The 70,683-nt window shown below is 43.9% G+C and overlaps 4 protein-coding genes across 8 annotated transcripts in view; 2 read left to right on the forward strand and 2 right to left on the reverse strand.

The window, feature by feature from the left end:
* Nucleotides 1-403: 403 nt before the first annotated feature.
* Nucleotides 404-10,225, reverse strand: ncaph2 (non-SMC condensin II complex, subunit H2). 2 transcript variants are annotated; one of them, XM_061252379.1, is made up of 20 exons: nt 10,099-10,225; nt 9,453-9,576; nt 9,088-9,189; nt 8,866-8,921; nt 8,490-8,571; nt 8,058-8,126; nt 7,269-7,348; nt 6,778-6,923; nt 6,403-6,483; nt 6,002-6,126; nt 5,049-5,111; nt 4,775-4,844; nt 4,310-4,417; nt 3,931-3,978; nt 3,684-3,754; nt 2,870-3,056; nt 2,528-2,577; nt 2,321-2,422; nt 1,490-1,639; nt 404-1,401 (listed from the first exon to the last, which is right to left on the reverse strand). In XM_061252379.1, the coding sequence occupies exons 2-20, from the start codon at nt 9,558-9,560 to the stop codon at nt 1,258-1,260; spliced, it is 1,842 nt and encodes a 613-aa protein (XP_061108363.1). In that variant the 5' UTR covers nt 9,561-9,576; nt 10,099-10,225; the 3' UTR covers nt 404-1,257. The 2 variants fall into 2 exon arrangements, with proteins under 2 accessions (XP_061108363.1, XP_061108362.1); XM_061252378.1 differs by having other exon boundaries at nt 8,490-8,574.
* A 5,509-nt stretch (nt 10,226-15,734) lies between these two features.
* plxnc1 (plexin C1) lies at nt 15,735-47,301 on the forward strand. Of its 2 annotated transcripts, none has more exons than XM_061251170.1 (31): nt 15,735-16,853; nt 19,941-20,075; nt 20,490-20,624; nt 20,960-21,060; nt 21,673-21,781; nt 21,870-22,041; nt 23,509-23,611; nt 23,706-23,799; nt 24,085-24,123; nt 25,241-25,374; nt 26,196-26,372; nt 27,643-27,745; nt 28,494-28,667; nt 29,054-29,227; nt 29,378-29,474; nt 29,776-29,877; nt 31,515-31,621; nt 31,709-31,747; nt 32,245-32,369; nt 32,856-33,054; nt 33,639-33,785; nt 36,888-37,056; nt 37,551-37,651; nt 38,218-38,293; nt 39,244-39,278; nt 39,375-39,467; nt 39,708-39,871; nt 40,480-40,627; nt 41,246-41,386; nt 41,546-41,620; nt 45,869-47,301. In XM_061251170.1, the coding sequence occupies exons 1-31, from the start codon at nt 15,867-15,869 to the stop codon at nt 45,971-45,973; spliced, it is 4,560 nt and encodes a 1,519-aa protein (XP_061107154.1). In that variant the 5' UTR covers nt 15,735-15,866; the 3' UTR covers nt 45,974-47,301. The 2 variants fall into 2 exon arrangements, with proteins under 2 accessions (XP_061107154.1, XP_061107155.1); XM_061251171.1 differs by lacking the exon at nt 15,735-16,853 and adding an exon at nt 18,779-19,855.
* Nucleotides 47,302-50,311: 3,010 nt separating this feature from the next.
* Nucleotides 50,312-52,469, reverse strand: LOC133134466 (centrosomal protein of 83 kDa-like). Its single transcript, XM_061250663.1, has 4 exons — nt 52,452-52,469; nt 51,860-52,111; nt 51,172-51,303; nt 50,312-50,413 (listed from the first exon to the last, which is right to left on the reverse strand). Exons 1-4 carry the CDS (start codon nt 52,467-52,469, stop codon nt 50,312-50,314), a joined length of 504 nt encoding a protein of 167 aa, XP_061106647.1.
* Nucleotides 52,470-53,367: 898 nt separating this feature from the next.
* cep83 (centrosomal protein 83) overlaps nt 53,368-70,683 on the forward strand; it is a 21,776-nt gene continuing 4,460 nt past the window's right edge. The window contains exons 1-12 of one of the 3 annotated variants that reach the window (XM_061250626.1): nt 53,368-53,518; nt 54,482-54,679; nt 55,716-55,866; nt 56,994-57,086; nt 58,179-58,310; nt 59,131-59,382; nt 59,940-60,071; nt 60,944-61,058; nt 61,447-61,591; nt 62,013-62,162; nt 62,504-62,579; nt 62,995-63,152. In XM_061250626.1, coding sequence (XP_061106610.1) covers nt 54,504-54,679; nt 55,716-55,866; nt 56,994-57,086; nt 58,179-58,310; nt 59,131-59,382; nt 59,940-60,071; nt 60,944-61,058; nt 61,447-61,591; nt 62,013-62,162; nt 62,504-62,579; nt 62,995-63,152 — 1,580 coding nt within the window. In that variant the 5' untranslated portion in view covers nt 53,368-53,518; nt 54,482-54,503. The other 2 variants (XM_061250627.1, XM_061250628.1) reach the window with 2 other exon arrangements.

A 70,683-nucleotide genomic window follows, 5' to 3' on the forward strand; every position in this document is an offset into this window, starting at 1 on the left:
TAGCGCAGGAAACCTTAAAGGAATGCAACTCAACACCACGCCCTGCGGGCTGCAGTGTCTGCAGATATTTGCTCCTTCGGTGCGCTACACACGCTGATTTCACTAATTATTTAACCTGCTAGGTTCAGATATTAAGCTAATTACTGAAATGAGGCGGTGTAGCATACGGTTGAAGCAAATGCCAGCAGACACTGCCAGATGTGGAGTTCAGTAGCGCTGCCTTAAAGTATAGGCCTTAAACTGCACTGCAGTGGGCAGCAGTGTCCAAGTACATGTTGGTACTGCAGGATCTCATGTTCGAGATGCCTACCTAAAGGGGACCCTTTAAAAATGTTTTCCCTTTAAAAAAAAATATATATATATACACATAAATTTAAAAAAATAAAAAGGCAACCAAACAAAGTCACAAAAGCCAGTTTATTTGAGGCATGGAGTCAGAAGACCACACCTGCAATATAAACCAATGGTAAATCGCTGCCTTTAAAGATATTTCCATTATTTTTACTCATGCATTAAAAATATAAATATGATTCCAATGATATGAATATTTATTTGACAGTCCAACAATGGTAGTTTGCTTAATAGACAGCAGTTTTTTAGGAATGGGGGGGTCAGTAAAAGTCCTACTCTATACGTATACAAGTATATTATACATTTTCCAGAACTGCCTGCACGAGCCCATATATCCGCATGAGATAGACACAGTATATTTTTCCATAGAAAACACCCGTTTTAAATATTGAAGAGGGAGACAGGAGAACAGGGGAATAAACACAGAAAAGGTATAGGCAGAGGCTCTCTCCTCAGTGACACGATGCCGGTGCACAGCCACCCACACTGCAAAATGTCCGCCCTAACGAGGGTTTCAGTCCTGCAGTGACACTTCAAATCTTATTTTAAGCAGAAAATCGAAGATTTTAGCAGTACTTGTCTTAATTGACAAAAAACCGAACAGATAAGATATGAAGTCTAAACACAATGATGGCCTTGTTTTTTTGGCGTTTGCTGTTCAGAGACTGGAGATGGGCAGAGGGGTGGTCAACTGAGGGGAGTGAGGCAGTCACTGGTGAAGGAGGCCCCTGAGAGACCAATCATCAATCAGCGACCAGCGCAAGCAGTGATGACATCAGCAGAGGTAGAGATCATCACATAGACCATCATCACACATCAGACTCACTCAAACCCAGCAGGAACAGGTGTAGACTATGGAGGGTATGGAGGGGGGGGGGGGGGGGGGGGGGTTATGAGAGAGGCCGGTCAACTAGCGTTAGTGACGGACGGAGCGGTGTAGGTCTTGAAGCGCTCGTGGGCTTTCTGGTTGGTGAGCAGAGTCAGCGCCATGGTGTCGATGGCCTCCTCCAGCCCTTCTCCTCTGTGGATCTCCACCGTGTGGTCATTGGCCTTCGGGACAAACGGAGAAAGGAGGTGGGATGGCGTATTCGAGGGAAGAGCGGAGATGTTTGTAGTTGGGATTTTTCAAAGAACTCACCAGCTGCAGGGAGGCCAGCATGTATCTGCACACCTCGTGGCTCTCCTTCCCCCGGACGATGGAGGCGAAGGTCCGCCTCTCTGCCACGTCGCTGAAAGCTGCCATGATCTTATTCCCGTAGTCGTGGATGTCAAAGGCCAGCTGTCCCTCCTGAGGGCAACGTCATGGAGTGAGCGATGATATTCCACAGAGCATTAGGAAACCACAGAGCAAGAAAACAAAAAAACCACGGGCGCCATCTTCACTTTCATTCACCGTTACTAGTGGGACCAGGAAATGCCAACGTAAAGCTAGGAGTTCACTGTCCACACAGATTATAACCAAGGCAATAAAAATTGTGTTTTTGCTGACATTTCCTGCTCGGTACTGGAAAATACAGTTGGACTAGAGTTCTGGGCTGGGAGAAATGCCCATCCCAAGAAGCCTCAACACAGTAACTTGGATGTGGCCTAACCATCCATGTTTAAACACAATGTCCTTCATGAATATTCACGAGCTGGCCAGCCACTCTTGGAAAGACAAAGCTATATTTATTATACATAGCATGATGTAGCTTTCCTGTGTGCAACACCCAAGCATTAGCATTGCCCAGCTGCTCACGGATGAAGGGGGTTTAAACATGGTTGCTCTACCGCAGGGATCTCCAACTCTGGCCCTCGAATCCAAATCCTGCCCTGATTTTCTTTTCTCCCGAGTAATAGGTGCTACAGATTTGGCTAGTCTTCAAACCTGACTCCGAGGTAAAGGGAGGGTGGATAACCATAGCAGTTCTATTCCCTGGAGGACCGTGAGTCGCTGGCCCCTGCTCTATCGGGTTGCCGGTGACGGTACCTGTGTGGAGAGCTGGGGCCCAATCATCTCCTCCCAGTCCTTCATGCGGCGGGACAGCACGGTTTCCTGCTCGTACTTCCGCGAGTTCACCAGGAACAGCTCCTGAAACCAAGAACCACCAGACTGAGCCCCCAGCAGCAGAACAGACCAGAGACGCAGCATTTTGCGTTAGCATTGCGTTAGCAACGGCGCAGGGATGGCACGTACCACACTCCGCTTGACCAGGTCCTCGTACGACATCCTCTCAGTCTGAGACGCTGAAAGTAGGCAAGTACGTAACGTAAAAATCACTAATAACTTCTCGAGATATTAAGGAGATTTCGATCAAGTTTTATCAATGATATAATTATACCGCTTGGTCTACACCAGGAATACCAGGGAAGTTCAAGTACATATCTTGCGTGCCGCACACTCACTAAAAAGTTTGATTGTATGGTAACTAAACTGTTTGACTGTACTGTTATTAAACTGTTTGATTGTACGGTTATTAAACCGTTTGATTATACTATAAGATAATGCCCAAGCCATACTGCTCAATGCGTGCATCACCTGTGATCACCAGGTCCCGATCGTCCGCAATCTCCGCTGGGTTCTCATGGTCTGAGAAATCGCCCCCCCCTCCATCGGGGTCCTGGAAGTCGTCAGGCTGCTCGTCCAGCCCCTCGTCCTGCTGCTGTTCTTCAGAGCCCCACTGATCCAAGTTCCTCTGCCCCGGAACGTCACAGACCAGGACGCCCTGAAACACCACACGCACATCAACATTCTGGGAGAAGCACAAGGGTTGCTTCCAGACCTGGGTCAAATAGGTTATTACTGTTCTATGCTTTACTGAGCCTGTCTGGTTTATTGGAACCTATGAAAAGTACAAACCCCGCTTTCTGTTCCTCTTGGTTGGCTCAATTGCACCTGGCAAGATCATTTGAGCAGATAAATGCATTTGAATTCAAAACAATGACGTACTTCACTGAGGTCTGGTTGCTTCCAAGGTAACTCAGAATCAGGTCTCACCACAGAGGTAAAACATCTTCCAGGTGCGTGTATAACTGATGTAGAATCTAGTATTTCATATCCATTTTAGAGATGTCACCGTATGAGGTTAAAAGTACAATATCAGGGTTTCATAATTATTATAGGGCAATGCATTACGTGACACTATGGAAGGATAAAACAAGCATTTTATAATTTAACGAAGGCCTGCATGATATGGGCAAAACTGTGAGAACTGTGATGTTTTTAAGCACAGTTCATAGCAAAACCGGGCAATCCAAACATCCCTAACCGGATGAATAGCAGTGCAGAGAACTACATGCAGGCTTTTTGGGGCATGACCACCTCCACCTCGGGCACGTCTCTCCCCCCTTACCGCTCTCCGCTGGAACCTCTTCAGAATCTTGAGCTTCTCTCTGACGTTGTTCCAGTACAGGTCCTCCATATCTGAGCAGGGGCCCAGCGGGTCAGTCACGGCAAGATCCAGAGCAAGGATGAAAGGTAAACATTAGGTGTTGTAACAGGGAATAAGTCTCTCTCTTACAACAGCATGAAACAGGCCAGGACCTGTATGTAACTATTCAACGGCCAAAGGAAAGTGTAACTTGAAGGTCAACCATTACCTGGAAATGTAGGCCCCTTTTTGGTCCGACGGCTGGGCCTGTCAGACGCTGTAGACAAAATGTAATTTAACCAAATTATGCTATGTGTTTAGTGCGTCATGTTACTGACCTGTGCTGATCAAGGATATTTACGCAATATTCCCATTTACCATGACTTTTCCGTTACTGAGAAATTGCATCAATAATCCCAGGGTTTTCCAGGAGGCATGGGAACCTTGCGATTGCTCTAAGACACTGCATCCAAACTCATGCCTGGCTGAAACGGTAATAGCAGTCTGCATATGGAAGTAAAACTGGCCCACCCACCTGAAGGCATTTTGATGAGCACCTAACGTGTGTATATTGAGAGCAAAGTCCTCGGAGTTCCCTCAGTACTCACAGGTCTTGGTGAACCAGTCCATGAAAGCCGGCAGCTTCACGGTGCCTCTCCTCTTCCTCTTGTTTCCCGTCACTTCCTGTACGCCCGGCGGGATGGTGAAGTGCTTCCCTGATGGGAGAACCACACCGAACACACACTGTAGCGCACAGACAGCAACTTTGCCCTTACAAGCAAGGTGTACCCCAAGGGCCCATGCTCGCCAGTATGCCAATTACAGATCTCCGTTTGGCCAGCTACTTTTACACAGGGCCATTATTTCTCAAAATTGAGGTGGAGAAAAAGCTTAACTAGGCTACTTGCTTACTACTGCTTGCTACTTGCAATGTGATGAACACGAGTCATGATTACTTATTTCCATTGTAGTCCTCGTTGTACTAGTCTACTTATAATACAGCTTCCATTCAGTTCAAAAATGACCTAAATAAAATGAGATATGGGAAATATGGTCAAATGTGTGCCTCTTACCGATCTTAAGCGGTTTGTCCGGCAGTGGAGTAGAGAAAGGATTGTGGCACCTCCAGGGGTCTGGGATGTCCTAATCGATGACAGAAAAGCCGAAGGACACAGTAGAAGAGATGGTCACAATTTGGAGGTGTCGGGGAGAAATGCAACAAGGTGAAGACTGAAACACTGCACATCAACTTATGCAAAAAAAACAACCAGAACACATCCTTCAACACCACTATGATTCAGTAACGACAAATAAAGAACTACTCATTTTGGGGATAAAGAACGGTACCTCAGGCTGTAGGCCTGCTCTCTCAGCAGGCCTCTCTCGCAGCATTCGCCTCTCACTGGGAGCCTGAATGGAGAGGGCGATAGCCTGAGTCATTACAGACACTTACCTTTCATTAGGGCTGGGCAATATATCGCCAAAACAATACTTATCAGGGCGGCCTGTAGCGTAGTGGTTAAGGAACATGACTGGCACAAGCAGGGTCGGTGGTTCCATCCCTGGTGTAGCCACAATAAGATCCGCACAGCCGTTGGGCCCTTGAGCAAGGCCATTAACCCTGCATTGCTCCAGGGGAGGATTGTCTCCTGCTTAGTCTAATCAACTGTACGTCGCTCTGTATAAGAACGTCTGCCAAATGCCAATAATAGAATGTAATGTCATCAACTGCAATCAAGATCACCGCCACCATGCGGTGAACTGCCATTCTAAGAGCCTTTTTCCCTTTGATTATACTCGATTCAGTAGTAAACAGACAGGCCAAATCAGCAGCAAGGTTAATACGGCCTCCACACGACTCTCAGATTGAAGCTGTACGACCATACTACTGATTGGCCGTATCATCAGCAACAACCAACAGAGAACAGAGATGACTTCCTATCCCCAGAAGCATTTCAGAGTCTCTGGAGTGTGGATGTCTACTACTGCATCAGGAGTAATGAAAGAAGCCACCACACGGAGGCAATGGTCCTTTTCAGAATCATCGCTGCTGCATATTTCCCAGCTCTCCCTCTAATATTCCAGAGACGGCGAACTACCACTGGCAATGATGACAACCCGAAAAGGAGGGGTCTCCTGGCTAGGCCCCCCGCAGTCTTTGCGATATACCACCCAGGCCTACCTCTAATATTCAAGACAGTGAACTAGCAGTGGCCGACAGTGAAGTCTAAACTAGGGGAAGCCTTGTAGGCCAGAACAGGCTTGCTTCACATTTTTAAGGGGGGGTGGGGGGGTTGTACCTGCTGCCTGCAGATGTGCTCATCGGTCCCGGGGTCCAACTCCATGCCCTCGTCCCCCTCCAGTGGTAGGAAGGCCTCAGGCAGGTCCCCGGCCCCAGCCGCCCCTGGCATCACTCCACCCTCATCTGAAAAAAGCACAAGAGGCCTGCTCAACAGGACACCTCTAGCACCATAAAATCATATTCGGCAGTGTTGTAGGCCCGGACGGCAGGACGATGTAATTGCCCATAGTGGGCATACGCCACCACTCTGATTGTGTGATCACCATCCCAGACTGCGAGGGAAATAACTAATCGGAAGCCATGATTGAGGGGGGGACATGGGAGGGCAAAGTAGTTGCGTTAACATGGGTTTTCATAACAAGGCACATCAAACAAAATAATAAATTCATCATTACTTACCTGGACCTTCAGACAGGTTCAACGGTGGCAGAGGAGTGTTTTGGGGATTTGCGTCTTCAAGACCAACAATGGGGCTTGCGACTATCGAGAGAGAGAGAGAGAGAGAGAGAGAGAGAGAGAGAGAGAGAGAGAGAGAGAGAGAGAGAGAGAGAGAGAGAGAGAGAGAGAGAGAGAGAGAGAGAGAGAGAGAGAGAGAGAGAGAGAGAGAGAGAGAGAGAGAGAGAGAGAGAGAGAGAGATGTGTCATGAATTAAGAATGAGGGGGTAAGATTTAACCCCTCACTACCCCGTTCACAAACACAGTGCACCCTTGCCCAGGTTATCCTGCATGTACAAGCGTATGTCCTTCACAAACATAGACCGAGTGCACCCTTACCCAGGTTATCCTGCATGTACAAGCGTATGTCCTTCACAAACATTGACGGAGTGGAAATCAGGTCCAGCCGGATGAGGCCGTTGGCGCGGGGAGTGAAGGTATTCATCCGGAAGTCCCTGCAGCTTGCCAGCACCTCCCCTTTATGGCTATACACACAGACACAGACACAGATCCTTATTATTCCACTTACATGTCCCAACATGCTAAAAACCTGAAATAGTCATTTGAATAAAAGCAAAATTCCTCTGATATGCCAGTGATGTTCCTGGACGTCAGTGGACTTGCTGCAGATCGAGGATTTCACATATGTATGAGTGTGCTTGGGTCAGAGGGGGGAGTTTGCACATCAATGCGGATGCAGGCTGTTCAGAGGAAGTTTGGCCCATACCTGGGAACACCCTTGCTTTAGAAAGGGGGTCCCTACCCTCTCTCTACCCTGCCCTTTATTTAGAAAGCGAGTTTAATTTCAAACTTCTCTCCCACACACGTACCTCAATAAGGGGTTCTTCTTCTTCTCCTCCACTTCAACAGGAATGAGAGGCTCTGGGGTGAGGGGTACGATCTCCAAACCCTGAGGGGCAACAAACAGGAGGAGGGAGATACCCATACGTTACACACAACACAACAGAAACCTGTGGTCACACTTATTTACTCTCATTATGCTGCATTACTGTCATTGGCAACACTTTAACATAAGGTTATATGAATTGGCATTAACTAATGTAGTCGTTAGCCCTAACCAACTACTGAGACGTTAAGCTGTACAACTGCATTGGCATTTTATGCATTTGAACTTCATTAATTAATAGGAACAGCTACATTAGTTAATGCTAATTCACATCGTAATAAAATGGAAAGAAATGATTTGTTAATGGTTCATTCATTATAAGCTTACCCAATATTTTGTAAAAGTTTAAATATTCAGGTAACTAATACATTAGTTTGTAGAGAAGAAATTCACAAATCAATACATTTCATGTGTAATTAATGCATTTGTAAATCAATTCATTAATAACTTAGTTAATGGCAATTAATGTACATTGTAAAGTGTGACCCTGTTATTAATAACACCAAGTCCCTGAGAAAATCATGCAACAAAGCAAGGTATTTCAAGCTTCAGACTTGTTTTACAGATGTTGTAGGGACCTTAAAAACATTTTGCTAAAATATTTTTCAAAACATTGATATAATAGATAAATTGTCAAATTTTGCAGAAGGTAGCAACCAACATAAGTTACGAGCCTAGTACATGTTCTGAACCGAGACCGTGGCAAACTCACTTTGGCATTGTCATTTCTCAGCTCCACGTTCGCAGAGTTTGTCTCACTGAAGTCGTCCAAGGAGAGAAACTTGAGGTTGAACAGAGAAAAGGGCGTCTTAAGCATTCTGTCACCATATGATGTAACGCTATGAAGAATACTGCTTGCTCAACCCAACCCAATGTACAGTTTTTATTTTTTTCTATTATCATTTCTTGTTGTTTAGCTGATGCTTTTATCCAAAGGGACTTACACTTGATTAGACTAAGCAGTCAAATAAACAATGCTCCCTGGAGCAATGAAGGGGTTAAGGCCTTGCAAGGCTTGACCCACCAACCTCCCAGCTACCAGTCATTCGCCTTAGCCAAAAGGCTACAGGCTGCCTGCAAGTAAACTTAATGTGAGTTAGCATCAACCCAAGAAGGAGGGGTCTTCAGACTGCGTCGTCCTTACCTCCACTTTATCTTTTTTGTGCCCGAAAGTAGCGTCCTTGTCCCGGCCATCCGGTTCAATTGAAGTTGGCTGTTTGTCACGCCTACTAAAATAGTGTTGAACAGAGGCTATATTTCACGAACGTCTGGGTTTGCGGAATTGAATAAGTTCCTTACGTATATAAAAATCCAAGATATTCAGAGAGTGATGTGCCATTAGTTGACTTCACCAGGTAAGGCATGGGAAGATTAGCCATAATCACAATAGAATGAAGAACTTCGTAATCAATTATGCTTTAAAATTAGTTGATTCAAGATGACAAAAATATACCTTAACATGGAAAAATGATAAGAACACGGAAAGAAAAATCTTTAAGAAAGAAAAAGCGTAAGCTTACTTTTTGTTGGAAATGAAGTCTAGAGCTTGGTAGACTAATGAATACAGGTACTCCACCTGTCCAAAAAAAGAAAGGACATTCATTATGTCTTATGAGCGTTCCCCATATGTAGTACATTACAGGTCTGTGTGTTGACATACGGTTGAATGTAATGAGTAGAAACGCCAGATCTTTATGAAACCCTGATTGATGCCGATATCAAACTCATTTATCCACACTCACCTTCTTACTGTAGATACATGCCGAACCTTGAATAAGCAGCGCAGCTTCTGCGAAATTCATTGTGGTATTTCCTTCATCAAACGATATACAGATCTGGTCCAGCTACAACACAAGGATGAGATTCAGCTACAGTACAATAAATGTAATGTTAGCGTAGCTCATTGTGGGTTGTAAATAACATCGCAATTCCTTAAATAAGCAAGTAAATAAATAAAGTACAGTAGATCCAACAGTACATTCATTCTGTTCTGGCGTGTACATGACGCACCAATGAAAATGATGGCTAAACTCAAGTTGCCTTGTCTGCCACACTATTTCAACATGGACTCCTTTCCACAGTAGAGCTACTAATAAATTAGCTTAACCTCATCCAAGTACTCCCCAAGCTGCGAGGCTACATCAACCTCCCAGTTTTTGGTAAGGTCCCGAATTGGTTGCAGCAGGTGAGTGAAACGAGTTTCAGCGACATCCATGATTCCTTCAAAAGTGCTGTGGAAACAAATACTAACGTTAGTTAGGTTAGACAGCATGCTTGGGGAAAAACATTCGTTTTCGTTTTGGGGTTTCCAGCTCGATAGCTAGTTAGTTGTTACTTAGCCTTGCGTTTTAAATTAGCCAAGTAATAAATTGTGTACTGGTTAGCCTAGTAAGCAAAGTTAGCTTTTCGTTTTGCAAAAATAGTCTAGGCTAACTGGCACTAGCTTTCTCGGATAAACTAAGGTTGTTATTATTACACGTATCATTCGTGTAATATAGCTAATCATTAATGGCGTTAACTAGTTACTGAGTGAGCACAGTGTAATAATTTCAGTATAGCTAGCTAGCTACACAGTGCAGAAAGTAGTTCTAACGTTTGCTAAATTCGCTGAATGTGAAAACATTAAACTCGCCAGAGATTGCTAGCTATAGCTATCTAAATTAGCTAGCAGCTAGCCAATTCCGTAATCCATCTAAATCACAATTTGCTAGATTGATGACAGAAGGGGTTGTGGGAGAATTCACGCATTTTACCTTTACGGGAACTGCATTTGTTGATCATAAATCGGATGCTTTAGCTTCTACTGTAGGCTTGTAGTAAACTTCCTGAAGCCTATCATTCAAAAGAACCGCGTACGACGTGCCATTTTTTGTTTTTCCCGCGTACGCTACGTAATTTACGTGTTGACGCAAATGTGACGTTTGAAGCCACGCTGACTGCGAGGATAGGTGCAATCAACGATAAGTATGAACAATTGAACTGTAATATAATAATATTATATATATTATAATAGATAACAGTTGTATTACAGTTCAATGGGATAAACTAATCAGACAAACCAGTTATATTGGAAGTCAAGGGAGAATGGTATCCGAGTCCGTCAGGCAGTCAGATTTAACTATTTAAGTGTTTTTCTTTAACCTGGCACATTTTTCATATTGCTTACACACTTGTTACGGAATTTGGCTCATTGTGTCAAAATGGTCAAAATTGTTCAATCAAACCCAAACAATCCTTTTTTCAAATTGGCATTTTTGAAACAAAATGATACACACATGCACAATTTGAATTACTTTTTCAAAGCAGCAACAACACATCAATGTACTTTACACAAAACACTGCTGTCTCTAGTACTTTGTACACCTTTTACATTTTCTTATACAGGCTCCCTGGAAAGATTGTCCAGTACAGAACATCTAGTCACATTTCAATGAGAACAAAAATATAAAGGCTTAGAGAAAAATATATACAGCTTATTTTTATAAATTTTTTTTGCCATTGCAGGTTTTTACAACAACAAAGAAAACACACAGAAAAGTAGAATTACAGAACAGTACAGTAATGTTACTGTAAACTCACGGATCCAAAAAGAATGACAGTGGATGGATGGTTTATGGATCCCGCCTTCTATTATGGTCTGGCCACATCACAAGCAATGTCATCCCTGGCTAGGCAATGGGGAAAATATAGCCCCCCAAAATGGCACCTGCCTAGGTCACATACTGCTTTGTCTGAATGTATCTATGCAGTGCCAAAACTGCATACACAATCTACTGCCATTACTGTATTAGAGTATAGTACAGTGACACTTACTTATTGGACTGATTGGTGTTCAATTAGTGTATACATGTTAATTTTAGTGTGTAAGCAATTATTATTATTATTATTATTATTATTATTATTATTATTATTATTATTAAGGCCTGGGCCATTTAATCTCCATTTAACAAAATCTGCTATTACCTAAAAAACAAAACAAAAAAAACCCAATACATTTAAATGCAATACAGTGGAACTGCAATATACTGAATAGCCACAAGATGGCAGTATGGACCTTATACTTCCCAGCTGTCACTGAACACCCTGGACTCATTCCAACCTAACTTATTTTTCACCTTTTTATAATAAAGCAGCTGATTTTCAAGTCTAGTATCTCTCAGAATATCCAATTTCACATGAAAATGTTTCCAAATAAATGCTCTTTGTTCCCAGTGTAACACTGTGTATATTTAAATTACTCTTACTACTTATTACATTATATTACATTATTGGCATTTGGCAGACGCTCTTATCCAGAGCAACATACCGTTGATTAGACTAAGCAGGAGACAATCCTCCCCTAGAGCAATGCAGGGCTTGGCTCAAGGGCCCATTTCTATTTGACTATGATTTTGTCGAGGACCCGGCCCTAGGCCCCCCTGATGAGAGATTGACGGGGGATGGGTTAGAAAGGAATGCATTGTTAACCCCTCGCACACGCCATCGAGGTGGTAGTAAGAACGCCCGTAAGAAGAAAAATATGTGGTTCAGAGAATGAGCAGCCATACTTGTCAGTAGAGGAGTCTGAAGTCGGGGGACTTAGATTTAGGGTTTTAAGGAGCAAGGTTAAAGTTCTGACTGAGAATACCCCAACCCTACAGGGGAGGGGCACAATGCCTGGCTAAAGAAAAACAAAAATAAGGAAAACGGAAGGGATGTCAATACCGAAAGAAAATTAATAATTAATGGCGGATGATTTACACTCAGCTATTGGCTGGATGTCCTTTGTAGATCCCTTAAGGCGCCGCGGAGAGGGGCACCTGAAGAGTGTGTTGAGATGGTGGCAGGCTTTAACGTCTGGCTTGCATGAGATCAAAGTTTGGAGGAAGTCAAGGAGAGATTATGAAACTGACACAGACACCAGTGATGAATAGGTTCATTAAAAACAACATAAGGGCTAGTGTTTTTCCACTCGTATATTAAGATGGTGGAAATTCCCAAACCAGAGGGGCCCATGAAATAAAATATTGGGGACAGTTCTTTTGAGGTATGAGAAAATGACAATTGGAAAAACAGAAATAATTAATATGATCATTAAAAATCAGGTTATATAAAAGATAAATGTCTTCCCGCTTGACATAATGGGGGCATTTCTTATCAAAAAAGGTACACTTTTGTATGCAAAAAAGATATATAAGGAATAAGCTTTTAGACCTTAGAGCAGGATCCCAGAATTCGGCTTCAGAAGATATCTACGAGCTGGTGAAGAAAGAGCCACGCAGAACAACTATAACCAAGCTGGAGTGGTAATTATAATCTATATTACTTGTAGAAGTAGGAAAAGTAACATATTATAAGTTTACTTTTATATATCTTTTATTTCTCATTAGGGTACTATATAAAGTAGAAAAATGTAGAGAAATTATCATATTTAGATAAATATAATATTATAGGAATAGTTTCTTTTTAAACGTCAAGAAGGGGGAGCTATAGGATAAGGCTAAGGCCAAAGAGGATGGATATAGGAAGGGTGTACCTTGATTTTTAAACATCGTGGTGGAAAGGTAATTTAGAAAGAGCTAAGAGGGGTATATGTAACTTGCATGTGATTAGCAAACTGCAAAAGATGATATGTACACTGTAATCTGTATAACTCTATTCTTTTGATTGATTATAATAAAGTATATCTTACTATAATCATAGGTGATAAAGAGTCTTTAGAGGAATACATTGAATACAGGACATCGATTACCAGATTTGCATCACACCCTTCACTTCGAGACTGGGCTGGAAGTTCAGTAGAACTTACCAGGGCTCCAGGACGTTCGGAGTACTTGAGTTCGTCCCCGAGACACCTCATGGTGAGGTACTGCTCGTGGGAACGTGAGGTCTGAGCTCGGCAAGGGGTCCGTGGCTCACGACAATTTCATAAATATTTCCTGACTGTTCCAAATTGACTTGTAAGCTACTGCATAAGATGGCAGCATCAATTCTTGGACCCACTTTGAGCAGGATACTTGAGTTTAAGGCAAATACTCAATAATAATATTCTAACATTCTAATGAATCAGTAATAAAAATACAATTTTCAGAACAAATACCACTATATCAGGCACGGAAATTGTTAGCTCGTAGTATCTCTAGATTGTTTAGGAAACTCAGAGTAAAGGCTGCATCCTGTTGGATGTCTAGTGCAGTACTCTCAGTGTCGAGCAGGTTACCGGCTTTTTTATTTTATTTTATTTTTTATATTTTTTAGGCCTTTTTCAGCTTTATTGGACAGTATATAGTATAGAGAGACAGGAAGAATGGGAGCGAGAGAGAGGGGAAGACATGCAACAAATGTCGGACGGTCGGATTCGAACCGCCGATGTCGCGGCTTGCAATGAGCATGCGGTCAGTGCTCTACAGGCTGCGCCACCGAGACACCCAGGTTACCGGCTTTGAAGACACCTGCCCAAAGAAGTGGGGAACGTCCAACCATGACAGAGGAGGCGAGCTGTGTGTAGTTCTTGCTCCCACAGCAGTGAAGGGTCGTACCTCTGAAGGACTTCAGTGTGTTGGTGTAACAACACACAACAAAAGGAACTGCAAATGTCCGCCAATAGTGTGGCTCTATATGATCGCTATCTATTTGTATAGATGCGGACGTGCCTGTGGCCTGTATAGCCTACAATTATACACTTAGTATGTATCTTGTGACGGCACTGGTGTATAGGCGAGTGACTACGGGGTGCAGGTATCCTAGATTGTCTATGTCTGTTAGGACTCTAAACTGCTAAGTGTATAGTGGTGCGAGTCAAGAGGATGCAGGTTCAAATTAATACAATTTATTCAACAATGTGCATTGCAGAAATAGAATGAAAATGTGTTACAAGAATTACAAGGTATAATCTGGATGGCTATATGTAAATAGTGCACAGGAGATCGTATTAACGAGTCTCCTCAAACCATTCCACGTTTCCCTCTATATACCCAGGGTTTTCAGGAAAAACAACAAATCATCAAATAAAGATGGCGGTAACAACAATGGTCCTGCTGATGTTATCTCTGTACGTCTAAGAAACCTGGTTAACCTTTGTATCACAGCAGGATGCTGACTCACAGGTAACTTGCATTACCTGTGGTTTATTCCTACAAGATCTTTATTCAGCAACCAGTGTACAACACCACCAATGACACCAAACTATTTCCCATATTATTAGCTATCTAAACAACACAGTCTGTTTCCTTTTGGGGGTCTGCAGAGAGGAACACTTATGTAAAATGCCCTACAGTGCAGATGAACCGTGGATAGAGCTGTAGAGCTAAGTCCTTCAAGTATAAATTTTGCATGGTGCCAATGACAGAGTAGCCTTGTTGGCTGAGATGCTAGTAGAGATTCCTACAGTACCTGTTCATGGGATTATGGTATACATGTGTGTGTTTGAGCAGGTTGAGACTTGGGGCAGCCTGACAGCCAGTGAAGTCAAACAGACCCTCCAGAATGTGCGAGAGGCTCTTCCTTGTTGCACAACAGCTTCGCACTGTATTATGTAGGAGAGACGGTTCACACTGGATTCTGTGGGAGGGACCCCACCCCACTGAAGAGTTAGTCACCCTGTGTCTGGGTGTACTTCTCAGCTGAATAAAGCAGCTCTGATAAACCTATCGCTTCCAGCAGGAAAGTCTTATCTTTCTGAAGGACAGAACTTTCCACCACCGAATACAGCATGGTACAATCTGCCAGTACAGCTGAGATATTAAGTGCTGATATTTTCTTGTGCCATGTTCACGTTTGAATGGGAAAGTATAACCGACTCCAGTTAACTTTGAATATTTCTGTATTTTGAGGGAGAAGGCACAGGGCACTGTGGAAAGTGGATAAGAAATTATGCAGTTCTGTGCCCCTGCATCCACTTCAGCTTGCAGCGGCATTGGGCAAGCTGTGTATTGGGGGGAAACTCCGGCCAAGGCTTTTATTGAAGATCTCCAACATCAGAGATCAGACCAGTGGCATGAAAATGATTGCTCAAAATATGACTGATGAGAAATGAGGCAATATTGCGCACCAGGATGCAGCAGTGGCAGTGTCCAGCAGGTGGCAGCACAGGCCCAATCACAGGTAGAACTACATCATGGTAATCACTAGGGCTATGCCCCATTACCTAACTGTGGGCCTCATAAAGAGGCCTGGTTTCAGGCCTAGGAGGTTGTTTTTTTTGGGAGCTGTGTTGTGGATACTGTGAATGGTTGTTGGTTAATTGTGCTTCTGCTCAAAATGTTTCTTCAATAAAAGGCTGCAAGCCAAGCTTCTTAGAATTTTTTTTGGGGAAGTGGTCCTTCCCCTGGTCATAGAGCCACCTATGCATTTCCTTCTTGAGAGCACAAGTGTTGTGCCCACATTCAGGGAGAAACACTTCATTCAGACTGACGTTTCATCTTCAAAGTGAAAAAGGAAATAAAACTTGGATCAGCTATTTAACTCTGGAGAAGTGATACTCAACAGACGAATACAGAGGTTTGAGTTAGCAGTTAGAAACGGATTTTAGTTTGTTTCAACAATGCACCAGCAACTTTGTGAAGGGACTTGCACATATTTTCTGTATTACTTAAAGTGCAAAGAAAGAATGTGGATGTTGATCTTCATCGTCTTCCTAATCGGCCACTGTCAGTCTGATAAAAGACAGCCTGGAAATGTCAGTAACTTTGCTGTTGTAAACAGTACGGTTTACGTCGCCACGGACAACAAACTCTACCAGATGGACAGAAACCTCACTGTGGAAATAAGACGGGACACAGCGCAACAAAACAGAGTGAAGATACTGGTGCCATTTGAGAACACACTCATCACCTGTGGAACCGATATGTGTGGGTACTGCGACGTGCTAGATTTGAAAAACATTTCAAAAACCATATATAGAGAAGCACTACCTGTAGCTTCTGTCTATACGAATAAATCATCCCTTGGTTTCCTGGTCGAGGTCGGAGACAGCAAAAATAACATATATCTTCTGACCGGAGCAGAACCAGAAGTTCCTGATAATTGCTCTGGAGAATATTTTTTCTTGAGTCTTAGAAACACCAATGATTTGCAGTATGGAAAGATATTTTCAGTGATTGAAGAACGTAGTAATGTCAAACAGATCAAAAAGAGGTCAAATCAGTTTGATTTGGAGTTTGTAGATGGCTTTCAGTGGGAGAAACACATTTACGTATTCATTAATTTCAACATAAGAGGTCCCCAATCACGAGTTCGACTACTGTCGATGAAGAAAGGAACGACAAAGACCAACACACTGAAGTCCTTCAGAGGTACAACCCTTCACTGCTGTGGGAGCAAGAACTACACACAGCTCGCCTCCTCTGCTGTGATTGGAGGTTCCCCACTTCTTTGGGCAGGTGTCTTCAAAGCCGGTAACCTGCTCAACCCCGAGAGTACAGCACTAGCCATTTTCAATATCACACAGGGAGCCTCTTCTGGTTGGTCAGCAGATTCAGATCCGGATTTTTGCATGGAATCTACTTGTGGGCCTATTTCTTCGAATGAGGTTAGTAGCTAACTTCCAGAACAGGCTACTGTAATGTATGTAATATGGTAGTCGACTATATCCAAACAAATGCAACTGAACCCTAATTTTCTTTTAAGTTATGTAATTGGCATTCACATGAGTGTATTATCCACCATCACATGTGGATAAAACACATGCGAAAACCGACACAAAAACATGATGTGCGGTTCATAAATAAACACATACATTACATTACATTACATTTTTACATTACATTATTGGCATTTGGCAGACGCTCTTATCCAGAGCGACGTACAACAAAGTGCATACCCATAACCAGGGATAAGTTCGCTGAAAGACCCTAGAGGTAAGTACAATTTCAACTGCTACCTGTACAACAAAGATAAGGACAAGGGCCATTTTTTTTTTTTTTTTTTTTGAACAAACAAACAAACAGAGCAAAAGTCACCAAAGTTAACTATCCAAACACTGCTTACCTAGCCAACTAAAATACTGATACACAAGTCACAGAGACAACAATTAAGGTTCACAGGGAGGTAGGGAGGGATGGGGAGAGGTGCTGTTTGAAGAGGTGTGTCTTCAGCTTGCGCTTGAAGGTGGGGAGGAATTCTATAGTTCTGACCTCAACGGGGAGTTCGTTCCACCACCGTGGAGCCAGAACAGACAGTAGTCGTGAGCGTGAGGTGGAGGTTCTGAGAGGGGGAGGTGCCAAGCGGCCTGTGGAGGCTGAACGAAGAGGTCTGGCAGGGGTGTAGGGTCTGATGATTTTTTGCAGATAAGCTGGGGAAGACCCTTTAACTGCTTGGAAGGCTAGCACCAATGTTTTGAATTTGATGCGAGCCATGACAGGCAGCCAGTGGAGGGAAGTAAGCAGGGGGGTGACGTGTGAGTATTTGGGAAGGTTGAAGACCAGACGAGCTGCTGCATTCTGGATGAGTTGGAGGGGTCTGATGGCATACACATGTGGAAAACAATACAATTGTATTGTACAGTTTTATATGTTTACTTTTCACAATTGGAAAAAAAAAAGCATGTCTAAAACCACTTCTTTTTTTTCTGTTCACATATGTACTCTCAACATGTTTTCTTTTGTATGGGTAGGCCTATATAGGGGGGGACTATGGGCTAGTGGTTTCATTGGAGATCTCCAATATCAAGAGATCAGAACAGTGGCAGAAAAAAACATTGCCAGAAATATGATTGATGCGGAATTATGCAATATTTGCATATATTATGCAACTTTTTGAGCTAAAGATAATTTCTACATTTGTGTTTGGCTTTTTCGGGCGGCAATAGTTCACCCAGAAAGCATTCTGACGTTTTTTGTTTTACCAGACGATGGCAGTAAATGACAATACGATACGAGAGTATCTACACAAGGCAGGTACAGATTACATAGGCAAGTACAGATTTTGTATAGAATATTAAACGGACAGAAATGGAATCCATGCACATCAAGATGAAAATGGTTTTTATAAAACATGTGTGCGTAACTAAAATATTATAATGCGTAGGGTTTTCTGTTCCCTTCGTTTCTTTTTTCTTGAAGTTCTGTAGTTTTAAAGTGTGGTGTTTTTAATATTAGTTGGTTACTCAGGGTTTCAAACTTCATATTTGTAATGTCGCATAGACAGCTTACTTTATGGCGGTAGCCTACAATATCAGCTTTAAAAATACAATCACAATTTTGTCATTATTTTCTGTAAACCTATCCCAAAATCCCGCAATGGTATATTAGAAGTAGCCTAATACTAGTTACCCCGGCTGAATAGGCGGCTAAAGATTCATTAGTTAAGTATAGCTAACTTGAAACCTACTTCTCGACGGGTGGATATACACTTCGAAACAGAGAGAGGGGGCAGGTTTTGTCGGCCGAATAGGGAAGTTTGAGCGAACCGTATGTGTAAGCGCAAGAAGCGTGTTCATTTCCTTCAGTCAGTCATCATTGCACCAGCTGAACTCCGCTAAGGGGCTTTTTGCCTTCATGAATGCAATATATTTTCTGATTTTTCGTTTCAGTCACCAATGCACCAGCGACTTTGCGAAGGGACATTTGCCTTTGTGAATGCACTTCTTTTCTGTATTGCTAAAAGTGGAAAGAAATAATGCAGATGTTGATCATCGTCGTTTTCCTAATCGGTCACAGTCAGTCCGACGAAAGCCAACGGTTAGATGGTAATGTGAGTAACTTTGCGGTTGTAAACGGTAGGATTTACGTCACCACGGACGACGGGCTGTACCAGATGCACAGAAACCTTACCGTGGAAATAAGAAGTGACACCAAGCAAGGTGACAGGGTGAAGATACTGGTGCCATTTGAAAAGGAAAACAAACTGATCATCTGTGGAACCCATGCTTGTGGGTACTGTGAGGCGCTAAATTTGAAAAACATTTCAAAAACGATATATAAAGAATCACTAGCCGCAGCTTCAATTTATCCGAATGAATCATCTCTTGGTTTCCTGGTCCACATCGGAGATAGCACAAATAAGCTTGAGACATACCTTCTGACCGCAGCAGTACCGAAACGCCCAGTAATTTGCGATATCGATCCTCATTTCCTAACTCTTAGAAACACAAATAATTTGCAGGACGGAGGGATATTTTCAGCGATTGGAGATCAAGGTTCTTTATACGTCGAACATAGATATTCAGCGTGGATGTTTTTGGGTTTCGAGTTTGTGGATGGTTTCCAATGTGAAAAACACATTTATATATTCGCTAATTTTAACATAAGCGGTCCCCAACCAAGAGTTCGACTACTGTCGATGAAGAAAGGAACGAAGAAGACCAACACACTGGATTCCTTCAGAGGTACAACCATTCACTGCTGTGGGAGCAAAACCTACACACAGCTCGCCTCCTCTGCTGTGGTTGGAGGTTCCCCACTTCTTTGGGCAGGTGTCTTCAAAGCAGACTCCGAGAGTACAGCACTAGCCATTTTCAATATCTCACAAGGAGATATTGGAGATGGGGATCCGGATTTTTGCGTCGTGGGTTCGTGCTCTAATTCGTTTAAGGTACACTGGGCTAAATCCCCGCAAACTATATCAGTCAGCCTTGTTGTTAACTAATGTGCTGACTTTGGTTATCCATTTTGTCCAGGAAGGATCACAAAATATGGCACCAAAGGCCATTTATGAGTACCCGTCGATGACGTCAGTGGCTGTGTCAATGGATGTGAATGTCAGTTCCTGGACGATGTTCTTTATCGGGACAGCAGACGGGCAGCTAATAAAGGTCGGTGTCCCACACTGTAATTCCCAATATTTACGCGGACATCTTTACTACGATGTTTAGAGTCCCGTCCGCATAAATGAACAGCTGCCTGCAGTCAAAAGTATGTGTCTGGTGATGTGAGTAAAGCATCTCTGCAGAATGCACCATCATTGCTGAAAATCATATGAAAAATATTTTTGGAGAATCTAGTTCAGTGGTTCCCAACCCTATTCCTGTAGATCTACAATCCTGTAGGTTTTCATTTCAGCTCATTGGCACACCTGATTCAATTAATTATCTCTAGCTCTAGCTAACAAAAGCATTTACTGCGTGCTCTTGTAAGAGCATCAAGGTACAGTTACCCGTGAAACTCCACAGCACATGCAAATATTATGAATTGTGTGTGTGATGTAAAATGGAGCTTTCTTGTTTCAGATTTCAATGGACAAGGGCATGAAACCAACCTGTCCCATCGTCCTGTACAGATCTAACGACGAACGCCCTGTACATTCCAAAATGATTTTGGACCCGGTCGATAAGAAACACATCTACTTGGCTTTGGGGAAACAGGTGCCTTTTGATGTCATTTTGGTGGTTTTGTTGTGTGGATACATTACATTACATTACATTACATTATTGGCATTTGGCAGACGCTCTTATCCAGAGCGACGTACAGTTGATTAGACTAAGCAGGAGACAATCCCTCCCTGGAGCAATGTAGGGTTAAGGGCCTTGCTCAAGGGCCCAACAGCTGTGCGGATATTATTGTGTTGACCATTGATACAATGGTCCCTGTGATAACTGACACTGCTAACTGTGTGATCGATGGTCCCTGTAATAACTGACACTGCTAACTGTGATCGATGGTCCCTGTGATAACTGACACTGCTAACTGTGTGATGCAGATGAAGCGAGTTCCTGTGGCTCGGTGCGAGAGGTATAACAGCATGAGGGACTGCTGGCTCTCCCATGATCCCCTCTGTGGGTGGTGTGCTTCTGCGAGTAGGTCAGTGTCATTACTTATCTTAAGCCTCTGAGGTGTAAGTTCACAGATATGTGATTGTCTTTGTATGGCGTCCTTGGGGCATGTAGCTCTCATGTAGCTCTCTTCGGCTTGTTACCCAAGTTTATTTAAATTTAAATTACTGACAAACTCAATTTCGTCTAAAATGTATCAAGGGCTGGGTTGTATCAGTATCAGTTATCTGTGTTTTGGAGAGGTTGATGGTGGTAAAATTGTGCAGTATACTCATTTGTTTTGTGTGGTTTGTATCTAAGTACTCCTCTACCTCCATCATCCATAGTTTCTGTCTTGTTGTTCTCCCGTGGTGCTGTGGTAAATGGCAATGGATTTGTCACCTCATGAAGAATCACAGCCTGAGACGAAAAATAGAACATACAGTTTAAGGGTACAGTTCAGTTGAAAGAAGGATCTTTAGACCATGGTTTTATTATTAAATAACTTGTGGTAGCACTGTAATCAGAAACATTGTTGGAAGCACAGTAATGTGCTGTGCCTTTTGACAAATTTACTGTGGATGATCATCTCATTTGCATCCATCAACCTGCTGTGTTGCCTTCACCTGTGCTCAGGACTGTCCTGTCCTCATCACCCCAGGTGCACATTTCATGACGAGTGCCTCAGGTCAACGTGGATCACCATCCCTGATGGTTCAGTGCAGGAACAAATGATCTCCTTCCAAGTGGATGAAACACCATCTCACGAGGTAGAGGGCGTTTCTCCGTTGTGATTTACACCGAACTGTACTCCGCTTTCTGCCAGATCAAACTGATACTGTACTTCCCTCCTCTCAGGAGATCATAGTGAGTGTGACGGCTCACCTGAGGGTGGTAGCTCCAGAAGCCCCCGTCTTCTCTTGCGCATTCACGACTGAACAGGGGGAGAGTCTGTGTACCGGGTCTGAGGATACCGCGGTATTCCCCAACTGCTCCTGTGTCTTCTTCAGGGAGAACTTACCTGCAGGAGGTCAGTGGACCTTTGTCACCATCTCTACCCCACATTCACGTCCCATCTCTCCCTCTACCCCAAACATTCACCTCCCATCTCTCCCTCTACCCCACATTCACCCCCCATCCATCCCTCTACCCGACATTCACCTCCCATCTGTCCCTCTACCCCACATTCACCCCCCATCTCTCCCTCTACCCCACATTCACCCCCCATCTCTCCCTTTACCCCACATTCACCTCCCATCTCTCCCTCTACCCCACGTTCACCTCCCATAATCTCTCTACCCCACGCTCACCTTCCATCCACCCTCTACCCCACGGTCACCTCCAACCATCCCTCTACTCCACAACTGTATTCTTTTTTACTATGATAGCCAGTGTACCAGGCGTGTTATGTTTGTTTCTCTGAGACATGTCAATTGGTATTTAAATATGTTTTAGTACCCAAAGCAAGAACCTAACCTTAAATTGAGTTTTGCCAATCGCTAATGTTGCGATGCATTTTGTTGTACAAATTAATATTGAGGTTATTGGAGCTTTACTTCTCAAAGCAGGACAGAGGGAGATATGAAAATTCTGGATTACACCGGCTTTCTATTTTGTCATTTGGAGCAGGGACGAGAGAAAGACAGAGTGATACTAAAAATAAACAAAAAGATTTTGCCCATCCCCTCATAGGTTCTTTGAAAAAATAATGAACAAAAATAAAATAGGTGAAATAAATCAAAAGCTTTTGAGCTTGGTGTTTCCACTGGCTCCACACACAGCTCTCTCTAGTGATGTGGCCGTTCACCGGTCTCAGATTCCTGTGGAAAGAATCACACTTTTAACTCCTGGGTTCACAATGCCATCCAGGTGTGTGCCTACTTAACCAGTAGGCGTGGTCCTCGGATTGCCCCACTTCCGTCTCACGAACTGAGCCAACCTGCCACACAGTCACCTTTTTATTGGTATTGCATTTATATTTCCAGGACATCAGTCATATTTTGTTCATATTAAGATGAAACAGGTAGACATCATTCGCAACAGGAAACTGATATGCACATGGTAAAGATTTATTGTCTTTATGTTCTCTGCATCGTGCCTAGAGAATCTGGTTGTAATGCATGGTCTCATATCACACAATTGTTCTCGACGCAAGTTATTTACATGGTAAATGGACTACATTTATATAGCACTTTTATCCAAAGTGCTTTACAATTAATGCATCTCATTCACACCCACACACCATCACAATGAATGGCTGCCATGCAAGACACCAATCATCCTGTTAGGAGCAATTAGGGGTTTGGTGTCTTGCTCAGGGACACTTTGATACACCCTGGGCGGGGGGCAACCCTCCAACTTTCAGACAAATGCACTTACCTCCTGAGCTAATGTGGCCCCATTACATCACAATCATGACAATTTTGGAGATACAATTTTGATTTGATCCTCTAGTTGTATGGTGCATTGAATTAAATAAATGTATGTACTTTTGCAGGCCTTGGGGTAACAGTGATGCTCTCAATAGACAACCAGACATCTTCTGAATCCTGGAATTTGAAGAACTGCTCTCTCATCCAAGGAAAACCCACATTCGCCCTGTTAGTTAAGGGGATAGTTCACTTTCTGGGGTTTATTGATACCATTTCAGTATTATAGAAAGAAATAACATCCACGTATCCACATTGCCCACAGGTGCTCAGAGTGTGTTGCTGCTGGCTGCCTATGGTCCTTTACACAAGGCACTTGTGCCTGGATGCCTTTGTACTCATACGAGACCGACAAACAGGTAAGGCTCATTCCAGTCTCAACACTCATGTACCAATGCCGTACTTGCAACACATACATGAATTGGTGTATGTTGAGTCTATATATTGTATATTTATTTAAAGTGTCACAGTCATGCACTGTTTGATTTACACAGATTATGGAAATACTCACACAGAGTGTACCACTGTAGCCAGTAGTCCTGATATCAGCATATACACCATTACTGGATAACTGTTCCAGACTAAATTTTGTTAAATCTTTGTTTTGTTTGTATTTTTTATTTATTTAATATTTCTTCCCCCAGGACACATGTCAGAAGTACTCCTCCGGAGGGAATTTCTCTGTAAGTCAAACTGTAACGTGTAACTGTATAGAAACAGAATCTGTGTCAGGAAAGTGTCATTGTGAACTGGATTTTTATTCACTAAAGACTGATTTCAGAGGAAGTGAAACTGAGAACAGGTCCTTGTTAGAGCTACAAGGGCTCTCAAAAAATACCTCAGTAACTCCAGTAGCAATGCAAATATCTAATCATGTGGCAGCAACTCAATGCATAAAAGCATACAGATGTGGTCAAGAGGTTTAGTTGTTGTTCAGACCAAACATCAGAATTGGGAAGAAATGTGAAATGTGACATTGACCATGGAATGATTGTTGGTGTCCAGACGGGATGGTTTCAGTCTCTCAGAAACTGCTGATCTCTTGGGATTTTCATGCGCAACAGTTTCTTTGCAGAGAATGGTGCAAAAAACAAGAGAAGGGCCAGAGTGGTTCAGGCTGACAGGAAAGTGACAGATACTCAAATAACCACACATTACAACAGTGGAAGAGCATCTGAACACAACACATTGAACCTTTAAGTGGATGGCTTAACAGAAATCTAAAAACCAATAAGTCTAAAAACAAGTCTAATAAATCCATCATAAAGTGGTCATATACATAGTCATTTTACAATTTCATATTACAAAATGAAAAAAGGGAAAGATTTTCATAACCTCGGAGTGGTCTCCTCTGTTCCCGTCTTCTTTCTGTTATTTTCTCCCTCTTTTAGTCTAATATTGACGTACATTTCATATATACAGTACAGTCAGCATGTGACTTGCAATTTTGAATGGAGCATTTGTTTTACATACATTTTGGCCATGGGGATGTGCAATCAGGATATGATCAAGTGCCTTTTAATGGTTGTGTTCACTCGCTATTTAATTACATTTTAACCATTAAGCCGAACTATTACAATTTATCTGTTCGGAAATGTCAACACAATGTCAAGACAATTGCATCATTATTTCTTCTTTCCAGATTTTCTTTTCAAGTCAGTCATAAAATAAAGCTCCATTTGTGTTTAAAATTTGCGTTTACAAATTTCCAGTGCTTGGGGCAAACAGATCACATGATTTCATGGGGGATGGAAGATGTCATGCTTTGCTTAATCATAGATGTCTGTCTGTCATTTCTAGAAGCCAGAAATTGACTCAATACATCCAAATGAAATATCCTTCTATGGAAAAAACTATGCAAGCATCACGGGGAAACACCTGGATCATGTGACAAAGATACGTATCCATGGGAACAATGACTGCAATCTGAAGAAGTGAGTGGCACAGGTCTTTTGTTGTATTTTCTGGGGTGTCCTGAAAAAAAAGAGAACCTCCATTTCACGTTCATACTTTAATCTGAAAGCTTATGGTTCAGTTGTCATAGTAATCAGCTTGAATGATGGTTTTCATTCAGCTCCCTAACCAGTATAAGAGATGTCATGTGATGCTCCAGTCTCTTTGGACAACCTGATCGCCCAGCTCTGGCTAGGCAGTGGTCTCAAACACAGTGCCATGGAGAGCCCTTTTTGTGCTTGTTTTTGTTCCAGACCTTGATTATATGATTAGTTAAATTATTTGCTGAATTAGGGCGGTAGGTTTGCGCATAGTGCATACAAAGTTGCTTGAAATGTGACAGGCTTCAGAACACAGGAACCAGTTGTGAGTATTTCCAATAAAGCTTTATTGGCAAACTGGCAGGTTAAACTGGCAAAGATCAGAAGCTGGCAACCAGGAATGTAGAGGGTTACACAGTTCATAGTCAGTCGTCCAGGCAGAGGACGTTAATGGGGCCAACAGGCACAGCAAAGGAAATCAAAATTGACAGAGAAACACCGATTATGACAGAAATGTGGTATTTGTAGTGGAAAAATAACAACTGTTGCTTATATGCTGTGCTTTAATGCAGTTAAATTCATATGGCTCAATGAGTAATTGGAATCAATTAAGGCAGCGATAATTGCTTGGAATGAAAACCTGCACACACATAGCCCTCTGTTTGAGACCTCCGCTCTGGGCAGTAGCTCTGAATCAGATCACTTTGTAATGCTCAGAGAAAAGGTGGGTGTAGCGTGACCCGTGTGTGTTCTACGCCCAGGGTTCCGTTCCAGAGCCGCTCCAGTGATAGGCTGACGCTGCACATTCCGGGCGGGAACAAGGGCAGAATGACAGTTTGCGTGGAGCTCCCTGACGGGACGTGTTATGGCTCAGCCGTGGTCACCTACAGGTCCTTACCGGCCTGCGACCTCCTGACACCCAGCACCAGCTGGGCCAGGTGAGACCCGTCTCCCCAAATTCAGGCGTACAACTAATTACTAAAAAAACAACTCAAGATAGGTTTTGAAACAGCAGGTAGCTGGTTGACCAGTTCATGACCAGCTCTGCAGTCATCGTGGTTTGACTAGCTCAAGCTCAGCTTTGAAACAGCCGGTAGCTGGTAATTTCAGCTGGATTTTACACCAGGGCTGGTTTAATTGTATTCTTCAGCTTTCTGGCCACCATTTACAGGCCAAATGATCCAGGCAGTGGTTTGACCTCTCACTGTTTGAAAGCTGTTGGTCAGGAACTCCCGAGGACAAGAGGTAGCTCCGCAGGCTTAGTGTGCACCAGCCCATGTTTTCATGTTGTTTCATTTGACTGATGATTGAAAAACACTGCTGTGTTCTCTTTCAGACCCATTCAGTACTGTTTGCAGAACACAGTGCATCTGTTTCCTCTCAACACACACTTACCTCATACTCTTTTTGTAACTTCCCTCTCTGTTGACTGTATGGCAAGCAACCTTTTACAAGCAAAAACTTGTACAAATTAATGACAGTCTCAAGCTTTTGTATCAAGCATTTTTTTTTCCGAGTGCAGAGGTATACACATTAATCCCATCTACAACAACCACCTATGTTTCAGACTGCACTGCGCATGACATGTTCACTTGAGAATAGTAGCTGTTCGTACAGTCAGCCAGTATGAATCATGTGACCCCCGTGTCTGCTTCTGTATCTGTTGTCTCAGCTGACTTCCTTATACGGTTTCATTTAGTGCATTGTTCATTAACTGATGTTTTCTGCTTGATTAGAATCTAACATTGATGTCTTTAATTGTTATTTACGAGCACCATCTAGGCCATAGGCTGCCCAATTGCTCATAGGAATCCATTTACATCTGCAGCCAGAAAAGACAAGCTTTTGCTGCTTTCTTGCAGCAGAAGCATGCAGGGGGAAAAGGTGAGAAATTGCCTGAGTCCGAGGTGGGATTTGAACCCGGGCCTCTCACTTGTCCAAATTATTTGTTGAACGAACGCGTTACCAGTCAGCTAAACACGAACTCGCCTCTAGCCAAGGGCAACAACGTTCTTTTGAATTTGAGGGTTACGTCATCGGGGAGTGTTGTCGAGGTAATCTGCTACCAGCCTTCGCTTTTCACTGCACCATCCGTGCTTACTAGCGAACTAGCTGAGCTAACTATGCTACACAAGAAAGAAGAGATAACCTTTCTGGGTTCTCGTTGTGTGATTTGTTGTTTTTTATTTGTATTTTTTTGCATGTTAGTGGGGGCAGAGCAATCAATATTCTGGGCACAAACCTGCAGTTTGTGGACTGGATAGAGTATATGGACCCCCCACAGAAGCTTGATGTTAAATTCAATTCTTCAGTGAGTACCTAACATCATCGTCACACGTAACAGGCTGTTTCTCACACACATCTCATCTCATACACACACCCCTCCGCTTATTACTTTCACCACTCTTTCACACACTCCTTTGATCAGTTATTCAGGACCATTGCCCCATCAAGCTTCATTATCACCCTTCTCATCAGATATCAATAGTTAGCATTGTTCATTGTCCAGTTGCATGAATTTCAACTTTCTGAATGTGCACGTCCATAGTTTTGGATCTCGTGGTGATTCATTTGCAGTGATAACATGTTAATCTCATCTAGCATGAGCAGAGATTTGGTTTCTATGTGTATTTTAATAACATTTATACAGTTCTCCGCATTCCGTATTTTTTAAATGGAAATTTTATTCAAAGAAAATTGTAAACACTGCAGTCTTATTCTTAATGCATCCATGTGACATAGCTACCACCACAACCTTGCAAGGGCCAAAACGAACATAGCCTAAATGCCTGTCGCTTTGCTATGATCAGACCTGGGTCAAATAAATATCTAATAAAAATACATCATTGTTTAGATGCAATACTTTTATATGCTTTACTGAGCTTGTTTATTGGAACCTATGAAATGCTTGTGTATTGGAACCTATGAAATACTCTCAAGAATGAGGCAAGGTCAAGTTGAGTACAGAAAAGTATTTGAATCCAAAACAATTGTTCTGGCTATGATTGCCTGTCAGAAATTCTGAGCATTGTTTGCTGGTGCGTGAAATGTCGTTTCAGAATCTGGTGTATTATGCTCCTTCAAGTGGAGCTGAAACGAGAAGAAACACAACCTTCAGACTGAAGGTTGCAAATGAAACGATCAGATGTGCGACCCTTACATACCACCCGGACCCTGAGTTTAGCAGGTTCACCACATCGCCATCTGGAGATGGCTTACGCATCACTATTGAGGTAAAACACCATTTGCTCAGTGTGAAGTTTTAACCTTAGCAATTAAAATAAGAATTTGTTTGAAATGTGGCAAATTCAGTGATCGCTAAAACCTCCTGCGTTCGTGGAGAAAACGGGTCATGCTTCCATTACGTTCGCTTCTAAGTCAAAGTTAAAGACTAATGCTGATGGTATGTCGGCCTAGGCAGGCTTACTAATCAAAGAATCCAGCCATTCATTTTAATACAAAATTCATTTGCAAAGTGTAAAATGCACATAAAAATGATGGCGGCAGGTTTATGTATGATACACCCCCATTTTCTCAAAGCCAGAAGTCTAACTCTCCTAATAATGTTTTCCTGTTTATGCGTGCGGCTCTCTCTCTCTCTCCCGTTCTTATTTTCTAGAAAAAAGTGGACAAACTGAACATATCGGAGGTGGAAATGAATATATTTGCCCTGGAGGGTGACGCAGAATACAAATGTGAGAATATTCAAATTCAACCCAGTCATTTGTCCGGGGTGGATTCCATTGACTGTCAAATACTCAATAAAGCTAATTCCAAGATACAGTTAGTGAAGGTGAGGGAATTTAAAAACTTGCATCGTTTTTAAATAATCTTTAACCTTTTCACATATATTTTTCACAATTATTTTATAATCACTTAATGAGTAAATTAAATGAGTAAATTGGCAATGAAATGTTGGAACACTTTCCGGTGTCTCTTTCAGATACGTATAGGAAATTATACATTTGAAGTAACCGGACCACGTAATATGTTGTACTGGATTATATTGATCGTCATCATCATACCTGCAATCACCATTGGTGAGTATTGTGAATATGCAGTAGTGATGTGCTTTCTATTAAATAAAAGATGGCTCAACCATCGCACTTATCTGTATGACCCTATGAGGTTGGGTCTCATATTAACATGTAACAATTGTTATATCTTTCATGTATTTTCTTATTACAATTCCTGTTATCTAGCCTTCACCAAGTGTTATAAACATTTTGTGTTGTTTGTTATTTTCAGTTTGAATCTGCTGTGCAATGCAAAATGCTACTGTATTAAAACTGTTACTGTGTGGAAACAAATTACTAACTGTATCATATGCCCTGGTGTCAGTTTTTGGGTGGATTTACCTTTCAAAACGGAAGAAACTGTCAGAACAAATGAACAAACGTCTAGAACTGCTGGAGTGTGACATCAGAAAAGAGATTCGACAAGGTCAGTTGTCATGGAAGCGCCACGACCTGTAATATACCATCCATCGGCCAATCTTGCCACTGCCTCGTGACTCCCATCCGCACAGGAAATATATATCACTACTGGGCCGGGCCTGCCCTCCAGCCCCAAACATAAAGGTCCTTTTTCAGACTGTCTGAATCTCCCCTTCTGTACTCCCCTAACTGACCTGTGACCTCAGTTAGATACAGTCCATAGATACAAGCAGACGATTGCCCTTAACCTGCAACTTTTTACTGTCCCTCGTCCGTGCACAGAATTTGGGAAGATGGCTTTTAGTTTTTATGCTCCATGGTCCTGGAACCAGCTCCAGAAAGATATGAAACTGGATCACTTCATCCCTGTGCGTCATTTTAAAAGTTTACTTCAGACACTAAAAACTGCAGCTGTTTTACTTGAGATTGTATTCATTTTGCTTTTGTATTGTATGGAATTTTATGTTGCAGTCTCTGCTTGCTCCTCCCTTGTGAAAGAGAACCATCTCAATGGGACTCACCTGGTTAAATACAGGAGAAATAGACAAAGACCCTAAGCAGGTCACATTCAGAATGCTGACTCCTTGATGACTGGGTTTTTCTCTAAATTTAATTTCGAAGTGATACTCAATGAAGAATGAGAAAAAAGAACAATGATTAGCATTGGCAATTAACCTTCAGTTTATTGCGTCACAGCTAACTAGTATTTTGGTAGAAAGTACATGTGCGTAAGGACTTGGAGCATGTCACAGATTGTTATTGTATGTCTGTGATGTTAGAAAGCTGTGCTATGCACTGCAGTGTATAAGAAGGCAGTTATGGCACTTATGCCTGCGAAACATCTAAAAATGTAATTTCATTGAACATGAATCTTCGCCATTCTGTACTGTGGTATTAATTGCGCTGGTGTTATGTAACAGTTAACAGCTAGTTGTCATAATGCCCTCTCAATATGTGTCACAAGATGCATCTTATCTAGAGCACTGTAGTTTAGCCTATTTATTCTACTGAAATATAATTAATGGGTTTGTTGTGGACACAGCAAGTATTGCAATCAGGTCATTCCACCCTGAACAGTGAAAGGCCAAGCAGTTTGAACAGTAGTGTCACTTATGACACAGCGATGGGTTACTTGGCTACATTTTGAGGAAATACAGTATAATGCGATTGAATAGTAGCCATCAATGGCCATTCTCTACTTGAAGGACTTATACTGATTAATATCTATTTTCTTTTTTCTAATAGATATCTCGTTTTAGCCCCAGTATGGTGAAATCACCTTCTTTAGTGGACAGTCAGTTAGAAAAACCTTGAACTATATTAATTATTCTTGTCAAATGAAACTAAAATGCAGGACATCAAACTAAACAACAACAAATGTTTTCATAATTGCACGTAATCTCTTCTTGCACAATTTTATTTCAGTAGTAAGTAAAGTAGTAAAAAAAAAGCATGTCATTATACAATTGTTTGTCTGTGTTGTTGTTTCCAATATTTCCAAAAGGTCTATGTTTAGGACGCACAGAGCTGATTGGCAGAAAGTATTTTTCTGCATTCCGTATATGTTTCAGTTCAATTTTAATGAATGACACACAGTCCATATGACAGTGACAGTAATTAGCATTTTCCCTGAATGTTCTTTAGGCTTTGTGGATATGCAGATATTGCCAGAAACGGAATTGACAGAAAATGCTGGAGCAATCCCTTTTTTAGACTACAAGCATTTTGCTTCCAGATTCTTCTTCCCTGATGTAAGTAAGCAAGTTATTTCTGATTGAGTGCACCGTACACAGAAAACTGAAATAATATTAATGTTTTCTATTTTTTATTTCCATCAGGAAACGATGATGAGTGGTTTCCTTAAAGACCTGGACCAGGTGAGCTCTGACCACTGATGCATTTTTCACAAATTCTCGCCCATTATGCATTTATTGCCGCATGATATTATTCGTTTTGGCAGTTTATTGAGATTAAGTGATTTGGTTGACCGAATTACCTGGCCAGACTTACCTTAAATGACCAGATTACATTACTTGTATTTAGCAGACACTCTCATCCAGAGCCATCAGTATTTTTACATGGTATGCATTCATACAGCAGTGTATTGTAAGGAATTCAGATTAAATACCGTAATCAAGGGGACCGCAGCAGTCTAACCACTCTTCCTAAAACATTATGCCACACTGCTGCCCTGGGATTTAAGTTCATTATGAAGTTAAATAGATGGTGAACATGCCTGTTTTAGGCCTCTGGTATTAAGGTGGTGTTTACTGTACATGCTGTCTCTCTCTAAGGCCTGGGAGAGAGCACAGACAGACACACAGGGGCTGTGGTATTGGGTTGGGGTTTATATTATACCCTGTGTTTCTCTAAGGCCTCAGAGAGAGCACAGACAGACAGGGGCTGTGAGGCTCTATCCGGTCTGATCCGAAACCGGCTCTTCCTCACCTCCTTTGTCCACGCGCTGGAGGAGCAGAGAAACTTCAGCATGAAGGACAAGTGAGTCTCCAATCAGTGACACCTTGATTAGGAAGCTGATTAATGGATGTGTTATTGATTTGACTTGATTCGATCTTACCAAATTGAATTGGCAAATTTTGAAATGAGTCAAACTGGCTCACCAAAATTTGTTTTCTTTAGCAAAGTAATATGAGTAAGGATTTAAGTCTAAATATGAGAATAAAATACTTGATTTACTTATTTCTTGGTTTTTGCAGTGAAGGGCTAGTGCAGCGGGTGTAGTCATCAGGTGTGGTGTAACAGGGTTGAATAACTATCTTGTAGCCTGTTGGGTATGGTGTAACGGTAGAGTAACTACGGTGTAGCCTGTTGGGTGTGGTGTAACAGGGCAGAGTAACTATGGTGTAGCCTGACAGATTTGGTGTAAAGGGGTTAGAGTAACTGTTGTAGTCTGTCCGGTGACAGCGGTGGTGCCTCTTATGTTGGGTGCTAAGGGTGAAGTAACCCCAGGTGTGTTTGGCTCAGGTGCCACGTGGCCTCCTTGCTGACCCTGGCCCTGCATAGTGACCTTCCCTACCTGACTGAGGTTATGGAGGTCCTCCTGAGGGCCCTCATGGACCAGTCCAGCAACGCCCAGCCCAAGCTCATGCTGCGGCGCACAGAGTCTATCGTGGAGAAGCTGCTGACCAACTGGATGTCCATTTGCCTTTACGGCTATCTACGGGTCAGTCTCTCTTTGCACGAATAGAAAAAACAGGTTGTTGCCATTTAAACAAGGGTTCTGCAACAAGTTTTGTTTTTTAAATGGTATTGGCAGTTGTGAATGTGGTATTTTTTATCTATATATGAAACCAGCATCTTCAAGTCAAACTCAACAGGTCTCTCTTATTAGCAGGGGTTCCTCCACATCAATTTCCTCCCTGCTGAAAAAAGCAGCTCAAGTTAGGTTTTTGAAACAGCTGCTAGCTGGTTAACCAGTGCAGACCAGCTCCCAGCTCGACATGGTTTAGTTAGTTGACCTGTTCAGACTAGTCCCCAGCTTGACATAGTTTAATCAGCTCAAGCTATCTTTTGAAACATGCTACAAGCTCAGACAAGCTACCAGCACTAGTTGGTTGACTAGCTAGACCAGCTTTATGACCAACTTGGCCATGCTTGGCCAGCCAATACTCAGCTAGACAAGCTTATGAACAACGTGACCAGCTCAATTTTCAAGCTGGCCAAGCTGGCATAGCTGTATCTTCTGTATCTGTATCTCTTGGTTGTCAGTCGTTGATGTGGAATATTTGTTGCGCATTGTTTTCCCAGGAGTCTGTGGGGCAGAACCTGTTTTTGTTAGTGTCGGCACTGAACCAGCAGATCTCCAAGGGCCCAGTAGACTCCGTGACAGAGAAGGCCCTGTACACGCTGAACGAGGACTCGCTGCTCTGGCAGGCTCAGGACTTCAGCGCCCTGGTAGGTGCACCACACCTGCTTCTCGTTCCCTTTCTTCTTTCACACAGAACAAACTTTGATTCTCGATGTGCCGTGCCGTGACATAACACGGTTTACTCCCAGTTGTCTCTGTCCTCTACAAGGTCTGTTTTCAAGAGAGGGTTGGCTCTCTCGGTTCACTTTTTTGACCAACTTGCACTTATTCTCCTTGGTAGTAAGTTGATTTACTTTTTATATGCTGCACATGTCAGTGATCTCAGTAATGTCTCTTCAAATTTGTGAAATCACAGAAAAGTACAAACTATAATTTTTTTTAGGCCTTTTTCAGCTTTATTGGACAGTATAGTATAGAGAGACAGGAGGAATGGGAGCAAGAGAGGGAAAGACATGCAACAAATTGTCGGACGGTCAGATTCGAACCGCCGACGTCGCAGCTCAATGAGCATGCGGTCAGTGCTCTACAGGCTGCGCCACCGAGACACCCCAAACTATAACTTGTTTCTCTAAATGTGACTTAATGAAACTGGACATTATTCAACTTTCTCCATTTATGCGAAGTGCGTTTGGAATGATTAATTTGTTGAAGATATGTTGGACTAAAGATGATTGCAGAATAAAATGACTGTGAACTGCAGACTCACCAGAGCTTTAAATAGTGTCAAAAGAAGATGTGAAAGTCATGATCATAGGTCAATATGAGGACCAAACGGTTCATGTTCATTACAAGAGGCACATTGGCTGTGGAATAAAATAGGAATAAGCAATAAAATACACATCAAATGGAACTTGTATTATGTTATCATTTTGAAAACAGGAATTAACTGTCATTAATTAATTGCGTAGTAATGAACTAAGTGAATTTGGGATGCAGCCAACAGTGGGGAAAGGAAAAGGAACCCCCCTCCCATACAGAAGAAAGTGAGAAAAAAGCTATCAAAAAGACTGATAAACAAAAGTAATTTATGGAAACGGATGAATAAAAGCCAAATAACTTCTAACACTTGCTTCACTTAAATACAAGCAGGTTCTGCCTCTGTCCTGGTTACTCTGAACATGCACCGAGGGATGAGGCAGTTAATGATACATGTATTTTCTTATGACACTGCCTTATCAGGATTAAACAAAGTCAATTGATTTCACCGCTGTATTCATGTAGTCAGGAGAATTATGACTTTACGATTTGTAAAACGCTGTTTTGGCTGAGTCTGCTTCTGTGTTCAGGTTGCGAGATTACTGCAGCGAGCTGTTGGCATTCCTCTGAAAATGACCTAACCTCACACAGGAGATAAAACATGCGCACATACACACACACACAGGGTGCAGTGAGCACAGGCTTGTGGTGAGAGAGTTGGCAGTTTAGGTTTGCAACTCCCTCCTAGCCAGTCTCCCAGCTTGTGCCATCAAGCCCCTCCAGCTGGTCCAGAATGCTGCAGCCCGCTTGATCACCAGTCAGCCCAGGTCGGCTCATGTCACCCCGCTCCTCATTGGCCTCCACTGGCTTCCTATTGCCGCACGCATCCGATTCAAGGCCCTAGTGTTGACATTTCAGGCTGCTAAGGGGACTACTCCCCAGCTAGACCACTCCGGCATGCCATCACCCGGCAGTCGAGCTGCACGTTCACGCCTGTTTTCCATTGGTGGAATGACTTGTCTACCACTGTCAGGACAGCAGAATCCCTCCCCCTATTTCGACGCAGACTAAAAACACACCTTTTCAAACTGTACCTTAGTCCTCCCTCCTGATTTCCCCCGCCCCCCTTTCTGACATCCCTATCCCTCTTGTCTAACCCCAAAAATAATAATAATATTAATTGCACTTATGATGACTATATGTTTAGAACAACACTTCATGTGTATTTTACTAGTTATGGATGTGATGCTTTAACTTGTGGAAGAACCTATGCACTTGTAAGTCGCTTTGGATTAAAAGCGTCTGCCATATGCCAAAAATGTAAATGTGGGTTTCTGTGTGCCTGCACTCTCAATCTTGCCCACTTCCTCACTCTCCTGTGGCTTGGGGCAGATGATGTAATTGACTTTATACTGTGAGCAGTGTGCTGTTTCACTTCTGTGTCCTTTCACCCAAGCGTGGCTTTCTGTTTATAATATAGTGTAATATGCAGAAATATTTGCATGTTTCTTTTGGTTATGACACTGCTTGAAGGTGCAGTTAGAAGTTTTAGTTTGCCATTTTCTTTTTCAGACCAATTCTGTTTTCACTGCTGGAAAGTACAAAAAGATTAAATTGTACATAAATATTTATCACATTAGAAAGATTTTCTTCTCTCTTGGGCAGCTACTAATGAAATTGGATTGCTGTTAGAAGTCTCTCTTGAAGGATTTCTGTAGCTTTCGTTAAAAAGGAAAAAGCTGCTGTTGACAGGAAGTGGATGTACAATGGGGTTTTGCATTCTTTTCTAATTTAAAGGTACAATAGGTAAGATTTTTGTGTTAAAACATTGTTACAAGAGCATTGTAAATCCCCGCCGATCATTTTAAAAAAAGCTCACTGACATGTTTATTCACCCTCTGCCTGTGTTTATCATCCTTAAATTTCAAAATATGCAGTTGACGGGCTGGCACTCTGTACTAAATCATATAGCAATATTTCAAGCTCATTGGTTGAAAATTGCCTCTAATTGCCACAGCCAATGGCATTTCAATGTCAGCATGTTCACAGAGAAGGGGTGGGATAAAAAGTGTTGTGGTTTGAGTGTGTTTGTTGCTGAAATTCCTCTCTTGACCATTAGAAGTCCAAAATTACCTATTGTACTTTTAATTGTCATTTAAACTTGGGGCGCATGCATTCAGTCAAACAACAAATTTGCTTTGTTTTGTTTTTATCAGTCCTTCGTTAAACAAGGCCGGGATCAGGTATACATAAGTTCCCTATGAAGGGCACTGATCATATCCTGTGGCAACAGTGTAGGTGCATTTCTCATATTGTGCTAACAGTCATTTGTACCACTGTGGGTGGCCTGGGCCCCATAGATCTCTGCAAATAAACCGGCTGTATAAAAAGCCTGCCGCAAACCTGACGTGATTTCAAGTTCATTGTCAACTGCGATGTCACCTTCGCCAGCCTCTGTGTCAACACCCGGCCTTGTCTTTGTGGCCCTGCAGAAGTTGAGCGTGTCCCTGGAGGTGGCCTCGGTGGGGGAGGGCGACGCCCCCCTGGAAGTCAGTGTGCTGGACTGTGACACGGTGGAGCAGGTGAAGGAGAAGATCCTCAGGGCCTTCAAGAGCAAGTTCGGCTTCCCCTACAGCGGCCAGCTCAAGGACATCGACATTGGTCAGCACGTCCTGTCTGAAACGTCAAATTAGTCAGTTCAGCGGGCCAGAAATCCACTCTGGGACTTTAGAACAGTCTTAATACAGTGGTCCTCACTCCTGGTCCTGGAGAGCCACAGGGTGGGCTGGCTTTTGTTGTGACTCAGCACTTAATTGATCAGTTAAAGCTGTTAATTCCACAGTTAACTCACCTGGTTTATTGGTTCTGAAACTGGTTGCTGATATTAAGGCCAAAAAAAATGGCACACCCTGCAGCTCTCCAGGACCAGGAGTGAGAGGAACTCTGGCCTAATATCTTCTAAGCTTCACAAAAGGAGAAGGGTCTGTAATGCAGGAAATGTGTCTGCTTCCACAGTCAAGGGTTGTCTCGAGAAAGTAGTACTGGTTTTGTTTCCCCTGATAAAAGATAATATTCACCGATTCTGTGGCATCACAAACTCAGAGGCTCAGCACACATAGCTGTCTTAGCCAGCCTCATCTCTGTTCTCGTTTCAGTGTATGAGAAAGGAGGCAGCTCTCTCCTGCTACAGGAAGTGGATAGCAGTTCTGAGGTCCTGGGGGCAGTTACCATGCTGAACACACTGAGGCACTACAAGGTAAAGGAGGGCACGCAAATTAACCCAACCCAGAAATAAGGCTTTCAGTTGTTCTCTGTACTGCAGTTATTGTCTGCCAAGTCTGACCCAATTTCCACAAACCACATTCTCAAATGCAACAGCAATAGCAGAAGTGATCTGAAATCAAACAGTATTTTTGACAATACTTTTGCAAAATGTTTCTGTAGCTAACTGCAGAAGCGGCCTTGATGACCAATGCAGAAGTCTCACTGAGTGTCCATTAGTTATCAGCAAGCTGTGTGTTTGATACTTTCTGACGGTTCAAAAACAGTTCATGGATCATTTTTCCTCACCCCCCACCACAGTAAGGGCTGGATTAGATTAAAACCTTCAACCACATGATACTTATCAATCCAAAGCAGCACTGCACTTTCTCTTTCCTTTTCCAATAGCGAAAGAACTCCATGTCCAAGTAGAAATACAGAATGATGCATTAAGCCATTGCTTGAATTGATTGATTGACTGACTGGTTGGTTGATTGATTGACTGGTTGATTGGTAGCTCTATGTTCACATGTTCCTGACCAGGTTTTTCTGTGTTTGCAGATTCCCGATGGAGCCTCTGTCAAAGTCATCACAAAAGAAGGCCACGCCCCTCTGACCACACAAGCCAGTTTGAAGGGTGAGTCCTGGACTCAGTTTCAAAAAACAGCAAGTTAGCTGGATAACTGCACTTTCTGCAAACTAAGTAACAGAGTTTAGCTGTATACTGAGTTAAACTGGAGTTGGAGTGAAAGATGAAGCCTGTCATAGTGAAAGCATGTGGTTATGTGGTTTACCCTTATAAGGCTGTACCCTTAATAATTTCTAACCTCCCCCACTGTACCAACTGTATACCAACAAACCATGTCATAGCATCTGTCAGGTAAATAAATCATGGCATTTGGAAACTGAAAAATAATTAACTAGATTGATTATAGCCAGAATAACGGTAAAGCTAATGTTTTCGACTCTGTTGCACTTGCAGTTACATTTGTGACATTTGAAAAGCAATTCAAAATTGAATCAGCTTCTTGCGCAGCTAAAGCGCTTGTCGTTTTTGTGAGGAACATACTTTAATCTGGACTTTGCCGGTTCAAGTAGGGACGATGCTGGCTTAGCCGCTGCAGGTTTCTGTGCACTGAGTTTCCACCACATCGCGTGAGAGCGGCTCCTCTGATGGAACCGGTGCCTGCAGTTGCCCCGCCCTCCCGGCAGAACGTAGGGTGAAAAGACACTGTGATTGGCAGGAAGTGCTTACTGCTTACACTGCTGCGTCGTTAAGAGGCATCAAGGGTCTCTTCCAAACAAACAATCTCTAAGTGTGCACCTCTCACCCAAGCTCACACATTCAGTGAGCATCCTCTTTCACTGCTGCCTCAAGTGAGGCAAATAAAATCCATTTTCCTTCCCTCGGGAACTAGATCCCCCAAATGGCATTGTCTCTTACAGTAGCTATCTGTATCCATGTGCCAGAACCTCCTTTGAAAAATGCACAGCGCTGCAGCAGTTGTGATTTTGAGTCATTTCACCACTCATGAGTCTCAGTAGGAGAAGTGATTTGAAACCATGTGTGGGATTTCTGTGTTGCAGATGACAAGAACTACTCCATTAAGTACTTTCACTTGGTAAGCTGTACCATGATTCTCTTCACTATATTTTCTTTTGGTTATTAAAAAAATACTTTTTTTAGCTAATCTATGTACCTTGATGCGTTGTCACAGATTGATCCTGATATTGACGACCAGAGCGGAAACCCAGAGAGGAAGAAGCTGAAGCTGAAAGAAGTCTATCTGACAAAACTGCTGTCCACAAAGGTACACAAACTTAAAACTGCTGTCCACAAAGGTACACAAACTTAAAACTGCTGTCCACAAAGGTACACAAACATAACTGCTGTCCACAAAGGTACACAAACATAAAATTTCTGTCCACAAAGGTACACAAACCAACTAAAACTACTGTTGACAAAGATACAGAAACACGCTGCTTTCAACAAACATGAGCCTTGGCGTGTGCATGTGGGAATGAGTCACTCAACTAATATCTTTCCTCAGGTGGCCGTGCATTCCTATGTGGAGAAGCTTTTCAGATCGATATGGGGTGCGACCAACAACAGAGTACCGCTCGCAGTCAAATACTTCTTTGATTTCCTGGATGCCCAGGGAGATAGCAAGAAGATCAGTGACCCGGATGTCCTTCACATTTGGAAAACCAACAGGTACCAAACACCAACACGTTCAGACTCTATAGAGTGTATGATAATAATAATAGACATTTTTATATTGCATTCCAGGGCCTTGTTCCACAAAGCAGGGTTACTGAGTTAGCTGGATCAGTGCAAGATGAGTGAAACCCGGAACCTTCCCAAATCTGGAACATGGACTGAAGATTAAAAAAAGCTGTTCCAGGTTTTACGCTGCATAGTTATAAAGCTAACTCGGTAATCCTTTTTTGTGGAGTACCCCCCTGGTATTTATCAGACACTGTTATCCAACTTACTGTGCGTGTTTTTTTCTGTTTTTTTTTTTCTTTTCTTTTTTTACATAGTATCCGTACTATATAGATAGATAGATAGATACTTTATTCATCCCGAGGGAAATTTTAGATAGAGATATGTTGAAGCATTTTGGATTAAATTGGATTAAGCTTGGTCAAACATACAATGTCACTTTCTTACATTGCATGTAAGAATGTTATTGGGAATCAAACCCAGTTCCATAACCATTGTACTATACTATAACAGTATCAAGAGGTTGGTTGTGAAATAAAAGTATAGAGAAGTATTCTCTCCTCTCTCTCATCCCCCTGGGTCCTCCACCTTTCCAGCCTGCCCCTGCGCTTCTGGGTAAACATTTTGAAAAACCCCCAGTTTGTGTTCGACATGGAGAAGACACCGCTTCTGGACGGCTGTCTGTCCGTCATCGCCCAAGCCTTCATGGACTCCTTCTCCCTGGTGGAGCAGCATCTGGACAAGGTGACCCTCACCTTCAGCCCCTGTCACAACAGCCATTCCAGCAGAACACGTGTGCTTATCAGTGGGTGAAACTGGGCCGTAAGATTACTGTAATAAATGGGCATATCCAGTCATACAGTAGGATCCAATATATTGGACATATTGGGCCATTTCTCTGAAGAAGGCAGCAGGGTAGCACCAACCCATAGAGCATGGTACAAAGCCAACTCAGATTTGTCAGTAACTATTTCCTGGGATGAAATGCATGACCATGTCTAGTCAGAGAGGATTAACGTAAAAATGGATGCAAACTTTCTTTTAGAACGGCTTTGTTATAATTAATGTTTTATTGGCTTTTTGCAAAGAAGCCAGGTTAGTCTTTCAATGCCCTTACTCCTTCCATTATCTGCAGTGCACAGGGCTTTCCCCTTTAAATATTTCCTTTTGAACTGTTAAAATGTATTATAATTAGCCTATCATCTTACAGCACAGGGTTGGATGATACAGGTGCTCTTAGAGAAGCACAAATAAGCATAAAAATCTAGAAAATTCCAGTATGTCCAGGGGATTTCTGTTCCAGGCCCTACATAACTTTCTGTTCTGCTATTTTAACTGACAATTTCAACTTGTTACTTCCAGCATTCACCCACCAATAAGCTCCTCTACGCCAAAGACATCCCCCAGTACAAGCAGGAGGTGAAGGACTTCTACAAGCAAGTGAGAGACCTAGCAGGCTTCTCCAACGCAGAGTTCAAGGCTTTCCTGCAGGAAGAGTCAAAGGTCAGACAGACAGAGAATCAAACTGTATTGCATATTAAAGATACATATGTGTAAGTTCTTTGGAAGCATGGACATGAATTTAACATCAAGATTACAGGATAGTAGGAGAGAGATAGGTGGTGAGAGCTTTCCCGCCGACCATTTGCTTTACTTTTTCAGAAACATGAAAATGAATTCAACGAATCGGCCGCACTACGAGAAATCTACAAGTACTTGCAGCAGCACTTTAATGCGGTAGGTGTTTGTTTGTCATTCAGAAGGATGGCCACATCACCCTGACATTCCTGTCCATCTGTAGAACAAACAATTTCTCACCATGATAACTGCCTACAGGGTCGGGTGAAAACAGACAACCCTGACTGAAAAAAAACCAGCTTAAGCTTGGTTGAGCAGTTCAGACATTTTTACATTTACATTTTAGTCATTTGGCAGACGCTTTTAATCCAAAGCGACTTAGTGCATAGGTTCTACCATAAGTCAAAGCATCACATCCAGAAACTAGCAAATACACATGAAATGCTGTTCTAAACATAGTTGTCATCATAAGGGAACCATAAGGCGACCAGAGCTGGCAGACCGGAGTGGTCTAGCTGGGGAGTAGGGAGTGATCAGGGATAGTATGTAAGGTCGGGCAGTCCCCTTAGCAGCCTGAAATGCCAACACTAGGCCTTGAAACGGATGCGTGCGGCAATGGGAAGCCAGTGGAGGCCAATGAGAAGCGGGGTGACATGAGCCGACCTGGGCTGACTGGTGATCAGGCGGGCTGTAGCATTCTGGACCAGCTGGAGGGGCTTGATGGCACACGCTGGGAGACCGGCTAGGAGGGAGTTGCAGTAATCCAGGCGGGAAATGACAAGCGCCTGGACTAGGAGCTGGGTGGCTTTCTCAGTCAGGAGATGACGGATATGGCGTATATTATACAGAAAGAACCTGCAGGTTCTGGCAGTGGAGGATACTTGTGGAGACAGGGTGAGGCAGTTATCAAGAGTCACCCCAAGATTCTTTGCCGTACGGGAGGAGGAAACTACAAAGTCCTCAACAGTCAATGAGAGGTCGATTGACGGAGAGGACTTAGCAGGGATGTAGAGAAGCTCAGTTTTGGCAAGGTTGAGCTTCAGGTGGTGGGAAGTCATCCACGCAGAGATATCAGCCAAGCAGGCAGCGATCCGTGTGGTGACTTGGGTGTCGGGGGGGAAGGAAATAAAGAGTTGGGCGTCATCAGTGTAAGAATGATAAGAAAAGCCATGGGAAGAGATAACAGAACCAAGAGACATGGTGTATAGCGAGAAGAGGAGAGGCCCAAGAACCGAGCCCTGCGGGACTCCAGTTCGTAGGGGGTGAGGGTCGGAGACTGAACCCCTCCAAGTCACCTGGTAGGAGCGACCAGAGAGGTAGGAGGAAAACCAAGCGAGTGCAGACCCTGTGACACCCATCCCAGACAGCGATGAGAGCAGAATCTCATGGTTGACTGTATCGAAGGCGGCCGACAGGTCGAGGAAGATGAGGACAGAGGAGAGGGATTTTGCTTTAGCAGAGTGGAGTGCCTCAGTGACCGCGAGCAGGGCGGTCTCAGTGGAGTGGCCACTCTTGAAGCCAGACTGGTTGGGGTCATGGAGATTGTTCTGGAGAAGATAAGTGGACAGTTGGGAGCAGACCGCCCGTGCCAGAGTTTTAGCGAGAAAGGGAAGAAGAGAGACAGGCCGGTAGTTGTTCAGGGCAGGGCAGAGCAGGGCAGACCAGCTTTCAGCTCCACATGGTTTGGCTGGCTGACTAGTTCAAGCTATGTTTTGAAACTGCCGGTAGACCAGCTCCCAGTTTGACTAACTCAAGCTAGGTTTTGAAACTGCTTGTAGCTGGTTGACCCATTCAGACCAGCTCCCAGTTCCACATGGTTTAGCTGGCTGACCAGTTCAGACCCACTCCCATTTTGACCAGCTCAAGCTATGTTTTGTTACTGCTGGTAGCTGGTTGACCAGTTCAGACCAGCTCCACATGGTTTAGCAGGTTGGCCAGTTCAGACCAACAACAACTGAGCTGGGTCAGGCTGGATTTTACACCAGGGAGAACATGTACCCAGCACAGAAGCAGTGGACTGACTCACTGTATTTTTCACTTCTCTGGTAGAAATGTCACAACTGTTCCTGGTTCGAGGGGTGAGGGATGTTGTAAATGCTGTGTGCACATTTCCTGAACAGAGCAGATATAATGTCATTGTCTTTGTTCAGTTTTTGAATTGTTGAACTTTGCAGCATCATAGATAGCACAGTAGTTCATTACGAGCTGTGTAATGTCATGAATAATTACTAGTGTTCTACGAGTGTAAAAATAAAGTGTGGTGAGATGAGTTACTGGGACTAAAATGGCTGCTGTTCATCACTGAGGTGGGTGCTGGTAGTGTTTGAGGAGATCACTGTAAAGCACTTTGAGTGTCAGAAAATTTCTATATGAATGCAAGCAATTCATTAATTCAGCATTGGAGTTGTATATCACAGTCTCACTCTTCTGGAACATGGGTGTAGGGGTCCTTGCACGGGACTCAAAATGATGTAGGGTCCTCGCACGGGCCGCCAAATAACGCAGGGATTTTACTCTCTACGAAACCGGGGCGCCAGTTAAACGTTGTGTAGCAGTATAACTGCAAAAAGTAATCAGTCTCATAAAATTACTATTATCAGAAATATCTAACCACAAATTTAGTATTTTAATTAATAATTAAAATAACCAATATTAATGATTAAACATACCGATAACCTGAAGGTTGGAAGTTCTTCGAAAGACTGCTTTAACTCGGCTCTCATGTCTATGCGATTCCAAAACGGACACCGGGGTTTAATAAAATATATTTATTAAACAAACGTAAAACACAGAACAGATAAACTAACGGGAAGTTAGTTTATCAGCACGAAGCACGAGTTAGTCAAACTGGGAGCTGGTCTACCGGCAGTTTCAAAACATAGCTTGAACTGGTCAGCCAGCCAAACCATGTGGAGCTGAAAGCTGGTCTGCCCTACTCTGCCCTGCCCAACTACCGGCCTGTCTCTCTTCTTCCCTTTCTCGCTAAGTAAGTAAATTTAGTTGGGTATATGTGTGTGCGTGTGTGTGGCGCGCGCAAGCGCGCATGTCGCTTTAACAAAGGAAAGGTAAAAGTGGGAGTAGCTAGCTTGGGTAAGCTAGAGTTCTGGGTGTGTTAGTTATTGTTAGCTGTGAGAAGACTACTTGCGTAGTTTACTCTATATATGCGCAAAAGACGGCGAATCAATTCACGTACATATATAGCTAACAAAATACATTCCAATGATAAGACGGCAAATATGGAAACACAGATTCACAAAAACAGTTAAGACTAAACTAAACACTGGCTATGCCTGAATGTTTGTTCTCTTACTGAGTCCATACGCATTGGATCCAAAAGACGTGCTGTCCTTGTAGGAGCCGCGATGGTGCTGTGAATGTGTGTCCTGGAGAGGCCACGAAGTTACCGCGAGGTAACTGGGTGTGTCCGTAGGCCTCGTAGTGCGCTGTGCAGCATTCAGCCTCTGTCCGAGTCTCGGAGCAGATGAGCTGAAGCGAATGGCCAAAAAGGGTGCGTCGCAGAGAAGAAGCAGAAGAGGCAGAAGAGACAGAAGAGAGATCCCAAGAACGTGTCTTGCTCTTATACGGGACCGTTTATTGCTCCCGCCATTACGGGATTGGCTGAACCAAGTTAGACGTCATTCGTGGTGGACGTCGCAGAATTTAGTCGCAGAATAGTCCCTACATGGGGATATGTAGCAACTATCTTGAATGTTTTGAATAAAGCGCACGCAATAATGCAAAGAATCAGAAAGCAGACTTGTATATTTGAATTTTCAGAATTCCATTAGTATACGTCAGCCAGGCAAAAGACTGAAATGATGTGTGTGGTCAGACAAACATTTCAAGGTCTTACAAATGCATTAATGTGGTAATGTATTTGAAAGTCAATGGGAGCTTACCCTATCATTACCCCTAGGGAGAGGCAGGGCTGGAGTTTTGACTAGTCCTTTGTTAAATAGAAAGCCATTTGATTACTCAACTGTTTTTTCACAAGATCATTAACCAATGGTCTGCTGAAAACTATCCATAAGCACTTGCCTTGACTGTATTACTTTAGACACAGAGAAACGGTACTGTGAGTAGCCTACAGATTTATATCTAATTGTCTGAGCCAAGTGAGCAAAAGCCAGTATCTATCCATCTACGGGGGTGGGATTCTAGGTTGAGAGAGATTTTGACATGAACAGACTCAATGTAGCTGAGGTTTTACCCAGATATAGACTGGCTACATCCTAGCTGGCAAGAAATCTTTCACTTTTCAACCAAGTGTAGCCGTGTTTTCACCTGAAAGCCTAGACAGCGTTTCACCAGCCTTTCCTCCAGTTTTTAACCACAAAAATGCTCAGTGGGAGGTCCATCCATTTTAGTATATCCATTTGTGACTGGTCTCATCTGGTCCTTCCACAGATAGAGGAGAAACTGGTCCAGGATGGGGCTTCCAGAGAGCTGAAGGACAAGCTGCATCAAGTCAAGGATTTTTTCACTGAACAGAAGAGCTGTTCCTGGGACTGAGATCCTTCCTGCTACACAAGCCAACCAAACATGTTTATTGGCCAGAAGAGCTGTTCCAGGGACTGAGCTCCCTCCTGTGAACGCCCACTAGACATGTTTATTTGGTCAGAAGAGCTGTTCCAGCAATTGAAGTCCCTCCCTCCCCGTCATACAGCTCTAGCAGGTGATGGTCCCCGACTGTGGCACTCTTCTACAACCACTATAGGAGGTTGCAGAGGTCAGGCTGGCTCCATCCAAGCAGCCCAGATGAAACTCGTACCAAAAACCAACTCAATGCTGATCTTACGTTCCATGGCAAAGGGCTGTTCTGGACAGCTACTGTTGTTTTTCCTCAGGTTAAAGGTCTTTATGCCTTCAAGCACTTTGGGTTTCCATGGTAGTGGGTATCCCTCATCAGCATGAATTATTGAAATAATGTTCCACAGGATTCTTTGAGTGGACTAACAAAGCCAAACCACGATGCACTAACAATCACCACGCTCTTAGCCGTTTTGTTTTACGGCGTACATCTTTGCTTTGGTATTTTACTTCTGTACAACACTGTCAATAATTCCTCAGCCACAACTGAGCTCTTAAAACAGGTTGCTGTTAACTCCCCATTACATGATGCTATTGTGATTCAAGATAAATTGTGTGATATAATGATACTCAACAGTAATTAAATAATACTCTCTTATGACTACAGTACTGCCAGGGAGATTCTGTGAGAAACAATGCTCAGTCAGGACACAAGGCTTCTGTCCCGGGACCGTATTTGTAGCACTGCCACTGATGCTGGGAAGCCCTAAAGGGCTGTGTGTGTAATGCCTTAATGAAATGGGTTTATTAGCGACTGCCTCATAGACAGTGTCCCCTTACAGTGAGTGGAAAGAGACGATGATGGTTACTGCACAAAGCCAACAAGCAGCTGTGCTGCATTAGAGAGACTCAGACTTGGTGCTTATCTTGATTTCTGCGGCATTAAAATGGCTGATGGTACTTTCGATACTGCTGCCAGTCCATCAGCTGCAATGTTGAGTTAATCTAGTCAGTGTCAAGTTGTTAAATATGCTACATGATGGGCTCAGTGTAGCCAATCAGAGTCAGCCTTGGAGGTTTCAGTGTTTGGGGAACCTTCAAGTGGAATGTAGGCTTGCATGACTGAAAGGGTCCACTAATGTCACTGCATGTGGTTTTTGTGCTTTTTGCTGGGCAGACTTCACAGGTTACTGGCCAAAACATCTTTATATCCAACTGCACAAATGCTACAGTTTTTCCTGTCATTTATATATTTAATGTATACTCGCATTAACTTACTTTGTACTTTTAATAAGAACTTTATGCAATACTGTCTGTGTCTGTTGCTGATATGTTCATAACAAAGCAGGAAGGTGTCAAATGAGAAATGGCTCAGTTAGCAGGATCTTCATTCACTTCAACTGGTTTCTCTGGTGTTATGAGACTAAAACGGTACAGCCATTTGGCTTCTCGGATTACGGTTCCCCTTTTGCAACACAAGTTAAAGAATATGCTTGATTTAAAAAAAGCTCAAAATGAGTCAGTTGTTCATCCTTTTTCTATTTAAATGCATTTCAGTCTTGCAAAATGGGACAGGAAGAATCATGACCATCATGACCAGAATGATGACAAGCAGCTTAAACCTTTGAAGTAGGTTTTTTAAATTTGTTTTCCAAAATTCCAAAAGGTCTGTTCTCGAACTCCATTGCAAACAATTAGCAGTAGTGATTGTTATATCAGCAATGGGCTTTTCAGCCAAGAACATGCCAATCACATATTCGTGATCTCATACCTTAAAGGGTTAAAGCATTCATGCAACAAATGCTCTTGAGGAAATGTACTGTAGATTACAGCGAAGGCAGTGCATGGACCACCACTACCTCTGATGCTTTCTCTGTTGCTCAGTAAAGAGCTTTGCCAAGCACAGGGTTCTTGAAATAATCCATGTTTGATGTAGGCATTGCCTAGTTTATGGAAAATTATGAGTGAGTAAATTAAGTTAAATGTACAAATCAAGGTTTAATACAACCATTGATGTGGAAAATGTCATTCACCAGCAAATGTGTGGAGATGAGTTCCTGCTCTCCTTGGAAGCCACAAAAACAGCCATGCTAAATTAAAATTGAACTGCTGTTATAAATGCAAGCAAAGCAGAAAAAAGGCTATTAGTGAAAAAATGGTTTCACTGGCTAGTCATTTCAATAACCTAGTGCCCAAGCCTAACAGCAGTCACAAGTGTACACGTACACACACACACACACACACACACACATATACACATACAAGCCTTGAAATCACTGATGAATAAATGCTAGAGTGCCCCCCAATGCCAGTTAGCAGTAGTCCCTGAAATATGGTCTGCCTTTAACAGTCTGTACGTTACTGCTTTAACTTGGCTTTGCCTGCATTTCGCTGTTACTATGTTACTAATTGTTCAGCACCTTATCCCACCTTAAGGTGAAGTGCCCCAAATAATAAATTGGAATTTAGTAGCCATTGTTCCACAAACCCACAGCTCACGAGGGACTTCTGTATAGTTATCAGCTGTCCTTTTCGGTCCTGACAGTTCGGTCACTAAGTGTAAAGACACAGGCATGTCGCTAACAGGAAGTGTGGTTTGAGATGTGAAAGCTGTGGCTTAGTGAATGACACTTAAAATGTCACCCGTGAGCTCTGAAGAAGGCCAGAGAGCTTTTTCAGTCGCTGGACGCTACAGCGGAAGTGCAATACCGCACAGATCTCAGTAACACACAGGGACATCCACAGGGCTGGTGTGGGTGCAGACTTTCGCTTTAGCCTAGCACTGCAACACCTGATTCAAGGTCTTGAATGAAGACCACGATTGCTAAGTTAGTCTAATCAGGTGTCCTGCTGTTGGACCATGGCTGTGCAACCCTGGTCTTGGAGAGTCACAAGCTCGGCTGGTTTTAGTTTTTACCTAAAAGTCACCACATAATTCAGACCTGAGTAACCAGGGGCCTGCTCCACAAAGCAGGATTACAGAGTTAGCAGAATAACTGGACTGAGTAAAACGGAAGGGATGAGCTGTTCCAGGTTTTACTTTGTGCAGTTACCCTGCTAACTCTGTAATCATGCTTAGTAGAACAGGTCCCTGGTGAAGTGATGAGATTGGACACCTCTGCAATCCAGTTAGACACACACAACGCTATGGAGAAAGCCCAGCTCAGTACCTAAGGGTCACATGTGCCACAGAATTATAACACGCATTGAGAGAGAGAGAGAGAATAGATGGGAGGCGGAAGGAAAAATATGAGCACCAGACACACACATTTGTGGTATAAAATGATATATATATTTTCAAAAACCAACCTCCTCTGATGGGGGGTTAGAGGTCAGTGTGCAACCTCCTGTGAGTATGCCGACTTCCTGCGGGAGAGGGGGAGGGGTTATAAAAACGTGTCATCAGCACAAGACGAGGAATGGGAGTACAGCCCTTCTACGTCTCATCAGAAGCAACAGTGTTTAACAGTCACATTCACACACACACACACACACACACACACATACACACGGGGCGGGGGGGGGTAAGAGAGAGCAGGGGAGGGTGGGAGAGTGATAGACCATCAAGATCTTATCGTAACAGGAGGCGCATTTGAGGCAGGCGAGTGCAGGTTTCACTTCTCCATCACGTGCCTTGGTTTCCCTGAAACACACGCGACATGGAGCCAGGAGTGCGTCACCCCCCACATCTGCAGTCACACTGTTCACAGTTCTCAATAGCAACGCCCATCCCAGACCAACGGAACGCGCTAACAACAGGACTCTTACGGAAAGATGTGGACCTTTGTCCACTTTGGGTTTTTTTTTATTTTTACATGCTTTGCAGATTTGCTCATTGAGAACAAATGTATGGCAAGTGACTGACAGGTGACGGGATGGATTCTGGTGAGAGACAGTGACAGGTACCAGCCTGTATCAGACCTGTGTAGTTGCCATTTTGCGCAAAAATGCTTACATCCCACTTCCTGTTTTGTACTGCCTCTCGGTTGTGATTATGAAACTTGCACATGTTCCACTTCGGAGGACGGTTACATCACCTGACATTACATACTGGGAGGAGTTTTTGGTGTCATATGCGTCTGGGAGACATAGTCGCATTCATATAACATCCGTCTTCAATGTGTCTCACACCATTTCCTGAAATTGCTGAAAACGCAGAACGTTCATGAACGTTTATGACGTAGAGTGTGGTCCTTGACGTTATGAAGAAGTACAAACATGCTGAAAGTATAAACCGAATGTCACAGCGACATCCGTTGCACGACATCGGTTGCACCACTATAAAGTAACCCTAATGAGTTTTAGAAGAGTGACTGAATTCTAAAACACGCCCCAGAGCCCCGCTCCTCCCAGGGCTAAGCCCCGGTCCCTCTCTCTCTCCACCTCCTCCCTGGCCCTCACGCTCTCCAGCCTGAAGTCGGTTCATTTCTGTACCTCAGCTCAGCAAAAACAAAAGCATGCATATGAACATCATACACATCAAATTCACAGAGAATTTATAAACTTTATAAACTTTAAAAACTAGTTTAATAGATATGATGAAATAAGTGAAATGTCCAGACTGGGTTTAATTGGTACCCAGTGGGCCTGTCACTGTGTTGCACTATTTTGACACTGATGATACTTCCCCTCTACGTATTACCTGCTGACACAGTCATTGCACTTGGAAATTTGAATAGCTGCGTGTAAATGTCACATGAAGCCTTGACAAATTAAGCAGTGATATTTTGATGCTTCCGCAGGTTCACAGAAACCATGTCTCTCCCCTGCTAACATGCAGGTGCACCCCTCTTATATTCTCTGGGGTGGAACTTGATTTTTATACATTTCTGTACAACTACCACAACATGAATTTGCTTCATAATATTATTGCCATTATTACCAAATGTAACATTAACATCAGTGGCAAACATAACTGTCAACATTATAACTAAATTATGGCAGCTAGTGTTATTTACAGTACACAAGTTTTTTTGAGTCATTAATTGGCTCTAATGCATCTGCCAGAATTGATATAGATGTGGTGAAGGATAATTCCACCATTCCACCGTATTCTGATCGTATGTTGAACACTCAAACAGAAACAGAAAGCGCCATTCTCACTTCCCTGTCTGAGGGACGGGAGGGAACAGAGCGCTCTTTGCCTGGGGTCAGGGGTTAAAGGTCATGTGCCCACTCACCTGGCTGGTCAGCAGGTTGACCTGCCGCTCGGCCTTGTGCAGCCGGCCGGTCAGCGAGGTGTTCTGCTCCAGCCCGAGCTTCAGCTCACCCTCCAGCCTCTCGCCCTGTAGCCGCAGTGACTGCTTCTCCGCCTGGGGGTCAGAGCAAGGGGTCACCGCATCACCGCGTGCCTGTGACATACCGCCAACGCCCACACACCTCGCCCCTGTCCTTCCCAACTGTAACGGGCTCAAACACTTCCACATGATCCATCTTCACTCAAGCATTCCTGCACAATTTAGACACATGAAGGGAGATTCCCTTGAACACTGTCACACAGTGGAGGCTATTTTTAGTAAACAAATGAAAAATAATAAAAACATCACTGCACATTTACAGGGTCTGTAAATGCACAGCTAAAGAATGTCTCTAGCAGTGACTATATAAAGTGCTGATTGAGACCCGGTATAAATAAGTTCAGCTACTTTCATGTTTTTTAAATAATAAATAAAAACTGTCATGAATGTCAAAATATATGTCGTAGTTTTTTTACTATTGACTGTCCCTTGTAGAGCACATTTCAGCATATTACAAATAATATTGTACCTATTACAATTAAGAGCTGATACTCATGTCCCCTATAGGGGACAGGAATTCATTCACAGGTTCACAGGTGGTTACTCATCACCAGGGGAGCAAGACGAGTACCTCCAGGGCCTTGACTGTAGCCTGGGACTCGGCCAGCTGGCGGACCTGTATCCTCTGCACGTTTTCGGCCTGGGCGCCGGAGCTGTCCCTCTCTGCCCGGAGCTCAGCCACCTCTGCCTCCAGGCCTTTGAGCAGCAGGTGGAGCTGGGCCTTGTCCCGCAGCAGCACCTCCACCCGCTTGCTGTCCCGGGCCGGGTCTGAACTCAGCATCTGGGCACTCCACTCCTCCTTCTCCCTCTCTAGCCGGCAGACCTGCAGTGGTTAGAAACATTTAGTGGGGGCAGGCATACCGCACACACAAAAACAGATAACAGACTTGTGGGGATAATAAAAAAATACAAGTTTGATTTTAGGTTCTGAAATGACACTTGGTTTCCAACTTCTCTAGTTATGAGAACTGCAGTGGTTAGAAAAGTTTAGTGGGGGCAGGCGTTACCGCACACACAAAAACTGAGATAACAGACTTGTGGGGATAATAAAAAAATACAAGTTTGATTTTAGGTTGTGGAATGACACTTGGTTTCAAGCTTCTCAAGCTGGGAGACCTGCAGGGTTTGGAAGTAAGCATAGGTGTCACCACACACACACAAACAGGGAACAGGGCCTCCATGTCTGAACTACAAAAAAATCCAAGTTCGATTTTAGGTTGTAGAATGGAACTTGGTTTCTGACAGGAAAAGAATGTTGTCAAAATGAGGCCCATGGCATCTCACACTTCCTATTCACCAATGCATCATAATGAAGATTGAAATCTGAACTACAGTCCCAGCAGAGGAAGAGGAACAAAACCAGCACAAAATGGCTCTTAAGAAACAGCATGTGGATGTAGAAGGAAAGCCAGGTCTGGGACAGGTACTGCCTTAACTCCAATCTATACCTACAATGGGCACTGCGGTGTTCTACCCCAACTGCACTGTTGTGTCGTAATGACGGACCGTTCTTGCTCAGAATCCACCAACCGCTTCCTGTCAGGTTGTCGCCAGCAGACCCCACCTCTGCATCAAAGCGGAGCTTCCTCTCCTCCAGAATGCGAGCGTGTTCCTCCCTCTGGTGGTCACACTCCGACCTCAGGATTGTGTATTCATACCGCAGCTTATTGAAGTCCGACCTGTAGTTAATGTATTTGTTAACGGTTAATTATACATTCATCCTACGGTTTGTTAATGTATAAATATCCGGTAACAAATACATCCGTTAATTATTCAACTGTAAGTCGCTTTGGGTAAAAGCGTCAGCTAAATAAAGTATTATTATTATGATTATTATGACTAATATTTTTTTAGCATAAGCACAACTCCTCCAGCTTGCTGAGGAGTGAGGAGCTGATGACAACACAGAGGACAACATCAGCACAATCTGCAAAATAACTACCACACAGAGGACAACGTCAGCACAATCTGCAAAATAACACAAATCTGCTCAATAATAACAAGCACACAATAACAATCGCAAAAACAACATCACAATAGAAAAGCAACAGTGCTAATTCATGGATTTTTTTCTCAAAAGTCTCCTCAGTCCACACTCCAGGTCAGCGGGTGGCGGTAATGCATTTTGCTGCACTTCCAACCGTTCCACAAAACTAAAGAAAAAGAAGAAGAAAAACCTGGTAACATAGGAACGTTACTACCGCCGCCTGAATAATCTGTACTCCTTCTGGTAAGAGTTATCAAAATAAATGATAATATATACTCAGCTACATTCCTCGGGGGGAAAACAGTGTGCATGCTTATTTCTGCAGCTTGTGTTGTCTCCAAAATGCAGCTAAGCTAACGTTATTTGTTGTTGACGATTAGTGTTGCTGTAAGTATTACTGATGGTTTGTTAACTAGCTGGTAACATTAACGTTAATCGTGATTTACTGGCGGGAGTGAAAGCGCCATTTTTAAATATCGAGAAGTGACAAGAAGTGAAGAAAACAGTGCAGCATATGCTATCTAGGTTTCTATTACCATTGGAACCTTCCAGTAGGTTATTACTCCTTTCATGCATTCACCAGCTAACTAGGGAAATAATGACATTAGCTAATACTAGTGAACATAAGTTAGTTAACTGTGCAGGTTAGCTAATTCAGTTTCATGGACAGCACTTACGGTAATTTGGGGCGGTTCGGTAAATTAACTTTACTTGCTAGCTTGACACTGTCAAGACTACGTAAACTGAAATGTACGTTTTGTTGAAAATAGCTAACGTTAGCTAGAAGATAGCGTGCAAGTTATCTGGCCACCAGCGTTACATATTAACAATGTGTCCATATTCAAAGTCATTGTGGAGTGTTTGCTGGACGTTCGCATGTCGGTTAAAACTAAGCTAGTTAGTTGGCTAATGTAAGCTGGTTTAGTGAAACACTCATCCAGACTTCGCCACAGAGGGAATTCCATTTAGCTACCCACAAGCATTCCCATGGGCTGTGTATCCACAACAAGACACTGAGCAGAAAACGCTTGAGACTTGATTGTGTTTTGGTGTTGCCATGTTGCTAGTTTAAGTCGTAAGGTTTCTTACGTTAGCTGTCTTGCTAACTGTTACTTCGTAGAAATATGTGATAATTTTACAACAACGCAGAGACTAGCTTGCTACACGATCTGTTTGAGGCTTGAGCAGGTCACTTTGTTTCCACAGACGACCGCTCGCTAGGGGCGAGATGAACCCCCCGGCCATGTCAGAGTCTGCCCCCCTGTTCCCAAACCTCAGTGCCTTGGGCGCATCTGCTGGCCCATCGGGCTCCGACATGGAGCTGCAGAAGATGCTTATTGACGAGCGGATGCGATGCGAACACCACAAGACCAACTACCAGACCCTGAAGGCAGAGCACACCCGGTATGTTCTCTGGTGTGGGGACAGGAGTGAAAAACAAAGCACTTTGCGATCCGTTCTCTCCGCTTAGGTTTGCTGTGTAATTCTGTTTATGGAAAGATACGATGGAAAGGGCAGCTCAAATTCAACTGCGTAGTCCTCTGAATTTATCGCTATCAGCCTGTGTAGTTGCTGTTTATATAAATGCATTGTAGTGTCCCAATAATCTTTTGACTTTAAGTGAACTGGTTTCACTTGAAGTTGGGGCAGTTGTCTGCCTGTAGTGTAAAGAGATGGTTGGCTATAAGAGGGTGTAGAGTGTGATATCCACAGCTATATCCACAGCCCCTATCCTTGTCTCTGGCTTAACATTACAGGTACACCCCCTCCCCTTTTCTCACCTGTGGCTTAATATTATTAGTCCAGCCCTCCTCCTTTCCTCCTCTATTGGTTAATATAACAGGTATAACCCCTCCCATTTCCTCACCTCTGGTTTAGTATTACTGGTATGGCTTGTCCCTCCTTGCCATCCACCAGAGTCCACATATAATCGAATGGCACTTAAGCTCACTCAGCCATGGCAGTTCAGCAGGGGTGTGTAACAGGAGAGACCTGCGGTTGCTTACATGAGGCGGTTAAACAATGCTACTCTGTCTTCTCCATTGTGTGCTGTTGTGACCGCCGTGGTTACCCTGGCGTGTCCCAGGTGGTCCTGACACTTAGCATTAGAGTGGGGCCGGCTTGGTGTGGCATAGAGTGAAATATAAGTGCTTGCACTTTGCTTTCAGGAGGAGAATGCAGGGTAAGCACATGGCTCGGTGGATGAACCAATTAAAAGAGTTGGGCAGTTACCAAATGAGGGTGAAAAAATTTGACAGCATTTTTTGGGGAAATAAAAATATCTTTAGCTAAGGTACCTTATAAAAAATATGAAGCATAGATTGAACATCAATACCTAAGCGGAAATATTTTAAATTGTTCTGTCAAATATGAATGGAGTCCAATGGGAAAATATGTTTTTCATATGGTGTGACTGGTTGGATGTGATCGCCCCCTGCAGTTTGCAGACGGAGTACACGCGGGCACAGGACGAGCTGAAAAGGATGCTCTTCGATAAGCAGGGCGTCCAGGACAAGCAGCAGCTGCTGCTGGCCGAGCTTCAGGGGGAGCTGCTGGACAGGACCAGGGAGCTGGAGGAGCTCCGGATGCAGGTAACCCACCACACCTGGGGAAGGGTGCAGGTAACACAGCACAACTGCGGAAGGGTGCAGGTAACACAGCACACCAGGGGAAGGGTGCAGGTAACCCACCACACCTGGGGAAGGGTGCAGGTAACACAGCACAACTGGGGAAGGGTGCAGGTAACACAGCACAACTGGGGAAGGGTGCAGGTAACACAGCACACCTGGGGGTGCAGGTAACACAGCACACCTGAGGAAGGATGCAGGTAACACAGCACACCTGGGACTAACACATCATCGTTCTGGGTTCTAATACTTTCCTGTGCTCGATTGATCTTGCCTGGCGCAATTGAGCCAACCAAGGTGACCACAAGGCAGGGTTTACTCTTTTTGAGAGTATTTCATAGGTTCCGATACACTAGACAAGCTCAGTAAAGAGTAGGAAAGATAAGTGCTTTCAATACACGTAGGCTACTAAACTTCTTCCTTTTGATGGTATTTCCATACATTGTGCCAGTACTGTATACTATATTTTTTTTGGGGGGGTTTATTGAATTAATATACTCACTTTCACACTGACGTTCTCAGTCCACGGTGCCACTGGTATTGGGTGGATGTTATGTTGCTTCTTGACCAGCTGATGTCACTGTTGAATCATCGTTTGAGTGCTGCTGTTACATTAACACACTTCTATAGTTAGGGCTGTATTTCCCCCAGGCAGGGCTGCTCATTATTATTTGTGATGTTATTATTTAGCAGATTTGTGATGCTGTTGTTGTGTGTGTGTGTTATTTTGCAGATTGTGCTGACATCCTGTGTGTGGTAGTTATTTTGCAGATTGTGCTGATGTTGTCCTGTGTGTGGTAGTTATTTTGCAGATTGTGCTGACGTTGTCCTGTGTGTGGTAGTTATTTTGCAGATTGTGCTGACATTGTCCTGTGTGTGGTAGTTATTTTGCAGATTGTGCTGACGTTGTCCTGTGTGTGGTAGTTATTTTGCAGATTGTGCTGACTTGTCCTGTGTGTGGTAGTTATTTTGCAGATTGTGCTGACGTTGTCCTGTGTGTGGTAGTTATTTTGCAGATTGTGCTGATGTTGTCCTGTGTTAGGTAGTTATTTTGCAGATTGTGCTGATGTTGTCCTCTGTGTTGTCGTCAGGTCGTCACTCCTCAGAAGCTGGAGCTGCTGCGAGGTCAGATCCAGCAGGAGCTCGAGGGCCCGGTGAGGGAGCGTTTCAGCAAGCTGGAGGAGGTGTGCTCATGCAAAAACATTTATTATCAATAATAATCATAATTATATGACAGTTAAGAATTATTATGGATGTGAATATTATGATAATATTATGTGCGGCCACATTGGCTCTGGCGGTAAGAACAGTCATCTGGCAGTCCGAGTGTTGCCAGTTTGATCCCGTGTCAAAGTGCCCCTGAGCAAGACACCTAACCCCCAAAATGCTCCTGATGAGCTGGTTGGTGCCTTGCATGGCAGCCAATCGCCGTTGGCGTGTGAGTGTGTGTATAAATGGGTGAATGAGAAGCATCAATTGTACAGCGCTTTGGATAAAGGCGCTATATAAATGCCAACCTTTTACCATTTACCAATATGTTATTTAGCTGACGCGTTAATCCAAAGCAATTTGCAGTTGAATAGACTACGCAGGGGATAATCCCCCTGTAGCAATGCGGGATTATGGGCCTTGCTCAAGGGCCAAACAGCTGTGCTTATTGTAGCTACACCAGGGCTTGAATCACCAACCTTCCGGATCTGTCATGTACCTCAAACTTTACATTACATTACATTACATTATTGGCATTTGGCAGACTCTCGTATCCAGAGCGACGTACAACAAAGTGCATACCCATAACTTTACAATAAGGTTTATGAATTGGCATTAACTAATGTAGTAAACATGAATACCTGACATGAATAACAAATTAATGATGGACAAATAGATTAGTTAGGCATGAAATTAACTTTTCATTAGTTAGTTAATTTGTTTAAAACTAACAAACATATTTGTTACATGATCGTTATACATTAGCAAACCATAAAATGAACTTATGAGTTAGCCATTACAAATACATTAACAGACTTTTTCATTCCAATATGAATTTACAATAACTAATGTAGTTGTTAACATGAATTAATCATATGCAAATAAGTGAACAGAGCTGTATAGATTAACTTCTAAGTAGTAGTTGGTTAATAACTACATGGCAATTCATGGAACCTTATTATAAAGTGTTACCTTATTGCCACAGCAGTCCTGAAACACCAGAGGATTCTACAAAGAAAGGAGAAGAGAAACATTTTACTTTGCTCCAGCTATTGTAATTTTTGCAGGAGACGGAGAAGTACAGGTCGGACTTCAACAAGCTGCGGTATGAATACACAATCCTGAGGTCGGAGTGTGACCACCAGAGGGAGGAACACGCTCGCATTCTGGAGGAGAGGAAGCTCCGCTTTGATGCAGAGGTGGGGTCTGCTGGCGACAACCTGACAGGAAGCGGTTGGTGGATTCTGAGCAAGAACGGTCCGTCATTACGACACAACAGTGCAGTTGGGGTAGAACACCGCAGTGCCGATTGTAGGTATAGATTGGAGTTAAGACAGTAGAGATGCCTTAACTCTGGTTTTTAACCATCTGATTGGTTGATTCAACACTGTAAATTAGCACCCCAGGGCATCAGATGTCAGGTTCATATGACTACAGCTCACAGGTGTGTGTGAGTTTGCATCAGAATGAAGGTGACCATGTCCCCTTCATGGCAGGAGACCTGGGTGTTTGGCCCGGTGAGCTGACCGTATTCGTGGTGCCAGATGGATGGGAAGGATTGTTTCTCAAAACCTGTCCCAGACCTGGCTTTCCTTCTACATCCACATGCTGTTTCCATTTTGTGTTGGTTTTGTTCCTCTTCCTCTGCTGGGACTGTAGTTCAGATTTCAATCTTCATTATGATGCATTGGTGAACAGGAAGTGTGAGATGCCATGGGCCTCATTTTGACAACATTCTTTTCCTGTCAGAAACCAAGTTCCATTCTACAACCTAAAATCGAACTTGGATTTTTTTGTAGTTCAGACATGGAGGCCCTGTTCCCTGTTTGTGTGTGTGTGGTGACACCTGTGCTTACTTCCAAACCCTGCAGGTCTCCCAGCTTGAGAAGCTTGAAACCAAGTGTCATTCCACAACCTAAAATCAAACTTGTATTTTTTTATTATCCCCACAAGTCTGTTATCTCAGTTTTTGTGTGTGCGGTAACGCCTGCCCCCACTAAATGTTTCTAACCACTGCAGGTCTGCCGGCTGGAGAGGGAGAAGGAGGAGTGGAGTGCCCAGATGCTGAGTTCAGACCCGGCCCGGGACAGCAAGCGGGTGGAGGTGCTGCTGCGGGACAAGGCCCAGCTCCACCTGCGGCTCAAAGGCCTGGAGGCCGAGGTGGCTGAGCTCCGGGCAGAGAGGGACAGCTCCGGCGCCCAGGCCGAAAACGTGCAGAGGATACAGGTCCGCCAGCTGGCCGAGTCCCAGGCTACAGTCAAGGCCCTGGAGGTACTCGTCTGGCTCCCCTGGTGATGAGTAACCACCTGTGAACCTGTGAATGAATTCCTGTCCCCTATAGGGGACATGAGTATCTGCTCTTAATTGTAATAGGTACAATATTATTTGTAATATGCTGAAATGTGCTCTACAAGGGACAGTCAATTGTAAAAAAACTGCAACATATATTTTGACATTCATGACAGTTTTTATTTATTATTTAAAAAACCATGAAAGTAGCTGAACTTATTTATACCGGGTCTCAATCAGCACTTTATATAGTCACTGCTAGAAATGTTCTTTAGTTGTGCATTTACAGACCCTGTAAATGTGCAGTGATGTTTTTATTATTTTTCATTTGTTTACTAAAAATAGCCTCCACTGTGTGACAGTGTTCAAGGGAATCTCCCTTCATGTGTCTAAATTGTGCAGGAATGCTTGAGTGAAGATGGATCATGTGGAAGTGTTTGAGCCCGTTACAGTTGGGAAGGACAGGGGCGAGGTGTGTGGGCGTTGGCGGTATGTCACAGGCACGCGGTGATGCGGTGACCCCTTGCTCTGACCCCCAGGCGGAGAAGCAGTCACTGCGGCTACAGGGCGAGAGGCTGGAGGGTGAGCTGAAGCTCGGGCTGGAGCAGAACACCTCGCTGACCGGCCGGCTGCACAAGGCCGAGAGGCAGGTCAACCTGCTGACCAGCCAGGTGAGTGGGCACATGACCTTTAACCCCTGACTCCAGGCAAAGAGCGCTCTGTTCTCTCCCGTCCCTCAGACAGGGAAGTGAGAATGGCGCTTTCTGTTTCTGTTTGAGTGTTCAACATACGATCAGAATACGGTGGAATGGTGGAATTATCCTTCACCACATCTATATCAATTCTGGCAGATGCATTAGAGCCACTTAATGACTCAAAAAAACTTGTGTACTGTAAGTAACACTAGCTGCCATAATTTAGTTATAATGTTGACAGTTATGTTTGCCACTGATGTTAATGTTACTTTTGCTAATAATGGTGATAATATTATGAAGCAAATTCATGTTGTGGTCGTTGTACAGAAATGTATAAAGATCAAGTTCCTCCCCAGAGACCAAAAATGAGTTTAAAGGGAAGTTTTACTCTGGTAAAACGTAGAGGGGAAGTATCATCGGTTAAACTGGTTTTTAAAGTTTATAAATTCTCTTTGATAGATGTGTGGGATTTGATATGCGTGTTTTTGTTTTTGCTGAGCTGAGGTCCAGAAATGAACCGACTTCTCTCTGAGTAGCTCAGTTCCTGTGTAAAAGTAAGAAAAAACGAAATCTGAAATTCAATGCTTGAATTGAGACCTGTAAGTATTGAAGAATGAAAAGCCCAGTTAAGGCAGTCTGAAACACATCCGCTGAAGGCCAGTCGCAAACCGGCTGCTGGGATACCCGGTACCAGTGAGGCAGATGCAGTGTTCATTTGGCTAGCATTAGTATGACTTGATCCCGTTAGCGGGCGTGAGAGGTGATGGTCTTTTACATGCCCGTGATTGGCGGGTCAGGCTCTACAGTGTGTGTGTGTGTGTGTGTGCGCGCGCGCGCGCTTGTCTCAGGTGGAGCAGCAGAAGCACTCGCACAAGCTGGAGCTGGCCAACGTGAGGCTGGAGAGCGTGAGGGCCAGGGCGGAGGTGGAGAGAGAGAGGGACTCCCTGCAGAGTCAGGCGGAAGGTAAGCGCATGCGACCGGGGCTTAGCCCTGGGAGGAGCGGGGCTCTGGGGCGTGTTTTAGAATTCAGTCACTCTTCTAAAACTCATTAGGGTTACTTTATAGTGGTGCAACGGATGTCGCTGTGACATTCAGTTTATACTTTGAGCGTGTTTATACTTTTTTATAACAAGGACCACACTCTACATCATGAACATTCTGCATTCTGGAGCGACACTCTCACTGGTCTAGAAACCGGCCTTTGCTTTCAAATACCAGCATGAGAATAGTAAAACTCCTCGCCCTCTCCCCCCCTTCTCCTTCACTGCCCCCTCTTTTCCCTTCCCCTCTCTTTCGTCTCCTCCCTGCCTCCCCGCTCCCCCTCTCTCGCTCCTCCTCTCTCGGCCGGCAGGGCTGCAGCTGGACGTGGAGGTGCTGAAGGAGGCGCTGGAGCGCGACAGGGAGCTCCTGGTGGAGAAGGAGCGGGAGGCAGTGCGCAGAGTGCAGGCGGCGCAGGAGGAGGAGTTCCGCAAGATGGCCGCCGTGCAGGAGGAGAAGTGAGGGCTCTCCGTCTCTCCCCCTCTCTGCCTCATCAGTCTCAACCACTTTAGACTTATTTTACTTGATTGTCACGCATGGCAATCACTGACAAGTAAATGCCAAAGTATTGTCTGTAGACACTATTAAGTACTATTTAACTCTGTAGCCTACTGAATAAGTTCATTGTGGTAAAATCTATTTAATCCTTACCATGAATATATTTCACAGAAATGGCCGATTCGCTATGGTAACTGCATTTCACACCGGGTTTGAGCACAAGTTGTAATAAATATGAATATGATAAAGTCATATTATTTGAGCTTTGCTTGTACGGAATTAGGTACACGTGTTGGCTTTGCATTGTCCCCCAGGGGGGATTGTCCCCAGCGTAGTCTGGATAAAAGCGTCAGCTGAATATTGGTGAATGTGCGTGTCCAGGCTGGAGCTGGAGGCCCGCCTGTCGGAGCTGGAGCAGCACAGGGTGCTGCAGGACGCCGCAGGGAGCTCCCAGAAGGAGGAGTGGGAGGAGCGCCTCCGTGCCGCCCAGCTGGGGGAGGAGTCTGCCCGGAGGGAGGCGCAGAGCCTCAGGTACTCTCTCTCGCTCTCTCTCTCTTTTTCTTTTTCTCTTTTTCTTTCTCTTTCTCTCTCTCTCTCTCTCTCTAGCTCTCCTTCCCTTTTTTTGGTTTATTGTTCAAGAAGGGTGTCTGGTGCTGTCTGATGCAGTTTGAGTCCTGTTCTGAGAACGTTTGTCGTCTGACACCTTTGTGTTGCTCGGCCACTGTGCTGTCACTCAGCGACTGCGCTGTCACTGAACAACTGCGCTGTCACTCATCGACTGCGCTGTCACTCAACGACTGCGCTGTCACTCAACGACTGCGCTGTCACTCAACGACTGCGCTGTCACTCAACGACTGCGCTGTCACTCACAGGGTCAAAGTGCAGCAGCAAGGGCTTCAGCTGGAGGAGCTGGCGAGGCAGAAACAGGAAAATGCAGACCTCAGACAGGTACCTACCCGCAGCATCCAGGTGCTAGGTCAACCACTCACACTGCCATGTTTAATATATAAGCACAGCTCTATGCAGCTATGCAAACCGCTGAATCTCTTAAATGAAATACACCCACAACTGCTGCTCATTGACCGGGCTGATACCATCCCACTGTCAATCACTCATCACACAGTGCACACTGGCAGCTGTCTATCAAACACCACACAGGTCTGATGCAGACTGGTACCTGTCACTGTCACTCACCAGAATCCATCCCCTCAGCTGTCAGTCACTTGCCATACATTTGTTCTCAATAAGCAAATCTGCAAAACATGTAAAAATAAACAAACCCCTAAGTGGACAAGGGTCCACATCTTTCTGTAAGAGTCTGTGTGTGTCTGTCTTTCTGACTGCTGCCATGGTAACCCCCCAGAGAAACCAGGATCTGAGCGTGCAGCTGGGCACGCTGGGACACTCTGAGGGTGAGCTGCTGGAGACCAATCACAGGCTGCGAGAGACGCTGGAGCGGCTGAAGGAGGAGCTGAGGAATGCGCGCGGTCAGGCCGAACGGGCCCAGCAGGGAGCCGAGAGGTACGCCGCACCGGCAAAAATAACTCCCTCTGAATTTTTGCCTTAGCGTTTAGATTTCAAAGCTTATTTCTACTACCCTTTCTTGCTAAATATGACCAAAACATTTCCAGTGAAATCTGTTGGTTTACCCTTTATGGACTAAGGTACCATATAGAGAACGCATAGAAAGGCCCAGGAATCACAATGCATTTCAACGCATGTGTCTTGAAAAATGGTCATATGTTCAAATACAACACTGCTGTCTGTCTGTTAAGGGAGATGTAACTCCAGGTCACATCCGTCTGCTAAGGGAGATGTAAAGGGAAAACTTTACATCTGCTGCTCCAAACTGCTGCTCCATGCACACCTCAACTGCTGTTCTCACACACCCCCAAACTGCTGCTCCATACACATCTCATCTCATTACATTACATTAATGGCATTTGGCAGACGCTCTTATCCAGAGCGACGTAGAACAAAGTGCAAAGTGCATACCCATAACCTGGGATAAGTGCGCTGAAAGACCCTAGATGAAACTGCAATTTCAACTACTACCTGTACAACAAAGATAAGGACCAGGGCCTATTTGATCATCTGATTTTTAAAATTTTATTAAATCATAGTCCCACAACACGCAAATGTATGAACAAACCACTTACCTAGCCAAACAAAACATCCTAATATATAAGTAAATATCACAAGACAACAATTAAGGTTTACAGGGAGGTAGGGAGGGTCAGGGAGAGGTGCAACTTGAAGAGGTGCGTCTTCAGTCTGTGCTTGAAGATGGTAAGAGATTCTGCTGTTCTGACCTCCACGGGGAGTTCGTTCCACCACCCTGGAGCCAGAACAGACCGTAGTCGTGAGCGGGAGGTGGAAGTGTGGAGAGGGGGAGGCACCAGGCGTCCTGTGGTGGCCGAACAAAGAGGTCTGGCAGGTGTGTAGGGTCCCCTTGACTGCTTGGAAAGCTAGCACCAACATTTTGAATTTGATGCGAGCCGTGACAGGCAGCTAGTGGAGGGAAGTAAGCAGGGGGTGACATGCAAGTATTTGGGGAGGTTGAAGACCAGATGAGCTGCTGCATTCTGGATAAGCTGGAGGGGTCTGATGGCGGATGCTGGGAGGCCAGCCAAGAGGGAGTTGCAGTAGTCCAGGCGGGACAAAACCATCGCTTGGACCAGGAGCTGGGTCGAGTAGTGGTTGAGAAATGGGCGGATTCTCCGGATGTTGTATAGGAAGAACCTGCATGACCGGGTCACCGCCGCAATGTTCTCGGAGAGGGACAGTCTGCTGTCCATCCTTGCACAGGGTGATGGCATCAGTGAGGTATCTCCCAGGGAAATGGAGAGATCCAGATGGGGAGACTGTAGCGTAGTGGTTAGGGTAAATGACTGGGACACGGAAGGTTGGTGGTTTTAATCCTGGTGTCGCCACAATAAGATCCACACAGCCCTTGAGCAAGGCCCTTAATCCTGCATTGCTCCAGGGGAGGATTGTCTCCTGCTTAATCTAATCAACTATGTCGCTCTGGATAAGAGCGTCTGCCAAATGCCAATAATGTAATGGGTGAGACTGCTGTTCTCACGCTGCCATTTTCACACACCCCCTAACTGCTGCTCCATACACATCTCAACTGCTGTTCTCACACATCCCACCTTCCTGTTGTAGGGGTCCTCGCACGGGACTCCAAATTATGTAGGGTCCTTGCACGGGCCGCCAAATAACGCAGGGATTTTACTCTCTACGAAACCGGGGCGCCAGTTAAACGTTGTGTTGCAGTATAACTGCGAAAAGTAATCAGTCTCATAAAATTACTGTTATCAGAAATATCCAACCACAAATATAGTATTTCAATTAATTAAAATAACCAATATTAATGATTGAACATACCGATAACCTGAAGGTTGGAAGTTCTTCGAAAGACTGCTTTAACTCGGCTCTCATGTCTATGCGATTCCAAAACGGACACCGGGGTTTAATAAAATATATTTATTAAACAAACATACAAACACATAACAGATAAACTAACGGGAAGTTAGTAAGGAAATTTAGTTTGGTATGTGTGTGTGCGTGTGTGTGGCGCGCGCAAGCGCGCGTGTCGCTAGAGTTCTGGGTGTGGTAATGAGTTAGAGTTAGCTGTGAGAAGGGACTACTTGCGTAGTTTTACTCTATATATGCGCAAAAGACGGCGAATCAATTCACGTACATATATATGTAGCTAACCAAACACATTACAATGGTTGGATGGTAAATATTGAAACACAGATTCACAAAAACAGTTAAGACTAAACTAAACACTGGCTATGCCTGAATGTTTGTTTTCTTACTGAGTCCATACGCATTGCTGGATCCAAAAGACATGCTGTCCTTGTAGAAGCGGCGATGGTGCTGTGAATGGTGTCCGGGAGAGATGCGCAGGCTGGGGTATTCCCGTCTTAGCAGCGCGTTGTCGTCTGATCCGCTGGTCCTTTTCCAGGTGTAAAAGTTCGTTGCTGTTTCGTTGTTGGGCTTTATTGGGGTAAACTGATGTAGTGTTCCGCGTACAACAATTTCCACTCACTATAGGCCACGTAGTTACCGCGAGGTAACTGGGTGTGTCCGTAGGCCTGGTAGTGCGCTGTGCAGCATTCAGCCTCTGTCCGAGTCTCGGAGCAGATGAGCTGAAGCGACTGGCCAAAAAGGGTGCGTCGAAGAGAACAAGCAGAAGAGCCAGAAGAGAGATCCCAAGAACGTGTCTTGCTCTTATACGGGACCGTTTATTGCTCCCGCCATTACGGGATTGGCTGAACCAAGTTAGACGTCATTCGTGGTGGACGTCGCAGAATTTTCCTGTGGGAATGTGGAAGTTGTAGTCCCTACATCCCCCCTGTGGTCTCAGGATGCGGCTGAAGCCAGTGTTCCTCGAGAGCACAAAAGTCAGTTCACAGTCCACAGGTCAAGTACATTGGGTCGGTAACACAGTTCACAATTGACTGACAAACATCCAGGCATTTATCAACAATTAACTAAACTGGTCTAAAACACATGATACAAACAATGTGAAACACTAAGGTCGAACAGTGAATACATTGTCACAAAACATGAGAAACCTTGGTGAAAGGGTTAGTCGTTTTGTTAGTTCAGGTGTTTTGTTAGTTATTGGATGGTGTCCAGAAGGTGGAGCACCAACAGGAATGACCCAGCCATGAAAATGTTCAGATGATGTAGGGGTCTAGGATGGAGAGGCTGTAGCCTTTTTGGAAGTCTTGTTCAGACTGACCAATTGTTCTAGTCCCTACAGTCAGGTTGCTGATGAGGGTTGTCATCTGAAATATGTGGGGGCATTTTCAAATTAGGGCAGCTTTCTGTATCCAAGCTTAACCTTATGGCTGTGTCATCAGGAAGGAAATGGAGAGGTGGTCTCATTTCTAAATGATGTGGTAAGCTCACAAGTGGTCTTGTCTTGCTTGGGGAAGAGGTGGAGTAAGGCACACTGGGGTGTGGCAATATACTTGTAAAGATTACACTGTAGTTTCTACATGCAATACTTTACGATGGTTCAGTAGGTGTAGAAAGAAGCAATGAACGTTTACGAGTTATAACAGGTGTCGGATTTAACTCTACAGTACCTACTTACAGTACCTACTTATTTGCTGCTACATGCAAATCTAAGTGGCTGCTATAAACTACCAGTTTATTTTGCCACCCCCCTTTGGTAGGAAAGGTGTGCAAAAGAAAGTGGTCAAAGCTTCAGCTGGGAGTCTGCCTGTGAGGAGACCACGGCTATAGATCAGTCTTATTCAACGTCTTTTGATGGAGGTTGAACAAGACCAGATAGCTCTTTGGAGTGGTTACTCAAGGCATACACACTACTGAACAAAGGTTAGAGGCTTTAGTTGTCCTCAGAGGAACTGAAGAAGCTCTCTTCAGACAAGGTATCTTCCCTATCAGAGTCATGCTGGTGACTCTGAGGCTTGGGCCTACCGGGTCGGTCTTCTCTCCAATTCCGGCTGGAATCAGAGTGTGAGAAGCGACCACGGTGGCTCTTAACCGGGAACTTACTCACATGCCGTTGTTTTGAGCCATTAGACTTTAATGGGGCCACTTGGGAAGTGCCGGCGGGCTTGGTTGGAACAACGTGCTTAGCTGTTTCCAATACCTCGTTCCTGGGCACAATCCTTAAAGTGTCCCAGACCATTTGGGCTTCATTTCTTAATTCAAGGGCTGAGTGTTGGCCCCTTGAAAACAGTGAAACATGAGTTCGGACACAGGGGTGCAGGTTGTGCACAAAAAGGGATTTAAAGGCTTGATCTTCATCTAAGCCTGGTCCGTTTCTGCCCTGGAAAAAAGCATCTTTAAGTCGTTGGTAAAAGTCTTTTGGTCGTTCTGTACGGCTATGTTTAACCTCCACAGATTTGATCATGGCTGTGGCCTGATCAAACCGTGGCAGGTACTCAGCTACCAACGCTTCACAAACCTTGGGATAGCTGGAACGAACCTGTGGTGGAAGTTGTTCCATAAATGTATGGATCTCTCTGGTAGAGGTTTTCCATACAAGTCGTACCTTTTCTCGATCGGTTGCCCTGGGCAGATCCGAGAGACAGTAGTCAACTTCTCTCAAGTAACTCTGAATGTTAAATTCAGAGTCCTTGGGGTCAAATGTGTGGACATACTTCGCCATGGCCTCTAGCTCCTCAAAGCGAAGACCATGTGAAGTTGCACTAGTCTGCCTGTTTGGAGAAGGAGAGCCTGAAATCACATTTGAATGTGAATGCGTTTCATGCGATGCTCGACGTCCTCGGTTTGGTTTAGAGGGTGGAGCTACAAAACTGTCATTCTCACAATGGTTGGCAGAAGATGAATTGTCGCTGTCAGTGTACTGTACAGAGCTGTCACCTATCCTCTCAGTTATAAAGGGAAAGCTAGCGGGATTAGCGTTGCTTTTTGTGTGCCCAATTAATAACGTTAGATCTCCTCTACCGTGTCCACGGGAGGGTGCCCTGACCTCCTCACGAGAGGGGTGGGCATGGAAGGTGCAGTCCTGTACTTGCCTGACTGTTTCTCCCTTGCGGAGATGGACCACCGTTGGGATGGAGTCCCCCCTTTCCCTCTCCAGGGAAGAGGTGGGCAAACCATTGCATGGGTGGTCAACAGCACTGGAATCTGAGGAGACTGACGAGTCTCCATCAGAGCAAGCTGTGGAACCGGGATCTGACAAACCCGAATCAATTTGTGACCCCCCTTCCCCTGCCTTGTGGTGTAAGGAGGAAGCAGGAGAAGCTGGAGTTGGGCAAGCCTGAGAAAGCAGGCTTACAGAAGAGAGTGGATGCAGTAGCTTGTGGCATCTACTCTTCAACTGAAATAATTCCTCTCTGTAGGAACAAAGATCTGATTCGGCTGAATGCAGATCACGCAAGTATTGTACTGCTTTCTTGCCAACAGTTTGAAGCTCAAGTAAAACACTGGTGTGTTGTCCTCTGAGGTATGCCATCTCTGAGTCTTAAGTTTTTGTTGCTCTGAAGAGCAAGACTAATCTGTCTGGCAAAATTCAAGACCAGACAACTTAGAATTGGGTCTTTTGAATGGTTGGGGGAGTGACCTTTCTCGTTGATTAATGAGAACATTTCTTTCCTACAATCAGTGAGGTTCATCTGATTCAGGAAAGCTATGTAGCCAGGTGCTAAACCTTGGGCTAAAAAGGAAAGGTACTCATCAATAGATATGGGTTCCATATCTCAAGCCAAATAAAGCTAAAAGCTAAAATCAGTAACTTAAGAGGGTACTCTTGAAGTTAACAATTTGACAAGGGCCTTGAGCTCCTAACAGTTGGCAATGAATTGTTTCCCAATATCACAATCCAACATACAAGTTGTGATGAAGGATAAAGAATTTAAAACGCTCTTTGAATATTCTCTATAACTATAGTACAAGGTAGCTATAGCATCACACAGGGACTCGAGTTGCACTAGCGGTACTGCAATGCAACAACAGCAAAATGAACAAACATATGGCGGATATTCAGACCGTAAAATAGGAACTGTGATGCTGATCACATTAATCCTAAATACCAGAATGTGATTGGTTGAAATTACAATTAAATTTGGATTTAAATGTAAAATTCAATTAATTATTAAAATTACTTTGACCAAGTAATTATAATTAATAATACAGTGCGGCTAATAATACTATTATTGATAATACGTATTATACCGGAAGGTAAATGCCAATCAACAAACTACCGTGTAAGATTACGAATGTAATGCCACAATGTTACACGAGGGGGCAGTATATTGAGAAAGCGGCTCATGCAGGCTTTCAAAAATGGTACAAGGGTGACATCTAGCGGTATTTTCAAAAAATTGCACTGGTGGCAATTTAGCTGAGAAAGAATGCCGAGAATTCGTTCTGGAGGCACGTGACATGAGCCAAAGCTCGTCTTTCTCACGCAGAGCTCCAAATTAGGATGGGGAATTCGTTATGAAGTCACAAGACATGAAATTTGAGCCAAAGCTAGTCTTCCTCACACGGGGCACCAAAATATGTAGGGGTCCTCGCACGGGACTCCAAATTATGTAGGGTCCTTGCACGGGCCGCCAAATAACGCAGGGATTTTACTCTCTACGAAACCGGGGCGCCAGTTAAACGTTGTGTTGCAGTATAACTGCGAAAAGTAATCAGTCTCATAAAATTACTGTTATCAGAAATATCCAACCACAAATATAGTATTTCAATTAATTAAAATAACCAATATTAATGATTGAACATACCGATAACCTGAAGGTTGGAAGTTCTTCGAAAGACTGCTTTAACTCGGCTCTCATGTCTATGCGATTCCAAAACGGACACCGGGGTTTAATAAAATATATTTATTAAACAAACATACAAACACATAACAGATAAACTAACGGGAAGTTAGTAAGGAAATTTAGTTTGGTATGTGTGTGTGCGTGTGTGTGGCGCGCGCAAGCGCGCGTGTCGCTAGAGTTCTGGGTGTGGTAATGAGTTAGAGTTAGCTGTGAGAAGGGACTACTTGCGTAGTTTTACTCTATATATGCGCAAAAGACGGCGAATCAATTCACGTACATATATATGTAGCTAACCAAACACATTACAATGGTTGGATGGTAAATATTGAAACACAGATTCACAAAAACAGTTAAGACTAAACTAAACACTGGCTATGCCTGAATGTTTGTTTTCTTACTGAGTCCATACGCATTGCTGGATCCAAAAGACATGCTGTCCTTGTAGAAGCGGCGATGGTGCTGTGAATGGTGTCCGGGAGAGATGCGCAGGCTGGGGTATTCCCGTCTTAGCAGCGCGTTGTCGTCTGATCCGCTGGTCCTTTTCCAGGTGTAAAAGTTCGTTGCTGTTTCGTTGTTGGGCTTTATTGGGGTAAACTGATGTAGTGTTCCGCGTACAACAATTTCCACTCACTATAGGCCACGTAGTTACCGCGAGGTAACTGGGTGTGTCCGTAGGCCTGGTAGTGCGCTGTGCAGCATTCAGCCTCTGTCCGAGTCTCGGAGCAGATGAGCTGAAGCGACTGGCCAAAAAGGGTGCGTCGAAGAGA

This window comes from Conger conger, chromosome 8 (assembly GCF_963514075.1).
Source record: "Conger conger chromosome 8, fConCon1.1, whole genome shotgun sequence".
In the NCBI taxonomy this organism is placed as follows: Eukaryota; Metazoa; Chordata; class Actinopteri; order Anguilliformes; family Congridae; genus Conger; species Conger conger.

What these genes read in the sequence shown, in the direction of transcription:
- plxnc1 (XM_061251170.1), top strand. Translation starts at nt 15,867, where the DNA reads ATGCACCAGCAACTTTGTGAAGGGACTTGCACATATTTTCTGTATTAC. An exon ending in CCTCCGGAGGGAATTTCTCT is followed by an intron (nt 24,124 to 25,240) that starts GTAAGTCAAACT and finishes TGTCATTTCTAG; the next exon opens with AAGCCAGAAATTGACTCAAT. An exon ending in CACATTTGGAAAACCAACAG is followed by an intron (nt 39,872 to 40,479) that starts GTACCAAACACC and finishes CCACCTTTCCAG; the next exon opens with CCTGCCCCTGCGCTTCTGGG.
- ncaph2 (XM_061252378.1), bottom strand. Translation starts at nt 9,560, where the DNA reads ATGGATGTCGCTGAAACTCGTTTCACTCACCTGCTGCAACCAATTCGG. An exon ending in GACTTCATTTCCAACAAAAA is followed by an intron (nt 8,575 to 8,865) that starts GTAAGCTTACGC and finishes ACACTATTTTAG; the next exon opens with TAGGCGTGACAAACAGCCAA. An exon ending in AAAGGGGCCTACATTTCCAG is followed by an intron (nt 3,755 to 3,930) that starts GTAATGGTTGAC and finishes GCCCCTGCTCAG; the next exon opens with ATATGGAGGACCTGTACTGG.
- LOC133134466 (XM_061250663.1), bottom strand. An exon ending in CTACAGTCAAGGCCCTGGAG is followed by an intron (nt 51,304 to 51,859) that starts GTACTCGTCTTG and finishes TCTGACCCCCAG; the next exon opens with GCGGAGAAGCAGTCACTGCG. An exon ending in TCAACCTGCTGACCAGCCAG is followed by an intron (nt 50,414 to 51,171) that starts GTGAGTGGGCAC and finishes GTACAGAAATGA; the next exon opens with ACCGACTTCAGGCTGGAGAG.